Source organism: Bos taurus, chromosome 1, assembly GCF_002263795.3.
Source record: "Bos taurus isolate L1 Dominette 01449 registration number 42190680 breed Hereford chromosome 1, ARS-UCD2.0, whole genome shotgun sequence".
NCBI lineage: Eukaryota > Metazoa > Chordata > Mammalia > Artiodactyla > Bovidae > Bos > Bos taurus.
The window spans coordinates 96,616,496-96,688,584 of record NC_037328.1 but is presented as its reverse complement, the minus strand read 5'-3'; positions in this window follow the sequence as shown (position 1 = coordinate 96,688,584).

Here is a 72,089-nt window from a genome sequence, read left to right as displayed (position 1 = left end):
ACATCCCACTTTGGAACCTGCAAACTGCTTTTGAGTAACCAGAATCTGAGATTCTATGATCCTTGGCTGACAGAGTTGGGTCCTGTGGGTTCCTTCTGTTTATGGGAGTTGGGAGGCGGTGGGGGTGCTGATGACTTCACCACAGACCACGCAGCGAGTCAGGGACAGGGCCAACTTCCCAGCTCCCCAATCCCTGCTCTTTCTTTCTATTTCTGAGTCAGCTGAGCTAGTCAGCTTCCCACACTGTAAACACAACACAAAGCAGGGAAACAATGAGGCTGCCTATTTAGACAAGACCTGCTTCCCTGCTGAGTGTCACTATGTGCTCTTTTTATGCTCTTGAACAGTCTGTTCCAGCAGCTGGCTGCTAGGACAACAGGCAAGAGGTTTGACTGTGAACTAGTCTCTTAAAGGGGTTTGATCCATGTCTTCATGGACAAAAATAAGCCCGCTAGAGCCTCAGGAGAGCAGAGTTGAGCTGAAGTGGAGGCTATGGCAAGGGTCCCAGTCATTAGAAACATTTAGACAGATGCGTTTTCATTAGATCATGCCGCAAAAGTTAACACAATCAGGAAACAGATATTACCTGTGCCTTGGAAAGGAAACTGTCATCTTTTTAATCAGATCAAACCCTGAGCTTGCAAGGTAGCCATGAAGGAGAGAAAGCTCTAATTCTGCTTAACCCTTCCCTTTAGGCAGTGTTTCTCAAACTGTAGTGAGCTCTTCTTCAAAATGCATAGATTCAGGCCTCACTCCTCATTCCTCTGGGACTGATGGGGAGCCTGGGGAAGGGCAGGATGCCTGGGCATCTGCTTTTCTAACAAGTACATGCAGGACCACATTTCAGATGCCCTTCCTCATTGTTGCTGTTGCCACTGGGTAGCCCTTCCTCATTGTTGCTGTTGCTAATTCCCATTTATTGCTTTTACTCACATCTCCCCTTCCAAACAAGGCTGTAACATTTCAACAAGACTGTAACATTTCAACAAGGCTGTGCTAAAGGCTTTGGGAAGGAAAAAAGTAAATAAGCAGAGAGTAGCTTGCAATATTTAGTTGAATTTGCTGAAATTTAGTAAAGAATTTGCTAAAATGCAGGAGACCCGGCTTTGATCCTTGGGTCAGGAAGATCCCTTCGAGGAGGGCATGGCAACCCATTCCAGTATTCTTGCCTGGAGAATCCCATGGACAGAGGAGCCTGGCAGGCGGCAGTCCAAAGGGTCGCACAGAGTCGGACACGACTGAACTGACTAAGCAGCAGCAGCAGCATTTTGCAACTAAATAATCAGGTTTATAAAAGGTGGTTTTCTCATCTTCAGTGTGGAATCCCCTACAGGGCTATCTTCCAGCTAGACTCCAACCTGTCCATGTAAGAAGATTTTTTTTTTTTTTTACCACCCAAGTGGGCATGCCTTCATGAATATGGAGATGCCTTGACATGGAGACCCAGGAGAGGAAAGCTCGGGAGGAGCCAAGGGGTCCCTGTTCTGCCCACAGTTCATCTCCTGAACTTCAGTCTTCTATGAAATTATCCACCTCTTTCCTTGGCAAGTTGATTCTGGGAAAATCTTAATTGGTCAGAAGTGAAGACACAATTCCTTAAACCCTTACAATTGTACTTAAGTCAGTGCCATTCAGTGAGTCAGGGATAAATGTCACTTCCAGAAAATAAAAACAAGAGGGAATTTGGGAGGGAGTGGTGGTAGTAGAAGGGATCAATTTCTCTCAACTTCTTCCAGACAGATCCTTGGTGCTGGGATTGTGGTGACTGGAGAGGCTGCTGCTGCTGCTGCTAAGTCGCTTCAGTCGTGTCCGACTCTGTGCAACCCCATAGACGGCAGCCCACCAGGCTCCACCATCCCTGGGATTTTCCAAGCAAGAACACTGGAGTAGGTTGCCATTTCCTTCTCCAGACTGGAGAGGCAGCAGCTTGCAAAAGAGGGCAGATCTGACATTTCAGTTTAGCCATTTGTTCATTCAGCCAGCAGTTTTTGAGAACCTATTATATGCTAGATCCCAGGCTAGGCACTGTAAACACTGTAGAGCAATTAACAAGACAGACTCATTTGCAGCAAGATAGATGGACCTAGGGATTTTCATACAAAGTGAAGTCAGAAAGAGAAAGATAAATATGACATCACTTATATGTGGAACCTAAAATATGACACAGAGGAATTTATCTATGAAACAGAAACAAATTCACAGACATAGGGAACATACGTGCAGTTTCAAAGCAGGGGAAGAGATCAATTGAAAGTTTGGGATTAGCAGATGCAGACTATCATATGTAGAATGAATAAATAAGATCCTACTGCATAGCACAGGGAACTGTATCCAATATCCTGTGATAAACCATAATGGAATCACTTTGCTGAACAACAGAAATTAACACAACACTGTAAATCAATGATACTTCAATAAAATAAAATTTTAAAACCCAAGACAGGGTCTTGTCTGTGATAGCCCAGCAGAGAAGATGACTAAGATAACTAAACAGGGGCCTCATCTGATGATCCTCAGGCAACATTTTGACCCACACAGCATGTTAAATATCAGGGTATTTCCCATTAAAAACTTGGATTTCTAACTTCTCTTTAAAAATCAGAAAAGATGGCAAAAGTAGGCTTGTGTACCCCAATGGCAATACTTTCCAGAACTGAGAAGTGGCTATCCCATACATACATGTGCACTACATACACGGAGTTCGTGTGGAGAAGCATGCACTCCCATTTACCACACTCTCCACCACTCCTAATTGTCTCAGATGTGGCGAGTTTCACCCTGTCCTGTCCTGTACCCAGTGGCTCACCTGTCCTGTACCCAATCACATCTGAATTGAAGAGTCTTGAATGGAAGCCCAGGGCAGAGGACCTAACCTGGTCTGAAGAATGAAAAATGAAAGCGTTGCTGAGGTGATGAAGGGCAAGGAAAGGAGTAGGAGTGTGAGGCAAAGGAAACAATGTATGCAAAGGTCCAGAGATAAAGGTTGGAGAGTCTGAGAGTAAGGGGTCAAGAGTGTTTGAGAAAGGTGGACTGTCGCTTACAGATAGAGCTCCAAGAGAGAGGAGAGAGGTGGAGCTGGAGAGAAAGTCAGCGTGAGTCATATTAAAAATGCTAGACTGGGGACTTCCCTGGTGGTCCAGTGGCTAAGACTCTGTGCTCCCAATGCAGACAAGCCCAGGTTCAATCCCTGGTCAGGAAACTAGATCCCACATGCCACAACTAAAAAAGATCCTGCAGCTGCAAGAAGATCAAAAATCCTGCGTGCTGCCACTAACAGCCGGCACAGACAAACAAATAATTATTCTTTAAAAAATGTCTGACTGCATCCTATGTTATATGGTACAAAACACTGGAGGGTTTCAGGCAGGATGATGGCCCCTATCCAACTGTTTTTGGGTGGTTGTTTGTACTGCTGTGTGGGAAGCAGATCAGAGGAAGCAAGACTGAGCTGGACAGGTATTTTAGGGCATTCATAAGCAGTCCCCCTGTACTAAAGCCACTGGGAAAATGTCAAAAGATTGTGTCCTATCTTCTCTTCCTCTGAAATCTAGCCTCTATCGCACAACAGAGTCCTGGGCATGGAGCAGGGGCTCAGGGAAAAGTTCCAACTCAAACCTGGGGCAGAAACAGTGATGGAAATGTTTCAGTCCTGTGGTCCTTGGGCTTTGCACAAAGAGGATGCTCTGGATTTGCACATAAAGGTCAGCTTTTCTCCTTGACCTTGGCTTCCAGGTGGCACTAGTGGTAAAGAATCCTCCTGCCAAGGCAAGACACACAAGAGATGAGGATTCAATCCCTAGATTGGGAAGATCCCTTGAGTGGGAAATGGCACCCCTCTCCAGTGTTCTTGCTGGAAAATCCCATGGGCTACAGTCCATGGGCCTGCAAAGAGTCAGATGCAACTTAGTAATTTAGCACACACTTGACTCTACGCGAAGGGTAAATTTTTAAAAATAAAATCGGAAGCTATTCTAAAGTCACTGACTTTCTCTGCCAGCTATTGAGCTCATCTTTGATTTGGGTGACCCCTCTGGCTTAGACATGACTTTCTTGAGAGGGAGAGCATCAGAGTCACCCAATCTCCCTCAGGTGTCCATCAAGTTTAAGGAAAAAACATGAAAATCTTGCAGGTTATTGACAGGGGTAAGGTGCATATCCAATTGTGCAAATAGAGTAGAAAAAGGATACAACCAGCTAGAAAAAGGCCTCAATTCCTATATCAGGTGGTGGAGGGGGAGACTATTTGAAAAGAAAATTTTTATTTTTCAGCCTAACACAACTGGGTTGGAGGTGTAGATACATTAAAAATCAATTTAGAGAGACAGAATACTGCTTATTTCAAAAATACAGTTCCACCTTCTCAACTCTCCTCCTCCATCACAAAATGTCAGATCCCGGCATGGGAGAAACCCATTAGAACTCAGCTCTGTAGTGCTCATGTGGTCTTCTTGGATTTCATCTATTGGAATATTTACTTTGGATAAAATGCAAGTTCTCTGCAGCACTTGTGGGGGTGGGATGGAGAATTACAGCGAATGGAACAAGCAAGGTGTTTTGCAGTTGAAACCAAACCCCAAGTGGGATTTTCCACTTCAATTAATTGACTCTCCCACATCTGTATCCCCCTTTGTCTGATCTTGGTTATCTGTTCTCTATTTTGTCTGCTTTGGGGTCATCTGTTCTCTATTCTGGGATCTCAAAGCTCTTTTTGAGCAGATACTTTTCTGTTCATGTTACTGCAGAAACTTAAAAGTGCTTTGCTACCAGTCAAACTGAGACATTCACTTATCTGGAAATGAATATTAAGGGGTGGGGCCCAGAGAACAGGGCTCCCAGTTGCTTTGCCTTAAATGCATCTAACTAGTGTTTCCTAAGAACTCCTACCCATCCAAAGGCTCACAGCGTCTGAAAGAACAGCCTTTGGTCATTCACACTCCAAGCAATAGGTGTTCTCCATTGCTTATGATAATAGGAAGGAAATGGATCTGCCAGGAAGCATCTGGTGGTCTATAAATCATGAAGTGCCTGGCTTACTTAGCTCTGATGTTTTTTTATTTTAGCTGAAGACCACCCATCAGAGCCCTAATACCTCAGTCCCCAACTTAAGTGCTTTAACCAGTAGAGTGAATCCTAGAGGCATCAGTAAAGCTCCACAGATATCTACATCTCTAATTTTCATTCAACAAATATTTATGGAGCTTCTGTGACATTGCCAGGAACTGCTCTGGGGATACCTTTGAACAAAATGGGCAAGTCTGTGCTTATGCTGAGTTTGCATTTTAGTGTCAGCAGGTGCAGGGGTGGGGCGTGGAAATAAATAGACAATAAACAGATAACTACAGAATGTGGCAAGCAGTGATGAGTCTGTAGATGAAGAATAAAGCAGCCTAAGAGGGCCAAGGTCATCAGGAAATGTCTCTTTGAGAAAGGTGATCTTGTTTTTGTCTTTAAAATAGTAGACATTTCTTTCAGTGGTTTTGGAGTTATAGAAAAATGAGCAAGAAGTACTCAGGATTCCCAAATCTTATCCCAACCCAACTTAATATCCAATTTCCTCTATTAGCACCATCTTGCATTAGAGTGGTGCATCTGCTACAATGGATGAGTCAATGTTGATATCTTATTATTGGCTAAAGTGTATATTCTACATTAGGCTTACTCCTGGACTTGCATTCTATAAACAGAGGCTAAAGGGAGCAGGTCACATGAATCTGATGGAAGAGCTTTCCAAGATTAAGGAACAGCAATGACAAAAGTCCTGAGAGGCCTTTCTATAGCTCCTGCCCTGCTGTTTTACAGCCCGTGATGTAGAGTCATTCCACCAGCCCAGCAGAAACAAGTGCTGTCTGGCCCTCTCCTTTGTTTCCCTTGCTCCTTGTCTTTCCTTTTCTTCCTCCCTGCCCCAAACCTTTTTTTCCTGAATCAGTGCCTCCAACTCCTTTGCTCTGATGCACTAAGGAGTAAGTGCACTAAGCATGATAAAGCTCAAATGCCTTCATGGCAGGACATGTTTCCCTTTTCTGGAACCTGGTGGCTCCTGAGGCTGAGCGATAGAATGAAGGCTTTGGTATTGTATCTCAAGTCTGGGAGAGAAGCTCTCTGTTAGCAAGACAGGGTTACAGCTTATCCCAGAGGACGTCCTAGGAGGCATTGTATTTGTAGGGACATCTCAGGTCAGGATCTGAAGGTGCATGTCCCCACCACGCAGCCTCACATGGAGCAAAGGATGGCTGACTTATTATACTGGGGATCAGATAAAAGGCAGGACCTGGGGAATGAGGAACAGGTAATGAAAAGGCTTAAAAGGGGCAAGTGTATGTGTATGTGTGTATGGGTGGTGTGAGGGAGATGTTCGGGAGGGCTGGGCTCTGCTGATTTAGTGCTTAACCAGCAGGCAGCCCCCAAGAGTCCAGGGTGAAGTCCATATATCTGAGGATGAACCTAGGGACAGGTGGATGGCATGAAAATCTACTTTTGAACCTCCATCAAGTTCCCCTACTGCATACCAACCCTCACACCCACCCCTTGTTGAATCAATGTGTATGGGTAGGCTTATCCCTTGAGCCCAAAAACTAAACTCAGAAATTTATAATTCTGTGCATTTGCTTGACTCACTGATTATCACCTTTTTTTGGTACTCATAACACCATCTCTTCTTTCAGCAATAAGGGACATAGTACATGGATTGCACTCTTTAGACAACTGGAAAGCTGGCATCCTGTTTTACTGGAATAGAGTGTGCTAGGGAGTCTTTGTTATTTTCTTTCTCTCACAGCTTCTATCTACATTTTTCCACCTGAAAAAAAAACCCATATCTTCTTTTAAATGCTCTTATAATTCCTTCAGCATTTGTTAATTTAAATGCAACTTTTTAAATTTAATTTAATTTAAATGTTAATTTAAATGTCACTTTTTAGTACCAGTCAAAAAAATAATTTTATTCACTTGACTGAGTGGTATATTTAACTTCTATGCAGAGTACATCATGAGAAACGCTGGGCTGGAGGAAGCACAAGCTGGAATCAAGATTGCCGGGAGAAATATCAATAACCTCAGATATTCAGATGACACCACCCTTATGGCAGAAAGTGAAGAGGAACTAAAAAGCCTCTTGATGAAAGTGAAAGCGGAGAGTGAAAAAGTTGGCTTAAAGCTCAACATTCAGAAAACGAAGATCATGGCATCTGGTCCCATCACTTCATAGGAAGTAGATGGGGAAACAATGGAAACAGTGTCAGAGTTTTTTTTTTTTTTTTTGGCTCCAAAATCACTGCAGATGGTGATTGCAGCCATGAAATTAAAAGACGCTTACTCCTTGGAAGGAAAGTTATGACCAACCTAGATAGCATATTCAAAAGCAGAGACATTACTTTGCCAACAAAGGTTCGTCTAGTCAAGGCTATGGTTTTTCCAGTGGTCACGTATGGATGTGAGACTTGGACTGTGAGGAAGCCTGAGCACCAAAGAATTGATGCTTTTGAACTGTGGTGTTGGAGAAGACTCTTGAGAGTCCCTTGGACTGCAAGGAGATCCAACCAGTCCATTCTAAAGGAGATCAGTCCTGGGTGTTCTTTGGAAGGACTGATGCTGAAGCTGAAACTGCAATACTTTGGCCACCTCATGTGAAGAGTTGACTCATTGGAAAAGATCCTGATTCTGGGAAGGATTGGGGGCAGGAGGAGAAGGGGACGACAGAGGATGAGATGGCCGGATGGCATCACCAACTCGATGGACATGAGTATGAGTGGACTCCGGGAGTTGATGATGGACAGGGAGGCCTGGCGTGCTGCAATTCATGGGGTCACAGAGCTGGACACGACTGAGCAACTGAACTGAACTGAACTGAACTGAGTGGTATATTAATTGCTGTCAACTGAGCTTCCTTTCACATCTTTACAACTTAACTGTAGTTAGGTTGCTGCTAAATTTGCATCCTTATTTCATCTATCAACCTCATAGCTATCAGCACACACATATACACACATGTCACCATACAGCTTCCTTGTATTCATTCAAGGAGTGAGTGTGACCATGGATTATTAGTTTGAGGGACACATGTGTGGCACATTCATGAGGGTCTTCCATGTAGTGTATAAGCTGATAATGCAGAGAACTTGGGCCAACCTTGAGTAATCCTTCGTTAATCTTGGACAAGGTGCATCTCCATATTGCCAGATGACATGCAATAGCACCATTACATGTTGGATGTCAGGATATCTCACCTAATCTGGTGTATTTGGATTACACACAATTTCTCCTGTTTTCTTTCAGTGAAAGGGATGACCCTTACCTGAGAGAATCCTTATCTACATGAGCACTGATTATGACCCTTCAGTCTTGTTTTCACTAGGTTAGATTACCCCTGTTCTGGCTGTTTTATTTCTCTTCCATTTATTCATTGTGGATACCTCTTTCAAGGGCCTCCATGCAGCACTTAATCTGCAGCGATCCATAAGCAAATGGCTACCTCAAAGTCTGTGATTTAAACAATGGGACACAGGTCAGTTGGTCACATAGCCAACTAAACTATATACCAGGGCTTTCAGGAATAGGTAGATAAATGGTCAACTTACTGTGCATGTCATCAGAGGCCAAGGTGGTTTTGTAGAATTCTTCATATTTGTGTGAAAGAATGTAGCTGCCCCATAGAGGGAATAGTTGCCCTTCCCTGGGAACCATACAAGAACATCCCAGTGACTATCTTTTCCACATCACACACACTCTACTGTTGCCCCTCTTCATGCTGAACCCACACTACATCCATGCCACTTGGAATCACTTTGTATAATGGCAGGTTTCAAAGAGTTGGACATGACTGAGAGACTTTCACTTTCACTGATGGGAACCTGTTACGTATATAAACCATCTGGGGGTCTAAAAGAAGTTGAAATATTAGAATATGGGCCAATAAAATATTTAAAAAACTGAAATGGAGGAGAAACAGGTTACTCTCCCTTTACTGCCAAGGAATTTCAATGGATCCTACCAAACTCCCCTCTCTTGGGAGTCCACTAAGCTGATTAATGCCCCATCAAGTCCAAACTAGCCAGCTGCCCAGGGGAACACCCAGATATGAAGTTCATCTGTGCCCAGAAAACATCTTCCAAGACCATTCTAGCCCCAGTGTCCAGCCTAAATGTGATCCAACCATCTCTAGTAAAATAATAAAATCAGAGAAAGGCTGGCCAACCACCAGGGTGTGCCTAGGATTAAAGGAGTTCCTGGGATGTAAAACTTTCACTACCAAAATTGGAAAACTCTGGGCAAATCAGGATGAATTGGTCAGAGACCATGAAAGTGTTGTCATTCAGCTGTGTCTGACTTTTTGTCACTCCATGGACTGTAGCCTGCCAGGCTCCTCTGTCCATGGGATTCTCCAGGCAAGAATACTGGACTGGGTTGCCATTCCCTTCTCCAGGGCATCTTCCTGACTCAGGGACTAAATCTGGGTCTCCTGCATTACAGGCAGATTCTTTACAGTCTGAGCCATTATAGGGGTCAGAGACCATAATTATGTAAATAGTTAGCTTAGGTGCCATGCTTCCATTTCCAGTGTTATTCTAGCTCCAGAGAGATGCTTTATTTGGCGACAGATATGGAGAGCCATGGTATTCATGTGTATACTATGTACACTCTGAGGCTTATTTAAATTAAAGATATGTAAAGCATCTCCTTCAAATACTTGGAACTCAATCAGTGACACTCCAAAATTAGCTTTAAGTGATAAAATTTTATGTAATTATGACAATCATCTCTAAAATAAGTGATTAAGTGCTTCAATTATAAAAGGAATGGTCTGAAAACAAATCTCTCAGGAATTATAAATATTCTCTAAGATATTTGCCCAATTAGAGGTTCTCTGAGTCTTGTTTTTGTGTATCTTGCCAACAAAGGTTGCTTAGCAACAGTCAGCCATCTCCTTTCTCTCATTAGTTTCCTCTCCCACCTTTGCAGTTCAGACTAAAGGGAAGGAAAGCTGCTGCTCTGTGGTGATCTCCTCTTCTCTGTTCATAAACAGAAAAATGAGGGTTGTTGAAATGTGATGGTCTGCAATGCTTGCACCAAGGTTTGTACAGTCAGAAGGATTGTTACTAAAAGAAGTTAAGTTCTAACGATGTCTTAACTCATCAAAACCCATATAGCAGCAAAAGCGGTCCAGGGACCAGTAATTCCAGAAGGTCCATTGCTCAATTAGCCTGCTATCTTTGTGCCCCAGAATCTTGACCCAATTATTAGTTGATGGAGAAGAATGGAAACTGCATTGCTGAGGACGAGCTTTGTGCCATGCCTTAACTGGGGGCTAGTTTAATTGGGCTTTTAGAATTGGACATGGGCTGGCTCAGGTGATTTTTGTTTTTTAGCTTGAGGTTTTTGTGGGGTGGGGAGGAAGGCAGGTAGGAATTCAGATGGAGGCAGAGACCAAACAGGACCCAAGAGCCCCAGCAAGACCTGGTCTCATGAAGCCTGGACCCAAATCCTAGCTGTCCTTGTGGATCTCAGCAGAAAGGTCTCATTCATTTTTTCTCTAGTCCTCCACCTTCCCAGAGTTCCACTGCTCTCTCTTCCTGCTCTTCTCCTTGTCTGGCTTATTGAGACCCCGTGTACAGCATCTCTCTGCCCTATATTCTTATTCTAACCAGAGAACTCAGCTTATTCTAAAATCAGAGTGGTTGCCCTCATGTAACTGGCTTGCTCAGGGGGCCCCTGCTACCTCAGGGAATCTCTCTGTGTTTCTTTTATGTTCAGCTCTTCCTGAAAACTGCCTGATTATCTCTAGATAGATTATCTCTCAAGCCAAATACCTAAGAGTGAAATTTCCAGTATAAGCAACATTCTAGACCAATTTGGCCAACTGTAAATTGTAATCCTGGCCCAGTCAGCTGGTACCAGAATGAAATAGGGATTGTAGGTCAAATTGCACACCTTCATAATTCATATGTTGAAATCCTATGACCCTCAGAATGTGACCTTATTTGGAGGTAGGGTCATTGCAGTGATTTGTTAAGATAAGATGAGGTCATGCTGGAGTAGGGTGTGAACCTAATCCCGCAGGACTAGTGTCCTTATCAGAAGGGAAATCTAGACACAAACATGCAGACAAGGAGAGAGCTGCCTGAAGAGACACAGGACATAGACAGTCCTCTACAAGTGAAAGAACAAAACCTGGAATAGATCACTTTTTCATAGTCCCCAGGAGGAACCAACCCTACCAGCACCTTGATTTCAAACTTCTAGGGTCTAGAACTATGAAATAATAAACTTCTGTTGTTTAAGCCACCCAGTTTGTTGTGGCAGCTTTAAAAAACTAATATACATTTTATTACCTATAACTGAAGTGCCGCTGTAAAAACACCTGAAAATATGAAAGTAGCTTTGAAATTGGGTAATGGGTGGAGACTGGAAGAATCTTAGGGTACATGATAGAAAGAAACCTAGATTGGCCTGAAAAGACCACTGGTAGACATATGGGTATTAAAGGAGACTTATAAAGAAAAGAGGAGAGCTATAGAGAAACTCCACTCCAGTATTCTTGCCTGGAAAATCCCATGGACAGAGGAGCCTGGTAGGCTCCAGTCCATGGGGTCGCTTAGAGTCGGACATGACTGAGCGACTTCACTTTCATGCATTGGAGAAGGAAATGGCAACCCACTCCAGTGTTCTTGCCTGGAGAATCCCAGGGATGGGGGAGCCTGGTGGTCTGCCGTCTATGGGGTCACACAGAGTCAGACACGACTGAAGAGACTTAGCAGCATCAGCATAGAGAAACCACTAAGCGCGGGCGGCTGCGACTGGTGCACTAAGTGTAAGCGCGGCTGAGAGGAGCTACCCAACGTCCGAGGTCAAGGACAGAAGCTGGGAGGACCCCATACCCGAAGGGCGGCAGCCAAGAGGAGTTACCCCCACCTCCGAGGCCAGGGGCAGCGACCGACAGTGCCAGGCTGCAACTGAAGAGCTACTCAAGTCCGAGGTCAGGGGCGGAGGCCGGGAGGAGCTACCCCACGTCCTAGGTCAGGGGCGGCAGCCGGGAGGACCTACCTCACGACCAAGGAGCGGTGGCTGCGCAGGCGCAGGAGGGCCTAGAGGAGTTATCCCATGTTGAAGGACAGGAAGGGCGGTGGTGAGGAGATACCTCTCGTCTAAGGTAAGGAGCAACGGCTGCGCTTTGTAGATACCCCACGCCCAAGGTAAGAGAAACCCAAGTAAGACGGTAAGTGTTGCAAGAGGGCATCAGAGGGCAGACATACTGAAACCATACTCACAGAAAACTAGTCAATTTAATCACACTAGGACCACAGCCTTGTCTAACTCAATGAAACTAAGCCATGCCCGTGGGGCAACCCAAGACGGGCAGGGCATGGTGGAGAGATCTGACAGAATGTGGTCCACTGGAGAAGGGAATGGCAAACCACTTCAGTATTCTTGCCTTGAGAACCCCATGAATAGTATGAAAAGGCAAAATGATAGGATACTGAAAAAGGAACTCCCCAGGTCAGTAGGTGCCCAATATGCTACTGGAGATCAGTGGAGAAATAACTCCAGAAAGAATGAAGGGATGGAGCCAAAGCAAAAACAATACCCAGCTGTGGATGTGACTGATGATAGAAGCAAGGTCCGATGCTGTAAAGAGCAATATTGCATAGGAACCTGGAATGTCAGGTCCATGAATTAAGGCAAATTGGAAGTTGTCAAACAAGAGATAGCAAGAGTGAATGTCGACATTCTAGGAATCAGGAAATGAAATGGACTGGAATGGGTGAATTTAACTCAGATAACCATTATATCTACTACTGCGGGCAGGAATCCCTCAGAAGAAATGGAGTGGCCATCATGGTCAACAAGAGAGTCCAAAATGCAGTACTTGCATGCAATCTCAAAAACGACAGAATGATCTCTGTTCATTTCCAAGGCAAACCATTCAATATCACAGTAATCCAAGTCTATGCCCCAACCAGTAAAGCTGAAGAAGCTGAAGTTGAATGGTTCTATGAAGACCTACAAGATCTTTTAGAACTAACACCCAAAAAAGATGTCCTTTTCATTCTACGGGACTGGAATGCAAAAGTAGGAAGTCAAGAAACACCTGGTGTAACAGGCAAATTTGGCCTTCGAATACAGAATGAAGCAGGGCAAAGACTAATAGAGTTTTGCCAAGAAAATGCACTGGTCATAGCAAACACCCTCTTTCAACAACACAAGAGTGCCAGGGTCCAGCCCCGGCTGATCCAGGGTATTCGAAGGGGAGATGGCGTCGGCGACTTAATTTAAATATTCATCAAAGATATAAAGAGTAATAGAATGAAAATAGCTCAGTAAGAAAATTCAGTGGAGAAAAGAGGCTGAGTAGCTTGGTTTATGCGGGAGACCAATAAAACTTCAAGACAAGAAGCTTGCACCACTTACGTAGGCTGCAGGCGTCCTTCCGTTCTCCCGAAGGAGAGGAGACACTGAGGCCTCCCCGGTCGGATCTTAGAAGCCCAGGCATAATTAGTAAGCATGGCGGGTTCCGTGCTCCAGATGGAGACTCAGCCAGAGTGTAAGAGAGAGAGCGACATGGGGAGACCAGTCTTTCGAGGAACTGATCCCAATTCTTTATTTTCCAGGGTCTGTTTTTATACACTGAGGTGTTATACAAAAGTCACGCTGGGACAGCAGTCCTGACTTTTATTAAAGTCAGGTGCTTCATACAAATGTATACAGAGGTCTTAGGGGTGTTACATCATCTTCTGGCCAGGGGGCCTGCTGACAATTTATGACCCTCTCCTTGTGACAGCGGTCAGTCAACCAGAACACTTATTTCTCCAGGGGTGATTATTCTTGAAACAGATGCCACCCAAATAAAGTTACATTCCTATAGGGTGAGGGTGTAGTGGGTTTTAATTAAGGAAAGAATTTACTTAGCCTAAGGTCTAACGTGATTAATATCAAAGGTTAATACTTATTTCTTCTATATATTCATTAATGTGTGTAAGGGCAGGGGATGTGGAGATGTAGCAACAAACATTGGCTCAACAAATGAAAAACCCTTCACCAATACAATTTCTAATCAGCCCATTGTACTTATACTAATAGTTTTCTAACTTTTCTAAGGAACTTGTTTTTAGAAGGTTTAAAGCATCTCGTGCCTCTCATGGTTGGGAGGCTGTGAGCAATCACATGTGGCCGGACAAGCCTGTCAGGCAGGTTAGAGAACCTTCAGAGGAGTTTGTAGGTTGAAACACTCCTATCATGCCCAGGAATTATTATTAACTGGAGCTCTAAGTTAACTCCTTCTCCGAAAGACGTGGTGGGGGACAGCCCCCCGTAAAGTCAGAGGTGTAGGTGAGAGCACAAAGTAGTAAAGTAGGCAGGCTCTGGTTATGGGGGTAGATGCTCGAGGATTTCCAGGGGGACTCCTGAGGCTCGATCCCGCCTTTGCATATGTCGAGCTTCCTTCCTCATGACCTCTACCATGGGCGGAGTGCCTCACGCTGGCCCCCAACACAAGAGAAGACACTACACATGGACATCAACAGATGGTCAACACCGAAATCAGATTGATTATATTCTTTGCAGCCAAAGATGGAGAAGCTCTATACAGTCAACAAAAACAAGACCAGGAGCTGACTGTGGCTCAGACCACGAACTCCTTATTGCCAAATTCAGACTGAAATTGAAGAAAGTAGGGAAAACCACTAGACCATTCAGGTATGACCTAAATCAAATCCCTTATGATTATACAGTGGAAGTGAGAAATAGATTTAAGGAACTAGATCTGATAGATAGAGTGCCTGATGAACTATGGAATGAGGTTCGTGATATTGTACAGGAGACAGGGATCAAGACCATCCCCATGGAAAAGAAATGAAAAAAAGCAGAATGGCTGTCTGGGGAGGCCTTACAAATAGCTGTGAAAAGAAGAGAAGTGAAAAGCAATGGAGAAAAGGAAAGATATAAGCATCTGAATGCAGAGTTCCAAAGAATAGCAAGAAGAGATAAGAAAGCCTTCCTCAGTGATCAATGCAAAGAAATAGAGGAAAACAACAGAATGGGAAAGACTAGAGATCTCTTCAAGAAAATTAGAGATACGAAGGTGGTTTTAGAAAAGCCCAGAGGAACCAGAGATCAAATTGCCAACATCTGCTGGATCATGGAAAAAGCAAGAGAGTTCCAGAAAAACATCTATTTCTGCTTTATTGACTATGCCAAAGCCTTTGATTGTGTGGATCACAATAAACTGTGGAAAATTCTTCAAGAGATGGGAATACCAGACCACCTGATTTGCCTCTTGAAAAATTTGTATGCAGGTCAGGAAGCAACAGAACTGGACATGGAACAACAGACTGGTGCCAAATAGGAAAAGGGGTATGTCAAGGCTGTATATTGTCACACTGCTTATTTAACTTATATGCAGAGTACACCATGAGAAACGCTGGACTGGAAGAAACACAAGTTGGAATCAAGATTTCCGGGAGAAATATCAATAACCTCAGATATGCAGATGACACCACCCTTATGGCAGAAAATGAAAAGGAACTAAAAAACCTCTTGATGAAAGTGAAAGTGGAGAGTGAAAAAGTTGGCTTAAAGCTCAACATTCAGAAAATGAAGATCATGGCATCCGGTCCCATCACTTCATGGGAAATAGATGGGAAAACAGTGGAAACAGTGTCAGACTTTATTTTTGGGGGCTCCAAAATCACTGCAGATGGTGACTGCAGCCATGAAATTAAAAGACACTTACTCCTTGGAAGGAAAGTTATGACCAACCTAGATAACATATTCAAAAGCAGAGACATTACTTTGCCAACAAAGGTCCATCTAGTCAAGGCTATGGTTTTTCCAGTGGTCATGTATGGATGTGAGAGTTGGACTGTGAAGAAGGCTGAGCGCTGAAGAATTGATGCTTTTGAAGTGTGGTGTTGGAGAAGACTCTTGAGAGTCCCTTGGACTGCAAGGAGATCCAACCAGTCCATTCTGAAGGAGATCAGTCCTGGGATTTCTTTGGAAGGAATGATGCTAAAGCTGAAACTCCAGTACTTGGTCACCTCATGCAAAGAGTTGAGTCGTTGCAAAAGACTCTGATGCTGGAAGGGATTGGGGGCAGGAGGAGAAGGGGATGACAGAGGATGAGATGGCTGGATGGCATCACCGACTCAATGGACATGGGTTTAGGTGAACCTTGGGAGTTGGTGATGGACAGGGAGGCCTGGCGTGCTGCGATTCATGGGGTCGCAAAGAGTCGGACACGACTGAGCAACTGAACTGAACTGATGGAGAAACTTCCTATTGTCCCAGAGAATACATTATACCATCATGAACAGGATATTTTAAGAAATTTGAGTGTTCAAGGTGCTTTTTATGAAGTCTTAGCTTGGCCACTGATAACAAAATACTATGAACTAGGTGGCTTAAACAACAGACATTTATTTCTTATAGTTCTGGAGACTGGGAAGTTCAAGGCCAAGGTATGGACAGATTTGGTTCCTGGTGAGGGAGTCTCTGTATGACTTAAAGATGACTACTGCCTTCTCACTGTACTCTCACACAAGAACAGTCTCTTCTTATAAAGACTCTCCTCCCATCATGGAGGTCCCACCCTCCTGACCTCATCTAAACCTAGTTGATTCCCAAGGCCCCATCTCTAAGTACCATCACACTTGGGGGCAGAGCTTCAACATAATTTGGGAGAGGGAAGGGAACATGCACATTTAGTCCATAACAAGGTCACAGATGGAAATGTTCTTGGAAACTGGGGGAAAGGTGATCCTTGTTACAAAGTGGCACAGGACTTTGCTGAGTTATGTTCTATTGGATAGAAGGAGAACTTGTAAGCAATAATCTTGGATATTTAGCTGAGGAAATTTCCAAGCAAAGTGTTGAAGATGCAGCCTGCTTTCTCCTTGTTGCTTACAGTAAAACACAAGAGGAGAGAAATAAATAGAAGGAACTGCTAAGTAAAAAGAAACCAGTGTTTAGTGATCTAGAAAATTCTCAGTGTATCCAGATGGCCTGCTCTGGAAACAGAGCCAAGGGTGTGTCCAGACAGCCATTTTCTAAAGAACTTTGCCCGGATCCAACAACCATCTCAGCCATTTTCTAAAGCGGTGACTCATGGATCCAACCAACCATCTCAGAAAAGTTAGGAATAGAGAGGCAGTTATCCATGAAAGGCCTGTGCAGGTTCTTCTTGTCTGATGTCTTGGACCCCCAAGAATTGCATAAGAGGCCAAGATGTTTTCTGAGAATTCTTTATGAACAGAACACGGCCTACTTGGACTGAAGGGCACAGAGGTGAGATGAGATGAAGGAAGAATGGCTTCGGGGGCAGGGCCAAGGATACTGAGGCTGGCACCATTGCAACAGCCACCCTGGTCCCAGAGGGCACAGCCTAGGGCCAGGGCGACCCCCTCCTCAGCTCCTGAGTGCGGGCAAAACTAACACAAAAGATGGTAGATTAAACATGGCAGACAAATCCCTGTTGGGGGATATTTGAACAGGAAGTTTTGCTTTTTAATATAAGGCAAATACCTGGACACAGGTGCTTTATATATTTTATGTAATTTAGTCCTTATAGATGATGTGGGCATCAGTTTTATTCTCCTCATTTTACCAGCTGGAGGCCTAACCCATTTTCTTGTGATCTCATATCTGGGAAACTGAAGAATCAGGATTTAAACCCAGGTCTGATCTCGAAGTCTTCAGTTTACTAGAAGTTGACATCTGGGACTTTGCAATGACAGCGAAGAGGTTAAGTAAAATTAACTAAACTCACTCCATGGGATGAAAGCTAAATATACTTTACTATTCTGATTACTAAAGCATTAGTATGTATGTATGGGCACGTGTATGTGTGTAAAAATTAAGACAAAAATATAAGACCAAATATCTAATAGCCCTTCCAGAATGTGTATGTGTGCATGTGTGTATCTATATGATTTCTATATCTATATTCCTATCTGTATCCACACCCAAATTCGTATCCCTATCTATCTGTGTGTGTGTACATAAAACCAGTAACAAATAGCACTGACATAGTAACAATTTCCAACCCTTCAATCCTCTTGAACTAGGAATGTCTAAAACCTTCAGTCCAGGATGACCAAGGGAAATATCTTTTTCATTTACTGCCAATCTGTAGATTCTTTCTGAAAGCATTCACCACTCTCACCATCTGCATTTGAAATGGCTGCTTCCTTACAGCAGAGATGTTAATGCTGTTTTCGAGAATTCACAAATCTCTTGGCAGCAATGATTTTTAAAGTTCATTCTTCAAGTTTTCATGGGCTGCTGGAATTTAAGATTTTTCCTTCCTTCATTCACTTTGCAATATGCCAGTCGGAGTTGCTTATTATCTGAAAAGATGTTTTGTCTCTCTTTTAAACGGTGTGACATATGTCTGCCCCGTCTTTTTGAGCTTTTTTTACTCTGCTATGTTCTGTGTTGCTGTACATGAGTGTAGGGAACATTTTTTAAACTTGTGCCTTTTAATCTGAGAGGCAAATTCTAGGCTGATCTCCTTTTAAAATAATATCTTAATACTACCTGTTCACCCTATTGAATAGCCTCCTAAGTGCAGAAAAGTAGCATTTTGCAGTTTATGCATTTCCTGGCCATTATTATATAGATCCTATTAAGATATAAATAGACAAAATAAAATTCTAAGAATTCGATATAACATTCATTTCAAGATCCAAAATTCAAATAATCACAGAAAATTGGTCTCTGCTATTACTGTAATCTTGCTTTTGTTATTTTGTTTCATTCTGTTTTGTTAATAGAGATTAGTATAGCTCTCTTTTGTTTTTGTCTGTCTTCCAGGGTTCCTGGGCTACTTGAAGTGGTTTTGTTTTTTTTTTTTTTTAAATCTGTTCAAGTATATCATGAAGTGGCAGCTACAGTTTTTGCCCAAAGGTCCACAGAGACATCAGCTGGAGACCTTCTTATTTTCCTGGTGGAGATCTGACAATTAACTGTAGAAAGCTCCATGAGCTTTCTTCCATGTTTACTTGTATATCCCCCATGACCAGAGAAGCACTTGGCACATAGAAAGTGCTAAATAAAGAGAAGAGAAATTAAAAACAAATTACAAATTCTAAAAATACACAGGCATAGGCTACAAACTCAGGACTTCTAATGAATTCAATTTTATGTGATTTCTATCAAAAGAAGGAAAAAATGTATGATGCAATTATAAGTGTACATGCTGTTTTATCAAATATATTCTTGATAGGAGAGAACTTCTAATTTGACCAAGTGTTAATGTGAATGGATTCCTTCACTTATAACTTTACACATCTGATGTTTGGAAGAATTTCCACAAACTAGCTTCTGGCTCTGTGTATTTCAAACAATGTGTTTTCTCTGCTTCTCTGCTATCTATTTCAAGTACTGGGTAGCAGTTGGACATATATGATTTCTGACACTGTATCTTCACGTCAAGATGTCAGGTAAGCTGGGCCAAAGTCCTATAGGAGTATTTCTGGAGCTATTTCTATATCAGAAGAGCTAGAACTATCTAAACCATACATGGAAGTCATAGAAAAGCATGTTAATATATCCCACAGGAGCCAAACCAAGTGCATACTCAACTGTCCCAAGACAAATGCCTATGGCTACTTGACATTGCTGGGCACAAGGGAAGTTGATGAAGGGGGACTTGGAATGGAAAAAGAGATGATTAAAATATTTGCTTTGGCAAATTTTACAATTTAGCTGCATTGGCTTCATGGTAAATACACCTTTGGTTTATTCAGAGGTAAGCATGTCACCCACAACTTGGGGAGAAGTTAGTTTTAGTTGCTAGTGGGCATCCTGGTCTTCCCTTGAATAGAGTATGGAGGGTAAGAGAAGGCATCTCCCCTTCTGCTGAGGTTGCTAGGCTGAAACAATATGATGAGGCAGCAGTATGAAGGCAAACAGGACCACAAAGAGGGAAAAAGCTGAGAGGGAAGAGGGGCAGAGAGAATGACACTGTTTAAGCTCTTAAACTGGGCCATGTGTGAATTTAGCTACAACTCTGCACCCTCCTCATCTGCTGATCTCCTGATCTCCTGCACTCAACAGGCTTCCTTTCTAACTCAAGCCAGTTTGAATTTGGGTTTCTGTCAGTGAAGCCAGGAATCCTCACTAAAATACAAAATGATCGGTTGCCAGCATTATTTTGCTAGTAGAAATCTGAGATAATCTCATATTGCAGAGGGGAAAAACTAATTTCAGGACATATGGGTAGTTTCTTCAATGAAGGTCTGGAATATTATTTTAGGCAGAGTTCAAGTACCCTCCAGTAATCGTGACAGTGATACTTTACATGTACACAGCATTCTGAAGGCTCAAAGTGATTTTATACACATTATCTTCTTTCATCTTCACAGAAGATATGCATTTTTCATCAGTCTTTCAAATGAAGAAACCAAAGGTTCAGAGGGGTTAAATCACTTGCCTAAACCACTTGTTCAGCTGGAACAGTCGTCCTGCAGGCTCCTTGAGCACACCAGAAGACCCAGAGCCTCCCAAGCCCACCAGAAATTATACTTCTGGTCAGAAGATAAACCATCCAACACCTCTGGGCCAGATCCACTCCTGGTCCATGACTGCTAGATCCTTTGTCTTTATCACCTAACCTTCCAGATTACTGATCCCAGCAACTTTAACTTATCTGACTACTTTCTCTTAATACTTTGCCTAAACTCCAAACTTTTAAACTCCTTCCCATATCCTAACTGCCGAGAGCCACAAAGTTTCTGGTCTTTGTCTTACTAACTTGATATCAAGTCTTTATTAAAATTTTTGCCACCAAGATCTTTAAACATGATTTCTACCTTTACCTTTAGACACTTTTCTGGCTACTTTATAACATGGGTTCTTGATTCTTTGACTTACCTAACTTCAATCCTAATCCTTGTCCAGTGGCTCAGCGGTAAAAAATCTGCCTGCATTGCAGGAGCCACGGGAAATGTGAGTTCGATTCCTGGGTAGGGAAGATCCTCTGGAGAAGGAAATGGCAACCTGCTCCAGTATTCTTGCCTGGAGAAAAGAGGAGCCTGGCGGGCCACAGTATATAGGGTCACAAAGAGTCAGACAGGACTGAAACGACTGAGCATGCAATACTAATTATGATTGCTCTCATCTTCCTGAAGTATTCGACTCCCTATTGTTCATTTGCAGAGGAGGAGGTGGAAAGTGGGGCAAGGGAACAGGGAGAGAGAGAATGAGACACACAGTCATCTGGCCTGTGTTCCATCTTATGAGTATGGTTGGAAAACTAGAGACTATCAAGAGCTTACAGGTTCTATTTCAAGGGCTTTGAGGTGATACTTTTCCTTAGGAATGGAATGCCAAGAAATAGCACAAAATTTCAGAGATGTCATCTTACTGGCAGAAAGAGCGTTGATTCTAGGGAACAATTCATTTCTGATCATTTCCCTAAATGATGGTTCAAATAGAGTAGTCTTCCTCTTTGCAGTTAGAAAGAACCAGGAGAAGCCCAGTATGAACTGGCAGGAGGTGCCCAAAGAGGCTGTTCTGCAGAGCATGTCACTGCTACCTGGTCAAGGGGTCCTGCTCAAATTAGTTCCCACCTGAGAGAAGGGTGTGGCCTCTGCAAGCACTGGCCAGGAAAGGTCTTCATGAATAAAGGATTCAGCATTGCCATGTGTCTAAAAGGCAAGATATTGTGGATTCAGTCAGGGTATCTTCAGGAATGGAAGAAAAGCTGAGACCAATAATCCAACAGGCATTTTAAATATCATTTCAGAAGGGACTTGGGAACTATAGTTCAAGGACCGTGAGAGTAAACACTGTGAAAGTTTTTCACAGTTTTGTAACTTGTGCATGTTTAATTTTTAATATTGTATGTTTCCTACAATCTCCTATATAAAGACAAGGGTTGTATAATGAAAAGAGCTACACATTTGCATGAGGGATAAAAGAAACTGGGAACCCCAAAGCCACGAATCTCAGGGGATAGAGCGGGAGGTGGTAACTTCCTCCTTGGACGAAAGAAAGAGTAAGTAGAAGGTCTTCTCTTGAGACTTGGCGCTAAGACTTAGAAATACCTAAGAGGTTCTCTGGTGGAAGTGGCAATGTTTGTTGTCTCCCCCAAACCAATACCTATACTCCCTTCTCCATACTAAGAGAGCTAGATTTTGTTTCACATCCTCCAGATGATAGATCCTGATTGGACTAAGCTAATTATGGTGGTGACATTTCCCTTGTCACTGATCAACTGGTGGTAGGCGTGTCCTGGCTAATGAAATGTGTGTAGAATTCCCTTGGAGAGCATGCACCTGGCAAAGTTTTTCCTGTTTGGGGATTTTTTTTAAGCTCTTAAAAAGATACACACAAAAGAAAAACAGATCTTATTTTATGGGATGTTGCATCTTCACATACTGGGTTTTAAGAGAAGTGTTGATAAATTTTAAATAATTTAAATCATATATAGTATGTTCTCTGATGAAAATGTAATTAAATTAGAAATCAACAATTGTAAGATATCTGGAAAACTCACAAGTATTGAGAAGTTTAATAATATACTTCAAAATAACCTATGAGTAATAAATAAATTGGTGGTTCAGATGGTAAAAGAATCTGCCTGCAATGCCGGAGACACAGGTTCCATCCCTGGGTTGGGAAGATCTCCTGGAGAAGGAAATGGCAATGCGCTCCAGTTTTCTTGCCTGGAAAATCCCATGGACAGAGGAGGCTGGCAGTCTATAGTCCATGTCATTGCAAAGAGTTGGACAGGACTGAGCAACTAACACTAAAACACACTAACTAATAAACAAATTATAAGGGAAAGTTGGAAATATTTCAAACTAAAAAATAATAAAAGTACAACATATCAAAATTTTGGATTCAGCTAAAATTATTCTAATAATTTTTAAATCCACAGTTTTAAATGCCTATATTAGGAAAAAAAAAAAAAAAAAGATATAGCATGAAATAAATGCCCTAAGCTTCCACTTTAAGAAGCTAGGAAACAAAGTGTTAAGTAAGCCTGAAATAAACCTAACAGAGTCAAAAAGGAGATCATTAAAACCAGAAGTCCATGAATAAAAACAGAGAAAATTAACAAATCCAAAGGTAGCACTCTGAAAAAAAAAATTTTTTTAAAGACAGAGAGCAAAGACTTATTATGAGTTTAGGAAATGAAAAGAAGATATATCACTAAAAAGTACACAGTCATTAAATGGATAATAATAGAATACTGTAAAATTTTATGCCAATAAATTTAACAGATTACATGAAATTAACAAATTCTTTGAAAAATAAAACATACCAAAAATGACAGAAAATCTAAATAGCCCTACAGTCGTTAAAGAGCTTGAATTTGTTACCAAAAACCCTCCCCCAAGGAAAAGTCCAGGCCAAGATTTTTTCACTGCTAAATTCTATTAAAAATTTAAAGATGAACTAATGTCACTCTGTCACAAATTCTTTCAGAAAATAGGGTTGGTAAAAATACTTCTGAACTCATTCTATGAGGGCATTCATGCTGATGTTACAAACTGGAAAATACATCAAAGAGAAGAAAGGAAGGGAGAGAGAGAGGAAAAGGAAGGAGGAGGAGGGGGAAAAGAGAAAAGAAAATTACAGCTTCATAAATATAGGTACAAAAAATGGCATATAAAATATTAGCAAATAGAATATCTCTCCATATGATAAAAAAGAAATCTCTTAAGAAAAACCAATAGCTAGTACTTAACGGTGAAATAGTGTACCTCTCCCTCTTAAGATTGGGAATAAGGCAAGCGAGTAGGTTCATACCCCTGCTGTTTCATACTGTACTGGCCACCTAGTCAGTACAATAAGATAACAAAAAAAAAGATAAAAACCATAAAGATTGGGATAGAAAGAATGAAACTGTATCTATTCACAGACAACATGAATGCTTATATAGAAAATCCAGAGTGTCTATAAAACCACAATAGAAATAATGTTAGTTTATTCATATCAAGGATACAAAGTCAGTATACAAAGGATTCAATTGTATTTTTAATAAATAGCAGCAAACAATTTTTAAATTAAAAACAATTCCATTTGCAATAGTACTTTAAAACACATAAGATATTTGAGAATAAATTTAAGAAAACGTGGGTAAGACCTATATGTAAAAACTTAATGTGAGAAAATAAAGACCCAAATAAATGGAGAAATGCCATTTTACATGAATTAGAAGGCTCAATATTTTCAAGATGTCATTAACCCCCCAAACTGCTTTATGGGTTCAATAAATCCTGAGTCATTGCTCCATCAGGAGTTTTGATAGAAATTAATAAACCGATCCTAAAATTTATATGGAAATACAAAAAACTTAGACAACCCAAAGCAAATTGGAATAAAGAGAATAAAGTTGGAAGACTTGTATTGCTTGACTTTGAAACACTATAAAGCTACAATAGTCAAAACAACTTAGTACTTGTATGAGGAAAGAGAGAACAGTGCAACAGAAATGGAACAGAAAGTCTAGAAATAGGTCCATATATACACAGTCATCTAATTTTGAACAAAGCCATCAAAACAATTCAATGGGGAAAGGAAATCTTTTCAACAAATGATTCTTGAATAACTGGCTATACATACATACAGAAAGAAACCTCAACCCCTCTCTCACAACTCCCGTATACCATTCACAAAAGTTAATTCAAATGGGTCATACATCTAAACATCAGAGTTAAAACTATGAAGCTTTTAGAAGGATGCAGAAAGCAAAATCATTAAAAAATTTTTTAGTTTCTGTTTATCAAAAGATACTATTCATAAAATAGACAAACCATATACTGAGAAAAAAAATGTTAGCAGAACATATACATGAAAGAAGATTGGTATCCATTATGTGAAAATAACCCATACAACTCAGTAAGAAACTGACAAATCCAATAAAAGATTTGAAAAAACACTTCACAGAAGAAAGAGATAAAAGCGACATATAAGCAAATGAAATGAAAAGTGTTGTGTTATGGAAATGCAGATTAAAACCACAGTGGGACACAACATCCACAGCTAAAATAAGAAAGACAGCAACAAACATTGGCAAAGATGTGATGCAATCCTAACACATATATTGTTTGTGTAAGTGACTCTCATACATTGTTAATAGAAATGAAAAAATTTTACAACCACTTTGGGAGATGTTCTGGCAGTTTCTTAAAAAGTTAAACATAATTTTTAAAAAATAATCATGAAATTCCCTGGTGGTCCAGTGGTTAGGACTCTGTGCTCTCACAGCTGAGGGCCTGGGTTCAATCCCTGGTCAGGGAACGAAGATCCCACAAGCCATCAGGTGCAGCTCCTCCCTGTGCTTGCCCCAAAAGAGTAAATTTAGTAAAGTAATACACACTAATTTTTTTTATAATCAGCAATTCTGTTCCTGACTATGTACCTGTGGTCAGTAGTACAATGCTCCCCAAAAGGTCAAGGTCCTAATCCCCAGAACCTGTGTTACATACAAAAGAGAATTAAGGCTGCAGATGAAATTAAGGTTGCTAAACACATTGTCCCACTGCCGCAGCAGCAATGTAATTACAGGATCCTTTAAAGTGGATTGTTGTTCAATTGCAAAGTTGTGCCAACTCTTTGTGACCCCATGAACTGCAGGACGCCATGCTTCCCCATCCTTCATTAATTCCCAGAGTTTGCTCAAACTCATGTGCATTAAGTTGGTGATGCCATCCAACCATCTCATCCTCTGTCACCCACTTCTCCTCTTGCCCTCAATCTTTGCCAGCATCAGAGTCTTTCCCAATGAGTCGGCTCTTTAGGGAGGCAAATGACTAGAGTCAGATGTAAGGGTGATTGCAGAAGAATGGTCACAGAATTGCAACACTGCTGGCTTTCAAGATGGGAAAAGGGGCTGTGAACAAAGGTGCATGGCCTCTAGAAGTTGGAAAATGTAAGGAAACATTTTTCGTTAGACTCTAAAAGGGAACACAGCTCTGCCAGCACCTTCCTTTCAGCCCAGGGAGACCTGTGTTAGATTTCTGACCCGCAGGACTGTAAGATGATACACTGTATTGTAACTTTTGCAGTTTGAGGTGCAACAGCAAAAACCTCTAAGTTTGTGGTTATTTGTTATAGCAGCAATAGAAAGCTAATACGGTACCCAAGGGAAATGAAAGCATATGTCTCAAGAATGTTCTTAACAGTTTTATTCATAATAGCCAGAGATTGGAAATAGCCTGGATCTCTACCAACAGGATAATGGATAAACAAACTGTGGTGTATTCACATAGTAAAATATTACTCAACAATAAGAAGGAACAAATTACTCATACACACAACGTGGATGAATTTCAAAACCCTGCTGGGTGAAAGAAGCTGGGCAAATCGATGTGATTTCTTTTATATAAAGTTCTAGAACAGGCAAAACTAATCTATGGTTTTAAAGAAAAAGACCTCTGATTTGCCTTTGGGATAGAGTGACTGTGAGGATTAATCAGGAGGGGACGTAGGGATCTTTTGAGCATTGAGGCAATGTTGTACAGTAGTTGTATAGTTGTATATAGTTGTATAGTAGTCCCCTCTTAGTGTATTCTAAGCCCAAGAATGCCAGGGGATACCTGAAACCATGGACAGTACCAAATCCTATATGTACTATGTTTTTTCCTGAAACATACATACCTTTGATAAAGTTTAGCTTATAAATTATACATAATAAGAGACTAACAGTGGGCGCGGCGTTGACCCCGCCACCCGGTGACTGAGGAATGGCCCCAAGAGCCTTGGGGCAGGCCTGGAAGAAAAAAAAAAAAGAGAGCGACTAACAAGATAATAATAAAATAGAAAAATTATAACAATATACTGAAATAAAAGTTATGTGAATGTGGTCTTTCTCTCTCTCTCTCAAACTATCTTATTGTACAAATTTAATGCTTTTTCCATCCTAAGGATTCATCACACACCGTGGCTGTACCTTTTGCAGTTTGAGGTGCAACAGCAAAACTAGCATGAATTTCTTGTTCCTTCTCTATAATTTCACAGACAGAAGATTCATTCTTATCATAGATCTTAGCAACCTCAGCATGTCACTTTTTTTCTTACCTTATTAAATCAAGAACTTCCACTTTTTCATTTATAGTAAGCATGGTTCAACTTCTCTTTGGCAGATCCAAACTGCCAGCATCACTACTCTTGCACTTGCTTCACTAAGTAAAGGAAGGGTTGCTTGAACAGAAGCACTGCATTACCTGACATCTGACCGCTGAGCCGGCTACTAAGTGACTAATGGGTGAGATATGCTGGACAAAGGGATGATTCATGTCCCAGGAAAGGTGAGAGGGACAGCACAAAAACCTCATCACACTCTTCAAAACAGACACACTCTAAACATTTATGAATTGTTTGTTTCTGGCATTTTCCATTCAATATGTTTAGATCATAGCTGATCTAGATTACAGAAAAGGAAACTGCAGAAAAGGAAGGACAACTATCTGTACTTCTGAAATCTCATGGAATAAGCTATGTGGGGAAAAGTTACCATGAGTTGAATTGTATCCCCCAGAAGATATGCTGAAGTCCTGATTCACATTACATGTGAACATGACTTTATTTGGGGAAAAAAGGTTTGTGCAGATGTATTCAAGTTAAGATGAGGTCATACTGATCTCAGGTGCCTGCAGTGGCTTGAAGCAGGATTTCAGTTCCCAGCCAGAGACTGAAGTCAGGCAGCAGTGAGAGCACTGAATACTAGCCACTAGGCCACCAGGGTCACAAGAGCAGTTGCCAGTGACAAGACCCTGGCTCATTGGTTCTGTAGAAATGAATTCCCATAAAGTGATGGAAAGTAGTAAAACTAGTGAAGTGTTTATTAGGAGGAAAAACAGTACATGTGAACAGACACATGGGTGGGTTCAGAGAGAGTCATGCCCTCATGATTGTTTGAATCACTTGGATGGAGCATTTCTTCCAGGTCTGCTTTGGCCAATCATCTTGCCTTGCCTGGTTCTGAGTCAGTATTTGGTTTTTCTCAGGATCCTCCCATGTGTGCATGCACATCTGTTATCCAGGATGGATTCTAGCAAAGAGGCCTATGCGTAGGTTGGCATCACTTACTGTGGGGTAATGTCCCATCCCTTTTGACCTCTGAGGAGCCTTTCTGCTCATGTGTAGTCAATAACGTCTCCTTGACCTTGGGCATGAAAAATATGTGGTCTCTTGTCTGGGCAGGGTTCAGCTCCTCTCATGCTCCTACTACTATCTTCATCTTAGACTATCTGTCCACAGGAGACAAACTCCGCCTGCTCAGCCCATCTATCCCCCTGCCTCAACACCGGATTACAGTAGCCTTACATCCAGTGATTGGTGTTTTTACAAGGAGACCATGTGTAGACACGGGTGCAGAAAAAAGACAGGGAGAACACCACGTGATCACAGAGGCAGAGATTGGGGTAATGTAGCTATAAGCCAAGGAACGCTACAAGAAGCTAGGAGAGAGGCTTGAAAGAGATTCTCTCTCAGAGCCTCTGAAAGAAACCAATCTTGCCAATGCCTTGATGTCAGATTAGTAGCTTTCAAAACTAAGAGAGAATACATTTCTGGAGTCTAAATTATAATATATATGTGAAGCATTTAAGCGTCTAAAACTAAATTTGAATTGTTGAAACTAAATAGTGGCTATATGAGTACAACATTATACAATATATAGTTCTTTAAACTTTTCTATATATTTGAAAAGTTTTGTAAAATGTTCGAGAAATAATTGTGAAACTTGACTCGTCACTGAGGGGTAAAATCAATTTAGTGAGTTAGATTAGCATTTTTCTAAAGCAAAATAGATTAGAAGGGAAGAGAATGCATATAATAAGGACATGTATTTCATTTCAATTATACATAATACATATGCTTATATATAAATGCAAAGGACCATGATATAAAACTATTTTCTTACCGGAAGCCAAGCCAAAACTATTTGAGAAATACTACCTTAGTCTCATAAGCTTCCCAACATCCCATACTGTGTGCACCGATGTTTTTACACTCACATCTAATCCATGCACCGTTTACACAGATTCAGAGTTCTTGTTATGAAAATGCTTGTAGATCATCTCTCTTTGATCCATTATCGCAGTTAATGAGCCACACTCTCCCAGAGTTTCTTCCAAGGGAATTCACAGGGCTCATTGTGAGCCATATTTATACCTTCAAAATCCCAGGGTAGCTTTTAGTAATTTTCTGCATCATGACACTAAATGAAGCTTAAAAGAATTAGTAAAACTCTTACCAGATGCTCTTCATCATTTTTTGGAAGGCAAAGTGATCTAGCCCCTCATTGAAGAGTTTTGCCATAAACCCTGCCACTAGAGCTTAGCTCAGTCTAGAAATCATGTGAATTCACAGAATTACACCCATCATTTGTATTTAAAGATAACATGAGTCATGCTAGAGAGAATATTTTTTAAAAGATCATTAAGTTGGAAATAGCTATTTTAATCCACTATTGTGCTATATTTAAGTGTTCAATAATGTAATGAGTGTTCAGTTGAGTTCAACCAATATTTATTAACATTCACTATGTGTTAGGCAAATGCTCTCTCTAGCTTAGAGGATATGGTGATGACTAACACTGATCTCAGCCCTCGAGGAACTCACAGTATGGGAGAACAGGCACATAAATAGCTCATTTCAAGAGGCAGGTGAGTGCCATCCACAGGGCTCTGGAGGTGGACAAGTGTTTGGCTAAGCTGGAGTATTCAAGACTTCGGTTGAGCCTTGAATGATGTGAAAAAGTTATCTAAAGAGGAAAGGCTCTGGGCAGAGGTAGGATCTCTTCCTGACTGTTATAAAGAGTGACTCTGGCTGACTATGGACATTGTATTTTCCTGAATGGGGTGCATACTATCAACACCACTTTCACTATTGTTCACACGATCACCTGGCTTGAAGTAGTGTGAGCTCGCCACCATAACATTTCTCTTCCCCACCCATCCCCTTCATCTGCACTCTGTGGAAGGTAGTCTTTATGTACAATCTGCACTTAAGGGTTGACTATCTACATAAATTATTTGGGATTCTCCTGCAAAAGGATCTACTTATTCTTCACCATTTATTTATTCAATCATTTATGTGTATCAGTATGGACTCCTAGACCGTCTATGTTTCAGGTTATAATTCAATACTACTTTGTTGATTTTGTTGCTCAGATTTTTCCAACTTTGGCCACTGAGAACTTTTTCAGTGGACTCTCAGGTCTCTTTGACATACCCCCATCATTGTGAGCTTTAATTTTTAGCATTTTCTAACATTTTGGCTCCTGGCATACCGTGTCTACTTTCTGCTCCAGTCTTATAAGCAGCCTTTTCTCCAAGGAGACCTGGTTCCTTTTATGGGAGAATGGTATTGGAAACCAAGATCTGGGTGCAAGATGTGTTCAGTACTATTGGGGTGTAATTGCTTCTAGTCTCTCCTAGCCGATAAACCAAGGAGATATATGTGTGAATATATTTTCTTGTGATATATACATAATTATATGTACTGGATTGGCCAAAAAATTCATTGGGGATGTTGATAGTGGGGAAGGCTATGCATGTAACAGGGACAAGGCGTATATGAGAACTCTCTGTATTTTTGCTCAATTTTGCTGTGAATTTAAAATTGCTCTAAAAATAGTATTTTTGGGGTCAACACATAGAAAATATTTGAAAATTATGTATCTGATAAAGATTTGTTCCCAGAGTATTTAAAGAACTCTTACAGCTCAATAATAAAGACAAATCAATTGCAAATGCACCAAAGATTTTAATAGACCCTTTTTCCAAAGAAGAGCTACAAGTAGTCAGTAAGTATTTGAAATTATGCTCATCATGATTAGTCATTAGGTAAATGCAAATCAACACTGCACCAAGATACCACTTCACATCACACTAGGATGGCTATACTGAACCAAAGACAGCATTTGTGAGCTGTGGAGAAATTGGAACCCTCATACGTTGCTCTGGGAATGGTAAAATGGTACAGCTGTTTTGGAAAATAGTTTAGCAGCTCTTCAAACGTCAAACAGAGAATTAGCATATGACCTAGAAATTCCACACCTGGGTATATACCCAATATAATTTAAAACAGGTGTTTGAACAAAAACTTGTCCACTAAAATTCAGAAACACTATTCACAATAGCAAAAGGTGGAAACAACCCAAATGTCCGTCAACAGATGAATAGAAAAACAAAATGTTGTATATCAATACAATGGAAAATTATCTGGGAATAAAGAGAGATGAAATATTAATACATGCTAGTGTTTTCAATGGATGAACATGGAAAACACTACACTAAGTGAAAGAAGCCAGACACAAAGGCCACACATTGTATGAGTCCTTTCATATGAAATGTCCAGAATGTGCAAGTCCTTAGAAATGAAAGATTGGGGTGTAAGGAGCTGGCTAGAGGGAGCAATAGGGAATGATTGCTAAAAACTATGGAGTTTCTTGGTATGGAGATGAAAATGTTCTGAAATTAGTGTTGAAGGTTGCACAACTCTGTGAATGTACTAAATATTACTGACTTGTATACTTTAAAAGGATGACTCATGATATATGAACTATATCTCAATAAAGCTGTTGTCATTGCTTCTAGTCTCTGGAAAATAACTGACTGGGTTGACAAAATAATTCAATAGCTGGACTGTGGTGATAGTTTATTAAATTATCCCAGAGATTCCAGAGGTTTATAAGATACTTACCTTTCTTAATAGGTATAGTCAAGTTAAAATAAATGAAGCAAATGCTTGATCTGTATTTTTAAACAAATTGGAAGTCTACACCCCAGTTCTCTTAACTACACCACAAAAATTATTGTTTGATTTGCTATTTTGGCAAAGCTCACTACATTTTCCTTAATGAAGTTGTCCTTCAGACAGATCCTATCAAGCTAAAAATTGCAGAATTAAATTCTGGTTTATCCTCTAAAATCCTATGGAAAATTTAAATGGCCAAATTTCAGAATAGCTCATTCAAAAGCTGTCTAAAAGGTATAAAGCTATAAGACATAGCCAAATTAAGTGAAAAATTTCTCCCCACTGGATATTTTATTCAAGAACATAATTTAATGACCGGCCGTATCCATGAGCTGGTCACTTTATCAATTGCCTCTGAAAAACCCCAGTTGGAGTATCGATCCCCAGTCTGCATCTACTCATCCCAGAGTCTCACTTCTTGTTGCTAGGATACCACTTCTTCGTGATGTCAACCTATTAGAATATTACAAATCTATTTCTAATCAACTTTTTGCTCTGCGTGGCTTTAGGAAAAGAAGAAAGCAAGGTCCATGCACACATAAAAGAGCTTCCAAAATGAATTTAAATCTTTGGTAATAATTCTAAACTAATTTTTAATTTAAAAATAGAAAAACCTGACTTTATCATTAAAATGGCAAATTTTAGCCTTGTGTATTAGTTTGTCTGTAAGTGGGAGGGGATGTCATATCACAGAATCCTTTTCTTCCTTCTAAAATGGCTGACTTTTTTCTCTCTCCCTCAAAGATGAGACTTCCAGGGTACAAACAAAGTCCTCCTTTAGAGGAGATTCATTTTCTTCTTATGTCTTAGGACTTCCTGATTCAAAACTAAAAACTGAAACAATCTGTTTTCCTGGTTTCTAAGACTGACAGATGAGAAGGTTTAAAACATTGATATTATTCAACTTATTTTTATTCCAGTTAATTAAATTCAGTGATGTGTATTGAACAGCCTCTATGCACAACTGTTACTAACCAATGTGGAGAGTGTAGAGATGAATTGGCAACAGTCACTATCTTCAAGACAGTCATAGATTAATCAAGAAATGGACATGTGCTCAATATCCAGGGTCAGTCTCTGAGGAGCAGGGACTGAGTCACTCCAGGCCCAGTGGGTGGAGTCCCAACACCTGCTCTGGGGTCTGTGGAAACAGAACCTGCATTGGTTAGATATTGATCTAAAGAAGCAAGTAGGTAGGCAGCATCGTCAGGTATTAGAGAAGCACCAGAGTAACAGCTGGTCACCAGACAAGAGAGAAGCCAATGTGTGAAAATAGATTCACAGGACAGGGCACAGCTGGGCACTCCTAGGTGCTGCCTGTGGCCTCTGCCCTGGACACTGACTGAGGAGGCGGTAGAGGAGACTATGAGCCAACCCTGACTCACTGATACTGTGGGGCGGGGCAACTCTATGCGATGGGAGACTAGCTGGGGTTCAAGAAAGCTTTGCCAGCAGCATGAGAGCTAAACTGCCCCACAACCTGACTTTCACCGTGGCTCATTTTAGAATCTCTGGCCCTGCCACTCTTGACCTGTCACTGCCTAAATGGATCTTGAGTTTTCGAAGCCCCAGTAGGTACATGATTAATTGAAATTTTAGCCCTTTTGATGCCCCACCCCCTTAGTCGTGATACCCATCCCACAACTGGTATAGTCCCCTTACAACTCATCCAGTAGTCTCTGGCTTCTTTTTACACCCTTCCCTCAGGTCCAAGCCCACCCAGCTTCCTTTCCTGGTTGTGAATATTTTGTCTATCTATTGCTACATTTAAACTTAACCTTAAATTTATTTTTTAAAGATTGTTTTTTTAATGTAGACTAAAGTCTTTATTGAATTTGTTAAAGTATTGCTTCTGTTTTACTTTTTGTTTTTTTGGCCACAAGGTATGTGGGATCTTAGCTCCCAGATCAGGGATCAAACCGGCACCCTCTGTATTGGAAAGCGAAATCTTAACCACTAAACAGCCAAGAAAATCCCTCAAATATGCCTTAAATTTAGTGACTTAAATCATCAACCATTTTAGATACCTCGTTCTTTTGAGCAGCATTTGGCTGGGCAAGTCTTCTGCTCCACTGGGATTACTTGATGGTATTCAACTAGCAGCTGGACTAGCTTAGAGAGACCAAGACAACTGGAAGGCTGGCTCAGGGGGTCTTCTTTTCATTGCACATAGTCTCAGGGCCTCTCCATATGATTCCCCAGCAAATCAGTCATATTTGCTACATGAGATCCAAGGACTGCAAGAAAGCACGATAGAAGCTGCTAGTCCTTTTAAAGGTTAAGCCTGGCACTGGCACAGCATCACTCCTGCCATATTCTATTGCTCAAAGCAATTACAGGGCAGGCTGGATTCAAAGATAAAGGGAACAGACTCTAACTCTCACTGGGAGAAGTGTCAGGGAATGTCCATCAAATTTGTGAAGGTTCCCATATGTCTCACTGCCAACTGTATTCAGATTATGACCACAGACATCTTAAATAAAGCACTTTAAACTGCATCTTGTTATTCCTGATTTGAGAATCATCAGTTAGAAATGGAATGCTGGGGGACTTCCCTGGTGGCCTAATGGATAAGACTCTGCACTTCTACTGCAGGGGGCACAGGTTCAGTCCTTAGTTGGGGAACTAAGATTTTGCATGCCACACAGTGTAGCCAAAAATTAAAACCAACAAACAGAAGAAAAAAAAACCAGAAATGGAATGCTGAGAATCCTAGCAGGAAGACCAACACGGGCACACAGCTGGGGTGTCCACAAGCTTTGCTCTTTAGCTGACCCACTTGTCCCTGGACTGCTGTGCACAGTGAGGTCTCAGGCTAAAGCATCATTCTCCCTTCCAGGCATTAAAGTCTGAGTCCCTCACACCAGGAGGCTTATAAATCACAAACATGAGATTGGATTTTGCAACAGAACTGGTGTTGAAAATCCTTTGGCAGTGAGTCCTTCTCGCCTTGTCTATTTTTTTTTTTTTCCAGAGGAGCATCTGTCAGGGGGTTGGGGTGTCCTTCTGTGCTTATGTTTGTTTCCCTCCTGGTTAAGGCCACGCCACTGCACCCCAGGCTGGCTGTGATCCTCCTGGAGCTATTCCAGGAGTCCGTGTCCAGGCCTTGTGCCCAGGGTTGTAAGAGGGTAAAACCACCATATAGAAATTCCCCTGGAAAAGTCCCATGGACTGTGTCCAGGAGACCCTCCTACTGAATTTCACTTTCTAGAGATGATTCTGTTGGTGAGGTTCCAGCTCCCACGTGATTTGTCACTCCAGAAGGCACTCATGCCATCTGTGTAAAATTGCCCAACTGAAGCACAGAGGGATAGAGTACATTGTGGGGAGAGGATTTTAAAGGACTCTGGACATATTACTGAATAATGTATGTTACTTTTATGCACATCTTTCAAGTAGAAAAATAGTAAGCTTCATTTGCAGCGCTCACACACACAAAGCACTTCTGCAGTTTAATCTCATGGGAACCTCACTTGGTACTTTGTGAAGTGAGGCCTATTGTGCAGTTGATGAAGTTCAGACCACACATCAACTGCTTAAGGTCACCCAGGTCTTTTGTAATCAAAGTATACATCATGGGGACTTCCCTGGTAATCCAGTAGTTAAGACTCTGTGTTTCGAGCAGAGGACACAGGTTTGAGTCCCTGGCAGGGGAACTAAGATTCTACATACTGCATGATGCAGCCAAAAAAAAAATTATACATAATGACTTTTAAGTGGAAAAAAGATAATGATCTCTTTTTACTGTTTCATAGAAGCCTGAGCATCATAATGAAGAGCAGCTCCGGCTCATTGCAACTAGAGAAAGCTGGGGCACAGCAACGAAGACCCAGTGCAGCCAAAAAAAACCCAAAAGGTGCCCTTAGGAAACAGAAGCTAAAGGACATTTACATTCAAGAGGAAAGTGATTGATTGAAGGATAAATAACAGATTCAAAGAGCTGAGGCCCTCCAACTGCAGAACACCTCAGCTGGGACTGACAACTCACAAACCCTTATCCCTCCTCTCCCTTTGAGGCCTGATTGAGCAACTATTCCTGGGGTCCCACAGGGCTTGGCCATAGGGCTGATGGTCCAATCCACCTATGCCCACAAAGTACCCTCACAATAAACCTATTATTTAAAATGGATTTAGGGTCGATTTTTTGCTTCCCAAGAGACTCACTCAACAATTGTAGCAAAAACTCACAAGCATATTTCTTACAAATCAAACATAAGATGAGAAAAACATCAATGCTCTTAAAAGCCTGGTTTATTATTATAAGGCTCCATGCCATTGTGACAAGAGAGACTTAAGACAACACACATTAAAGAAGTGATCATTTTTACACCTTTTACTTAGCTACTCTAGTGATGCCACTAACAAGACCACGTCACCAGAATCAAGCCTCTATTTTCAACCCAGAGCCCAAGGGAGTGTTCTATATATAGGACACATTGGATTAATGCTAACCACTGCAGGTGACAGAAAATATTGACTATATAATCTATCAGAAATTATAAGTCAAGGGTGGTACCACCCTCTCAAAGGGCAACTGAAACCTAGTTGGGACACTTTTACTTGTCATTAGCTTCTTCTGTTGGCACTAAATGGGAGAGACTCAAGAATGCTAAAATTCCTGCTCACTACAATCCCACACAATGAAGAATTAATCTGATAGAAATGTATATCCTACTACCTTTAAGAAACACTTAGACCATCACACATATGCACATGGTAATCAACCTAAAAACTACAATCTGTGGCCTGATCCATGGTCAGACAACAGAACAGCACTTTTTTTAAACCATGATTATTCCAGAAAATTCATTTACTTGCTAATTTGGCTCTAGACCAGTCCCAGTACTTTTATTTGGCCTCTGTCATGAAAGATAGCACACTCCTTTCCAGGACTAGAGACAAGAAGACAAGTTTGTCAAGATAAGAAAAGAAAACATATTTCATTTAGCAGTTTGTTAGCTCCGTTTATTACTTGTGAATGCTGAGTCTCCTGGTATGCAGGCCTCCTGCATACCACATATTTAAAGTCTAATCCATTTGCCCTGTGACCCGGGTCCTACGTAAGTTAGGGGTAGGCCCGCTCACACCCTGACCTGCTAGTTTGGGTGTAACTAAAAATAAATAAACAAATAGAGCCTGTCATATGACTCAGAAAAATATTACCTTCCTTTACTTTGCATAATTTGTCTACTATTTATATTGTGTTCTCCTAAGGGAAACTGTGGAAAGGATCTCTTTTCCAGATCACACAGGCAGATGCCCTCACATCAGACTGGGGGAACTGTAGTTTTTTTTTTTTTTAAGGTTTATACATTTTTCAGAGGTTCCTTGGAAATCTGTGCCTCTGCTTTTTAAATGTCTGCCTCCAATCCTGACTTGAGAAAACTAGTGTCTTTGTTCACAAGTGAACAACATGTTCCCTTATGTTTGATGAAATAGCTGCTTGACAAACATGGTTCCTTTTATCCCTCATACATTAAAGTACACAGATTGAAAGTCTAATCATTGCCTTGTTTTTTAGTGGCATTAAGAAAAGTTTCTCAAGTAAATTAAAGCTTGCTAACATTTCTATCACTTCATGGGAAATAGATGGGGAAACAGTGGAAATAGTGTCAGACTTTATTTTTTGGGCTCCAAAATCACTGCAGATGGTGACTGCAGCCATGAAATTAAAAGACGCTTACTCCTTGGAAGGAAAATTATGATCAACCTAGATAGCATATTGAAAAGCAGAGACATTACTTTGCCAACAAATGTCCATCTAGTCAAGGCTATGGTTTTTCCAGTGGTCATGTATGGATATGAGAGTTGGACTGTGAAGAAAGCTGAGTGCCAAAGAATTGATGCTTTTGAACTGTGGTGTTGAAGAAGACTCTTGAGAGTCCCTTGGACTGCAAGGAGATCCAACCAGTCCATTCTGAAGGAGATCAACCCTGAGATATCCTTGGAAGGAATGATGCTAAAGCTGAAACTCCAGTACTTTGGCCACCTCATGCCAAGAGTTGACTCATTGGAAAAGAATCTGATGCTGGGAGGGATTGGGGGCAGGAGGAGAAGGGGACGACAGAGGATGAGATGGCTGGATGGCATCACTGACTCGATGGACGTGAGTCTGAGTGAACTCCGGGAGTTGGTGATGGACAGGGAGGCCTGGTGTGCTGCGATTTACGGGGTCGCAAAGAGTCGGACACGACTGAGCGACTGAAATGAACTGAACTGAAAATTTCTATCAGATGATAGGAGGGGAAACATTTTTTTCCCTTCCTTTAAGATCTTGTCTGGTGACCAGAAATGTCAATTTCAATTCTGTTTCAAACTCAGAGCAAATTTTTCTTTATGTCAGGTTAAAGCTTCCATTTCTATTTTCTTCCTCTGATCACCTTGAAGGTAAATAAATAAAACAATGTGATTAAATTTTCTTTTTTGGCTTTGAGCCTTAATTCATAGAATACTTTTCCTACTTCTTTAAAAAGCACCTAAAATAACTTTTTCTTTTTCTCAAAAATCTTAACTGTAGCTTCTACTCAGTAATTGTCTTAAAAAAAAAAAAAGTCATGTGTTGTTATGGCAATTGCCCACTTGATTTCAAACTGGAATGTGACTATTTCCTATTGTTTTCAAGCTGGAAAAAGGTGTCATGTCTCTGGTCTATAGCTCAAAGTCAGAGCACTAGATTAGAATTTAGGAAACAGCTCAGACATCAGCTTGATGTGGGATCCCCTGGATTCTAGCCTCTTCCTCAGAGCAAGAGACTTACTTGTGTGGGGTCACTTCCAGCTCAGAAGGTCCAAAATTCCACAGGTTAGCCTCTCCAGCCTAGAGGAAATCTACAGAAAGTTTCAGAGGCTCAGTCCAGTGTATATATCAGGGAAATAGCTGTTTTTCTCCTGTATTACTCTCCAAGAGAGAGGTAAAGTCAGAATGAGATAAATACAGAACAAGATGATTTACCACAAAATCTCTTGGAAGTAGAGATTTCCTAATAATATGAACTACTTACGTATGCCCTATATGCCAGAAACTGTTCTAAGAGTTTTACCGAGTTGGCCAAAAAGTTCTTTTGAATTTTTCCACAAAATCTTCTGACCTTACAGAAAACTACGAATGAACTTTTGGGCCAGTCCTATATATGGATTAACTCATTTAGTCCTCACCACAACCCTATTAGGTGGACAATAGTATTGCATTACCAGCTCACAAAAACAGAAATTGATATAACTGATGCTAAGTGACTTATCTAAAAACATTCAATTGTCAGTGGTGACATTGGGAGTTGAACCCAACTTGACATGTGGTTCCAGAGCCCAGGTGCCACAGTAATCACTTTCCACCTATAAACAAGTAGACTGGAGTAGGAGGAAATGTATATTTGGAGTCTGAAAGTGAAAGTGAAGTTGCTCAGTCGTGTCCGCTTCTTTGCAACCCCACAGATAGTAGCCTACCAGGTTCCGTGGTCCACGGGATTTTCCAGGCAAGAATACTGGAGTGGGCTACCATTTCCTTCTTCAGGGGATCTTCCCAAAATTGTGTTGAAATCCTGAGTCCACCATGTCCTAGTTCTATTATCTCGGGGACTGATAGCCTCCCACAACTTCAGCTATCTATCAGCAAGATCTACCTTCAAAGGCTAGTGGTAAGGTTTTAACTAGATAATGCATGAAAAAAATATTTTGTAAACCTTAGAGCCTTAAGCAAACAGTAACAACGAGTCTATCTTTGGTAGATAATACCTAAAAGTAGCAGTTTCATTAACCAAGCTTAAAGTCATAAGCTAAAAAGATAGGCTGTAAAAATATAGACTTCAATTTCTTTTTTGAAGGAGAAGAGATGACAGCCAAGGATAGAGAAAAATCATGCATTTTATGGACAGTGAATCTTCCCAAGAGCCTAAAATAACACTACTTTGCCTGAACCAAAATAAGAGATAAAATGGCTTCCAAGTCACTTCTTTCAAATCATCTCAGTGCCATTAAATGAATTTGGACAGGACCCATGGATCAGTGCAATGGGAGGAGACTCAATCAAAAGCCTGAATCAAGAGTTATGAGACTCTAAGTGACAAAACACAGAAATATCCAACACTTGGCTTGGCCTGGCTTTCTGGTGGTCAGCTCCTCTCTTGACCTTCAAACTCACCCTAGAAATATCCTGTTAGTTGGCTTGTTAGAGTCAGGAAACCTTCAGCAGGCATTCTTCCATCTTCCCTTCTTTCTTTGTTTTTCTTTCCCAGGAGTCCCAATGATTCAATCTGTTTTTCTTTCCACTTCAAGACTGTCCATTTTGTCTCCGACTCTGTCTTTGAGCTTCTTCTTCTCTTCAGAGAAGAGAAATGCTGTGAGGACTTCCCTGGGGGTCCAGTAGCTAAGAATTCACTTCACTTGTCAATGTAGGGGACATGGGTTCAATCCCTGGTCTGGGAAGATGCCACATGCTGTGGGGCAACTAAGCCTGTGCCACAACTACTGTAGCCTGTGTGCCCTAGAGCCTGTGCTGCATAACAAGAGCAGCCACTGCAGTGAAAAGCCCATGTGCTGCAACTAGAGAGTGGCCCTCACTTGCTATAACTAGAGAAAGCCCATGAACAGCAGTGAAGACCCAATGCAGCCAAAAAAAAAAAAAAAGAAACGCTGTGACAGAGGACATAGTCTCCCAAGCCTTCCTTTCCTTTCTCATCCTCAAAGTAAACATTTAGGCCTCTTTCATCTTGAGAATTTTAACACTAACCAGTTAGGAGAAACAGTCATGGGTAACAAACAGATCTTAAAATTAGCTCATGTTACGTTGTCACTGATTCTTCCTGCTTCCCAAATGTGTGGGAACCTGCCCAGAGAGCTCACTTCTCAAAGACAGCACATGCTAAACTGGACCATGCACCCCAGGCCAGTTCTGCAAAGATTCTGGGCCCTGCAAGCCACTTCCAAGATTTGGTTTCCAATGCCAACCCCTTATCTACTTTCCAGGTAGATGGCTCTAATTTTTTCTACATAAGAAAAGTTCCTTCTCCCTTGGCTGCCCAGCAAGTATTCCCCTAGTATCAAGTAGGTCTGCCCCACCCTACAGAGTCCTCTTCCTCCTTCCCTGAGCTCCCTTTGTCTCAGGCTCCCACCTTCTCCCTAGTTGAATCCTTTTCTATGAGTTTCAGCTGCAACAGTCACTCACAGAGGACAGTTACATCTTATTTCGTTTAGAGTGGCCCTTCTTGGTTTCACCTGGAGACTTTTCTTTTTTTTACTTTTCTAAATTATAAAAGACATACATGCTCATTTTGATAAGTTAAACAATACAGAGAAGAGGTTCTTTAAAAACCTGTATTCTTCTCACCTTCTAGCTAATCCCATTCTAATGACCTAACCAATGATATCAGTTTGCTATGGAATTATCCCTCCCACCTTTCAAAACTGGATATTTTTCACATTTATAAATATTCTTAATTGTTTTGGAATCACAGATCTCTCTGAGGGTCTGATAAAAGCTATGGACACTCTTCCCAATGCCTGCATGAATGCACACACACAGGCAATTTTGCATTTAATTTCAAGGGGTTTGTGGTAATAATTCCAATGTTTCCAATTTCTGAGCTTTCTTGCATACACATACTCTCAAGCTCTAGTCCTGGGATCCTTGAAGCTTATGCTTATTCCCCCAAGAGTTGTAAAACAAATGAAACTTTTTGATTTGTCCCTTCTACAAGGAGATCTTCTCATTCTGGAACCTCTCCCTGGAGTCCCAACTTCTGTCTGAGGAAGACCTGTAATCTACAGCTGATTTTGAGGACCAGAAAAGGAGGAGAACTAAACTGAATACTAAACTAGTCCTAAAGGCCTTGGGAAGATTGGAAACAGGTACTGATGGGGTCCAATGAGAAAACAGTCGGGAACTTGAGGTGATAGTTCCCTGAGGGGAAGACGGTACTAGAAAGAAATCTGTGTGTTTAATCTAGGTTGGTGACTAGCAGCACTATACATAGTAGAGTGTTTAGGACTTGGAGTCAGATAAGCAACACCAGTTGCTTATCTCCTATGTGACTTTAGGTAGGCTGTTTAACTTCCCCAACCTTTATTTCCCAGATAACAAATTAGACATTTTAATAACCTACCTAGACTTTCCTGGTGTCTCAGTGGTAAAGAATCCATCTGCCAATGCAGGAGACTCGGGTTTGATCCCTGGGTCAGGGAGATCCCCTGGAGGAAGAAATGGCAACCCACTCTAGTATTCTTGTCTGGAGAATTCCATGGGCAGAGAAGCCTGGTGGGCTACAATCCGTGGGGTCACAAAGAGTCAGATAAAGAGTCAGAGCAACAAAACAACAATCATCAGTCAGTTCAGTTCAGTCACTCAGTTGTGTCCGACTCTTTGTGACCTCATGGACTGCAGCAGGCCAGGCTTCTCTGTTCCTCACCAACTCCTGGAGCTTGCTCAAACTCATGTCCATCGAGCCGGTGATGCCATCCAACCATCTCATCCTGTGTCATCCCCTTCTCCTCCTGCCTTCAATCTTTCCCAGCATCAGGGTCTTTTCAAATGAGTCAGTTCTTCGCATCAGGTGGCCAAAGTATTGGAGTTTCAGCTTCAGCATCTTTCCTTCCAATGAGCACGCAGGACTGATCTCCTTTAGGATGGACTGGTTGGATCTCCTTGCAGTCCAAGGGACTCTCAAGAGTCTTCTCCAACACCACACTTCAAAAGCATCAATTCTTTGTCACTCAGCTTTCTTTATAGTCCAATTTTCACATCCATATATGACTACTGGAAAAACCATAGTTTTGACTAGACAGAACTTTGTTGGCAAAGTAATGTCTCTGCTTTTGAATATGCTATCTAGGTTGGTCATAGCTTTTCTTCCAAAGAGCAAGCATCTTTTAATTTCATGGCTGCAGTCACCATCTGCAGTGATTTTGGAGCCCCCCAAAATAAAGTCTGTAACTGTTTCCACTGTTTCCCCATCTATTTGCCATGAATTGATGGGACTGGATGCCATGATCTTAGTTTTCTGAATGTTGAGTTTGAAGCCAACCTTTTCACTCTCCTCTTTCACTTTCATCAAGATGCTCTTTAGTTCTTCTTCACTTTCTACCATGAGGGTAGTGTCATCTGAGTATCTGAGTTTATTGATATTTCTCCTGCAAACTTGATTCCAGCTTGTGCTTCATCCGCCCAGCATTTCACATGATGTACTCTATAAGCAACATGACAATATACAGCCTTGACATACTCCTTTCCCGATTTAGAACCAGTCTGTTGTTCCATGTCCAGTTCTGTTACTTCTTGACCTGACTACAGATTTCTCAGGAGGCAGGTAAGGTGGTCTGGTATTCATATCTCTTGAAAAATTTTCCACAGTTTGTTGTGATCCACACAGTCAAAGGCTTTGGCATAGTCAATAAAGCAGAAGTAGATGTTTTTCTGGGAAACAACAATAATAACCTACCTCAGTAGAAGTGTTGTGAAACTCATAGAAACAATGTGTTCAGAGGAGCCCTGTAGTACTAGGAAATACTGAGGAAGCATCAACAGTGTTTCTTATTAAAATAATGCCAGAGAAATGTGCATTTCTGAATGGGAATAGCCCAAAAAGTTCAGAATAACAAGTTATAAAATAATCAGGTCTCTCTGTCAAGTTGGGTGATCTCTCTTAGAGGAAAGAAGGGTGCTCGGTTTTCCCCAGAGCTCCAGAGGTTCCCCTCAGGAAGGAGAAAAGAAATAGACAGAAACCTTTCAATATCTCCTTCCCAAGCAAAAGGTTCAGAGTAATGACAAGACATGGGGGAGTCCAGGAAGGATCATAAATGGTGACTTCTATTCAACTCTTTTCCTTTCAGGCAGTACTGGTGTTCCTGTGATTAATATGCCTTTGTATTGTCATCCTCCAAGAAACAGCTCTGGGAGAGGCTCTGTTTAGGAAGCACATACATGAGCTTTCAGTCTTAATACAGTTGAAACCCAAATGCTAGAATGCTAGAGAAAAACTTTGAGACTTGCCAAGAATCACTGGACACAGTGCTCCAAACAGTACCATGTAAGTAGCAGACTCTCACAGTCGTGAGATTGGCCTATGCTTGTTTCTTTCCTGAGGAAGAGATCGATTGGGATTTCAATTCCAAGACTGAAAGCCTGTGGCTGCTCAGCCAGTCCTCCCTTTGGGGAGATCGAAGTCAGTGGCCAATTTGACTCTAAGACTGGATTTAGGACACCTCAGAGATGCATAAATACTGGACAAAATATATTTGAATACATATTCTATGGTCACGTTGGCTCCAGACTGACACCACAGAAACACTTGTGTCTACTCATAGGTAAAGGAGACAGGACAGAGAGGAGAGGCAACTCAACTGGCTGCTGAGCTAGTTGCCTGGTCCTATGGGGCTGGGGTGAGCTGCACACCAACAACCTGACCACTCCAAAACCCATGTCTCCATTTCAAAAATGGAATCCCTCCAAAGGATAGTAAATCAGAGACATCTACAAAATGGACCAATGCTTCTCAGGTGGCTCAATGGTAAAGAATCTGCCTGCCAAGCAGGAGATGCAGGTTGAATCCCTGGGTCAGGAAGATCCCCTGGAGAAGGAAATGGCAACCCCCTCAAGTATTCTTGCCTGGGAAACCCCATCAACAGAGGAGCCTGGTGGGCTACAGTCCACGGAGTTGCAAAGAGTTACAGCTTAATGACTAAACAGCAGCAGCAGCATCAAGTGGACTAATCATCCTGCAGTCAGGATTAAAAGGACTAACAGCCTTAGACGTGTAGTGTGCTCAGCCCCCTAGACATGGAACAATCATGGGGCTCTTCCAGTGTGACCCTGGATTCCAGCTACAGTCCTTCAATAGCAACTGGGCTTACCCTTGACCCCACAGTTGGCATGCCTGTCACTTCAGACACAGTGTCTTCACCATCTCTGCTCCCTGCTGTAAAGGACTCATGCAAGCCCTGGATGTCTTTTCATGAACCCTTATAGCTCCCTCCTTCAGACACTTGTGCAGCCAAAAAGCATCTGCCTCTTTTCTCCAAATGTCATTTCTCCATCTTCTAACAACTACATCCTTTCCAGTCTCACATAGACACAGACACAGACACAGACACACACACACACACACACACACACACACACACACGGAGGGGGAGAGAAAGACAAATAAATTCCAGGGAAGTGTTACATATTTCAGGGTGGTGGTAGGATTTGTTATTGTGACTACATTCCCAAATTATAAATCCTAGGAAGAGAACAAAATTAAATCAGAATGTCTCTGTAATAAGTCATCAAGTTGGAAAAACACTCTACTGTTAATCTAGTGGAAGAAAAATGGAAGCAATCCACACCACCTCCCTAGCCTTGTTTTAGGTATGGTGTCTCGGGGAAACCTAGAGCCAGGCCGCCTGGGTTCTGCTATGGATTAGTTGTATCACACTAGGCAAGTTGTTAAACCTCTCTGTACCCCAGGTTTCATTTACAAATAATACTAAGTACTAGTACTAATCCACAGAGTTATCCTGAGGGCTGAATCAAATAACATCTCTAAACCACCTAGCATAGTGCCTGAGACACAATAAGCTCTGTGCGTAACAGCTCTTATTAAGGTGAACTTGGCTTCAGAGGTTGATTTGTTTCAACAAAGATAATTAAAATCCACTTGAGAGGGAGGGAGAACAAGATGGCAGAGGAGTAGGTGGACATGGAGTTCATCTCTCTCCAAGGATACATCAGGAATACACCTTCAGACACAGACGTGCATCCAGAACACCAGCTGAGAGTGGACAGGAGCACCTGACCAGTGGCAAAGAATATATAGAACCACGCAAAACTCGGTAGGATGAAGGAACTAGGGGGGGAAATGGGAGTGTTAGTAGGACTGGACCTGCCCTCAGCGGGTGGAGGAACTGAAGCAGGGGTCTGGTCCCCACAGTGGGGCAATTGTCTGAGTCAGAGGAGAAACATTCAAGGCAGAGACTGAAACAGCTGATCTGTGACAGCCTAAATGGAATAAGAATCAAACAGTCCTTGCCACAGCCATACATACCCTGGACAGCAACGCTGGTCTCCTGGAAGGGGCAGCGGTTGGGAGCTGGCAGCTTAGGGATTGTGAAGCAATCCCAGGGTGAGGGTTGCTGTTGACTGCGGAGAGACAGATTGAAGGGATGTGAGGGAGGAGATCATGGTGGGAAATGCTGGTGGAGGAAAGCCAGGCAGCCATGGAAGCAAGGCAATACTGCTGAGTCATGCATAGAGGGTGGAGCCATCACCATAGCCTCTCTCTGCCCACATGCCAGCATGAGCAGCTGAACAATAGAGAGGCTGACCCATCAAACGCCTGACGCACTGAACTACAGAGTAGGAGCCCACCCGGGGTGCCCCTTTAAGTGCCTGACATGCTGAACAACAGAGAAGGACCCCAGGCAAGGAGCCCTCTAAGTGCCTGAACAGGCAGAGCTACAGAGAAGGACTGGCCAAAGAGGCCTTCTGATCACCAGTTATAAGAGGCTCGAAAAAAGACTCTGATAGGGCCATAACTCCTGTGGTGGAGGCAGTCCATGTCCCTGCACACTTGGCACTGGCAGGGTCCCTACAAGCCAACCAGCTGCACCACCTTCACACTCAACTCTCACTGGGCCAGAGCTTCCACAGACAAGAAGTCTTGCATCTATGCCTGCAGGGTCACTTCAGTCGTGTCCAACTCTTTGTGACCCTGTAGACTGTGGCCTGCCAGGCTTCTCTGTCAGAGAGGGGGTTCTCTAGGCAAGAATACTGGAGCGTATTGGCCAATACTGGTGGCCATACCCTTCTGTGCGGTGCTTAGTCAGTCAGTTGGTCCAACTCTTTGTGACCCCACGGACTGCAGCCCTCCAGCCTCCTCTGTCCATGGGATTCTCCAGGCAAGAATACTGGAGTAGGTTGCCATGCCCTTCTCCAGAGGATCTTCCCAACCCAGGAATCGAACCCAGGTCTCCTGCATTGCAGGCAGATTCTTTACCATCTGAGCCACTACGGATACCCTTCTAGGGCACTATATTACCTGCTGCCCTAGCCACAAACCCCCCTGAGTACCTGATGCTGCCAGAACCCCTGTGACCCAAGCAGCTGCACCACCTTCACACCTGGCCCTCTCAGGGGCAAACCCAAGCCCTCCAGGGCAGCCTCAGGAGGTAAACCCCAGTGGATAACCCACATGTAGAGGTGAAAATAAAACCACAATTTAAACCCAGGGGCAGTGTAGCTAAGGAAGAAGACCCAAAACCTTCCCACCAGCTGGACAAGCTGCAGATTAAATCCACACCATCAACTAAGCAGACTCTGTATCTATGGAATATATAAAAGGCCATCGAGAGCTCCCACAAAAGAAAAGACACTAGCTCTGATAGCTGTGGACGTTGGAGGCAAGAACACACAGGAGTAGAATCAGATTCGAATCTGAGCTGCCCCCACAGCAGGTCCAGAGTTCAGCAGAGTGTTGGAGGGCATCCTAGGGAGTTAAGGTGGACTGTGACTACCAGTGAAGGAAAGGACTCTGACAGCAGTGACTCAAGAAAAACATTTATTATTCTTATGTTTTGACTTGTTCTCTAGATTCTTTTGGAATTTTTTCTGTTTTCCTTCCCGCGCCCCCCGCCCCCCGCCCCCCACCCCCCCGTTGTAGTTGTTGGTTTTATTGGCACTTAAAAAATGCAATGAAGTTTTTAAGCTTTTTTTTTTTTCCTCAGTCACATTTTTTATTGTTGTCACAAACCTCTGCCTCTACATTGGGTTTTTGCAGTTCTATAGAGTTTTTCTCTCTTTTTCTTCTTTTCTCTTTTTTTAATTTAAATTTTTAAACCTATTATTATTTTTTTACACTTATTCCTTTGTTTGCTTTTCCTACTGTTCTTTTCCCCTTGTAGTTAATCTTTAATGTATATTAAAAAAACTTCTTTATCTACCTCTGTTTAACTTTGCATATCTATTCTTTCTTTCTTTTCCTTCTCTCCTTTCCTCTCAATATATTTGTTAGCTTTATCTTCATTGCCTTATTCCCCATTTGGCACCTTACTTTAGTTTTATTTTCTAGTTTATGCTTTAATTAGTTTTGTTCTGGTAGGCATAAGTTTTGGTTTCCTTTGTTCACAGGGTCAATCTATTGCACTTTATTTTTGTTGGACTGTTTTGATTTTGCTTATGGATTTATATGTATATGTGTATAGTCAGTCACACTTTTTATTGTTGTTATAAACCTCTGCTTCTACATTGGGCTTTTGCAGTTCTGTGGAGTTTTCCTTTTTTTCCCCCTTTTTTCTTTCTTCTTCCATTTTTTAATCTATTTTTTATAATTTTAATTTTTAAAAACCTATTATATTTTTCTACATTTATCCCTTTGTTTGCCTTTCTTACTGTTCTTTTCCCCTTGCAGTTAATCTTTAATGTATATTAATCTTCATCTAACTCTATTTAACTTTACATATCTATTCTTTGTTTCTTTTCTTTCTTTCCCTTCCTCTCAACGTATTTGTTCATTTTGTTTTCATTCCTTTATTCCTCACTTGACACTTTAGTTTTGTTTTCCAGTTTGTTCTTAACTGGTAAATATAATTTTTTATTTCCTTTGTTTGCCAGGTCAATCTACTGTATTTTATTTTTGCTGGACTTTTTCACTTTGCTCATGGGTTTATATGTATATGTGTATATTCCATTATTTTAATTATTATTTGCCTGATTTTGTAACTGCCATTTGTCTGGGATTCATCTTTGGTTTCTTGTTTTTGGATATTTGTTTTAATCTCGCTTAATGCCATAACAAACCACTTGTGGAATCTTCGTTCCTGACCAGAGATCAAGCCCTGAGCCTTTGGAGTGGGAGCACTGATTCCAAGAACTAACCCTACAAGAGAACTAACCCTAGTTAGTTAGCTCTACCAGAGAACTAACCGTAGGGAGTATCAACTAGTGAGAACTCTCACCAAGGAAACCACTTGAATACAAGACCCAGTAGCAACCTGTGCAGGATGCCTCATTTAATCAACAAACAAAACAAAAATACAAACCCAATCCTCAGCAGACAGGATTACCACCTCACTCAGCCTTGCTCATTGGAGGAAAAACAAACAAACAAAAACTCAGCACAAATCTCACCCTATACAAAGCTCACACAAACCACTGGGCCAACCTTAGGAGGGCAGAAACCAAAAGGGAGAAAGAATTCAACATTCTTCAAGGAAATAATTCAACTTTTCTTGAAGCCTAGGAAAAGGAGACCTCGAACATGATAACTTAAAAAAAAAAAAATAGTGTAAAGGCAGAGAAATACTGCACAAATGAAGGAACAAACCAGAAACACAGAAGTCCAAATAAGTGAAGAGGAAATAGGCAAACTACCTGAAAAAGAATTCAGAATAATAATAGTAACGATGATCAAAAATCTTGAAAACAAAATGGAGAAAATGCAAAAATCAATTAACAAAGACCTGGGACAATTAAAGAATAAACATACAGAGACAAACAACACAATTACTGAAATTAAAAATACTCTATAAGGAATCAATAGCAGAATATCTGAAGCAGAAGAATCAATCAGTGAGCTAGAAGATAAAATGGTGGAAATAACTTCTGAAGAGCAGAATAATAAAAAAAAGAAGAATGAAAACAACTGAGGATCATCTCAGAGACCTCTGACAATATCAAACACACCAACATTCAAATTATAGGGGTCTCAGAAGAAGAAGAGAAAAAGAAAGGGTATGAGAAAATATTTGAAGAGATTATAGTTGAAAATTTCCCTAACATGGAAAAGGAAATAGTCAATCAAGTCCAAGAGGCACAAAGAGTCCCATATAGGATAAATCTAAGGAGAAACACACCAAGACACATACTAATCAAACTAAAAAAGACTAAACACAAAGAAAGAATATTAAAAGCAGCAAGGCAGAAGCAACAAGTAACACACAAGGGAAACTCCATACACTTAACAGCTGATCTTTCAGCAGAAACTCTGCAGGCCAGAAGGGAATGGCAGGATATATTTAAAGTACTAAATGGAAAAAAACTACAACCAAGATTACTGCACCCAGCAAGGATCTCATTCAAAATTTATGGAGAAATAAAAAGCTTTTCAGACAAGCAAAAGTTAAGAGAATTTAGTACCAGCAAACCAGCTTTACAACAAATGTTAAATGGACTTATATAGTCAAGAAACACAAGAGAAGAAAAAAGATCTACAAAATCAACTCCAAACAATTAGAAAATGGCAATAGGAACATATATATATCAATAATTACTTTAAATGTAAATGGATTAAATGTTCCAACCAAAAGACACAGACTGGCTGAATGGATACAAAAACAAGACCCATATATATGCTGTCTACAAGAAACCCACTTCAGACCTCAAGACACATATAGACTGAAAATGAGAGGACGGAAAAATATATTCCACGCAAATGGGAAGCAAACTAAAGCTGGAGAAGTAATCCTCATATCAGACAAAATAAACCTTAAAATAAAGAATATTACAAGAGATAAGGGAGGATACTACATAATGATCAAGGGATCAATCCAAGAGGAAGATATAACAACTGTAAATATCTATGCACCCAACATAGGAATACCTCAATACATAAGACAAACACTAACAGATGTAAAAGGAGAAATTGAAAGTAACACAATAATAGTAGGAGATTTTAACACCCCCCTCACACCAATAGACAGGTCATCAAAACAGAAAATTAATAAGGAAACACAAGTCTTAAATGATACATTAGATGAGATAGATCTCATTGATACTTCAGGACAGTCCATCAAAATGCAGAAGCATACACCTTCTCACGTGCCCATGGAACATTCTCCAGGATAGACCACATCTTGGGTCACAAATCAAACCTCAGTAAATTTAAGAAAACTGAAATCATATCAAGCATCTTTTCCAACCACAATGCTATGAAACTAGATATCAATTACAAGGAAAAAAAAGTGTAAGAAACTCAAACACATGGAGACTAAACAACATGTTTCTAAATAACCAACAGGTGAAGAACTCAAAAGGGAACTAAAAAAATTTCTAGAAACAAATGACAATGAAAACATGACCTATGGGATGCAGCAAAAGTAGTTCTAAGAGGGAAGTTTATAGCAATACAATCCTACCTCAAGAAATAAGAAAAATAGAGCAGACAACCTAACTTTACACCTAAAACAACTGGGAAAAGAAGAAAAACAAACAAAAAAAAAATTAGTAGAAGGAAAGAAATCATAAAGACCTGAGCAGAAATAAATGAAAAAGAAATGAAAGAAACAATAGTAAAGATTAAAAAAACTAAAAGCTGGTTCTTTGAGAAAATAAACAAAATTGACAAACCTTTAACTAGACTCCTCAAGAAAAAAAGAGAGAAGAATCAAATCAACAAAATTAGAAATGAAAAAGTAGAGGTTACAACAGACAATGCAGAAATACAAAGGATTATAAGAGACTATTATGAACAATGATATGGCAATAAAATAGATAACCTGGAAGAAATGGACAGATTCTTAGAAAAGTTCAATCTTCCAAGACTGAACCAGGAAGAAATAGAAATCATGAACAACCCAACTACAAGCATTGAAATTGAAGCCGTGATCAAAAATCTCCCCCAAAACAAAAGCCCAGGACCAGATGGCTTCACAGGAGAATTCTATCAAACATTTAGAGAAGAGCTAATGCCTATCTGTCTAACTGTTTCAAAAAATTGCAGAGGAAGGAACACTTCCAAACTCATTCTACAAGGCCACCATTACCGTGATACCAAAACCAGACAAAGACAACACACAAAAAAGAAAACTACAGGCCAATATCACTGATGAACATAGATGCAAAAATCCTCAACAAAATTTTAGCAAACAGAATTCAGCAACACATCAAAAAGCTCATACACTATGATCAAGTTGGGTTTATTCCAGGAATGCAAGGATTCTTCAATATATGCAAATCAATCAATGTGATAGACCATATTAACAAATTGAAAGGTAAAAACCATATGACAACTCAATAGATGCAGAAAAAGCCTTTGACAAAATTCAGCACCCATTTATGATTCAGATCAGGTCAGATCAGATCAGTCACTCAGTCGTGTCCGACTCTTTGCGACCCCATGAATCGCAGCACGCCAGGCCTCCCTGTCCATCGCCAACTCCCGGAGTTCACTCAGACTCACATCCATCGAGTCAGTGATGCCACCCAGCCATCTCATCCTCTGTCGTCCCCTTCTCCTCTTGCCCCCAATCCCTTCCAGCATCAGAGTCTTTTCCAATGAGTCAACTCTCCGCATGAGGTGGCCAAAGTACTGGAGTTTCAGCTTTAGCATCATTCCTTCCAAAGAAATCCCAGGGCTGATCTCCTTCAGAATGAACTGGTTGGATCTCCTTGCAGTCCAAGGGACTCTCAAGAGTCTTCTCCAACACCACAGTTCAAAAGCATCAATTCTTCGGCGCTCAGCCTTCTTCACAGTCCAACTCTCACATCCATACATGACCACTGGAAAAACCATAGCCTAGAGTAATGGAAATAAAAACAAAAGTAAACAAGTGGGACTTGATTAAATTTAAAAGCTTTTTCACAGCAAAGAAAACTATAAGCAAGGTGAACAGACAACCCTCAGAATGGGAGAAAATAATAGCAAATGAAACAACTGGCAAAGGATTAATTTCCAAAATATACAAGCCACTCATACAACTCAATACCAGAAAAACAAACAGCCCAATCAAAAAGTGGGAAAAGACATTTCTCCAAAGAAGACATACAGATGGCTAACAAACACATGAAAAGATGCTCAACATTGTTCATTATTAGAGAAATGCAAATCAAAACCCCAATGAGATATCACCTCACACCAGTCAGAATGGCCATCATCAAAAAGTCTACAAACAATAAATGCTGGAGAGGGTGTGTGGAGAAAAGGGAATGCTCTTTCACTGTTGGTTGGAATGTAAATTGATACAGCCACTATTGAAGATGGTATGGAGATTCTTTAAAAAACTAGGAATAAAACCACCATATGACCCAGAAATCCCACTGCTAGGCATATACCCTGAGGAAACCAAAATTGAAAAAGACACATGTATCCCATTGTTCATTGCAGCACTATTTACAATAGCTAGAACATGGAAGCAACCTAGTGCCCTTCAACAGATGAATGGATAAAGAAGTTGTGGTGCATATACACAGTGGAATATTACTCAACCATAAAAAGGAATGCATTTGAGTCAGTTCTAATGAGGTGGATGAACCTAGAAACTATTACACAGAGTGAAGTGAATCAGAAAGAGAAAGATAAATATTGTATTCTAACACATATACACGGAATCTAGAAAAATGGTACTAAATCATTTATTTACAGGGCAGCAATGGAGAAACAGACATAGAAAATAGATTTATGGACATGGAGAGAGAGGAGGAGAGGGTGAGATGTATGGAAAGAGTAACATGGAGACTTACATTACCATAAGTAAAATAGATAGCCAATGGGAATTTGCTGTATGGTTCAGGAAACTCAAACAGGGGCTCTGTATCAACCTAGAAGGGTGGGATGGGGAGGGAGATGGGAGGGAGTTTCAAAAGGGAGGGGATATATGTATACCTATGGCTGATTCATGTTGAGGTTTGACAGAAAACAGCAAAATTCTGTAAAGCCATTATCCTTCAATAAAAAATAAATAATTTTTTTAAAAAAACTACTTGAATGTAGAATAAAAGAGATACAGGTATGTGAAATATATGCAGGGCTTAGCACAATGCCTGGCACAAAGAAAAAATAACAAAGAAATTAAAACAATCATGGCACAGTTCAGTCAGCTGGAAGGCAGTACTATTGTAAAAAGCTTCATCCATTTGGGCACAGCTTCTGGAAAACTGCAAAAAGTTTCAGTTGAGAGGGAGCAATAGGTGGATCACATTATGTCACCCGACCACACCACCACCCCCCCACACACACAAAACAATTTCACCAGTGGACACCAGTGTCCTGGTTTGTGAAGGTCAGCATGTGCTCTGGACATAGAACACTATTAAAATGACAATGGCATAATGCATCTCTCTAGAACATACACATTCCCTCCACAACTCCCTCCAATGTAATCAAGTTCTTTTATCATAAAGAATTCAATAAAAAATGCCAGGGCCATCATCAAATTGTGAGTCATATAATATCAAAAGGTACTTAGAGATGACCTCATCCAGCCCTACTTATTGGATGGAGGTGAAGATGAGAAAGATGATTGGCTGCGGGAGGATGGCTGACAAAGGAGTTGCCCCAGGTCCCATGACCAGCCAGGGACAGAGCTGAACTTAGAGGCAGGCTTCCTGCTTCCAGCTCCACACTGTGCTACACTGCCTCCCATTCCCACATCCTTCACCACCCTCCTCAGAATCCTGAACCTATTATGAAATCCAGCCTCTCTTCACATTGCTTTCTTTCCCTGAGATGCCCCACCCTCGGAGACTTCTAAATCCTTGTTGGCTGCTGCCACCTAGGGAACTAAAGTGAGTCCTCCTCCTTGGGCTATTGCCTCGGGGCAGAGGCCATGCACCTCCATCCTGTTCAATGCCTATCTCCTTATCAAATCATCCTCAGTGTTCACTCACCAAATAGTAGAACTACTGGTATCCCAGATATTCAGGTAATACCCATCTGACCCTCATTGATGAACTCATCCTTTTATTTGCTCTTTGAAATATTGTTAGGGAAATTCTCACACCCTGAGTTAAAAAAATACTGCCCCAGGGAGTATTGACAAGTTCTGAGATCCAGTTTGATATCTGACCCTTTACAAGGTGTAGATAAGAAGGGACTACTCTACTTCGTCCCCAATATTGCAGGTAGAATAGCAGACCAATGGACTCAGGTTCAGTGTGTCAAGACTATTAACTCAAGTTCATTGTTAACCATACTTCCACTTTCCTTGGGTCACTCCCTATTATTCATTGTTTTATAGACAGATGCTAGTAGCTGACAACATAATAGCCATTCATTCCTTTGTCCTTGATTACCTAAGGCCTTCACTGATCCAGAAACACCAATGATCCCCTAGATCCTAGTGAGCCCATCAACTGGTGCTAGAAATGATGAAAGAGGCTCCTGACAAACAATAACAGCCCAGGCTGACTTTCTATGCAATTAAAGCCAGACTCCAGAAATTTCCAATTCAAGAACAGAATAAATGAAAATAATTATAGTTGATTATTTTTCTAAGCAGAGAAAGTTAGAAAGTATCCTATTTTAGCATGTAAGCATTTTTTTCCAGCTGCATCATTATAACATGCCACATAAAGACGTGAAAGTTCCCCTTTTCGCTAAGTACTATTTTAGATTTTTAAAAGATCTTCTGAAGAGTTGTGCAGCCTGAGTGTGTCTGCATTCGCTTAGTATTTTCAAGATGCACAGGAAAGCACAGTGGTTTAAATATTTGAGCTTAGAGGCAGACTTGGGTTCAAATCCAGGCTCTCTCTTTCACCTACAGGTAGTGTGACCTTGTGCAAGTTTCTTAAAATTCCTAAGCTTCAGGTACCTCATCTCTGAAACAGTGATAATAATACTAATTTCAGTGTAAAGTCATCGTGAGAATTGAAGATTTGATGCTTAGCACATTGCGATGGTTTAGTGGCTAAGTCATATCTGACTCTTGAGACGAGACCCCAAGGACTGTAGCCCATCAGGCTCCTCTGTCCACGGGATTTTTTAGGCAAGAATACTGGAGTGGGTTGCCATTTCCTTCTCCAGGGGATCCTCTGGACCCAGGAATCAAACCTAGGTCTCCTGCATTGCAGGCAGATTTTATGATCTGAGCTATGAGAAAATCTTAGCACATTGCTTGGTCGATAAAAGTTAGCTAATATCATCATTATCATCATCACTCACATTGCCATTGCCAATACAGGATCTTCAGTTACGTGGAGAACCAGGAAAATAGAGAAGTCGTCAGGGGATTCTGGTAAAGTAAACAGTGACACTGAAGCCAGGACTGAAATATATATGCTAGTTCAGAGCCCAGATCCGTATGAACATTAGAAAATACTTAGCTTCTCTGATCCTCAGTTTTCTTATCTGTAAAATGGAGATAATAACAGAAAAGTCAGAGTGGTATGAAGATTAAATGAGATAGTGGCACTGAAAGGATCAAACCCAGTAACCTGGCCCCCCGGGAGCAAACTTTCCTTCCCTTCTCTACTAGGGCCTCTCGCCCTTGGTCCTACCTCCTGCTGATGAGGCGAGGGTGGCAATCCCCAGTGAGGATGCTGGCTTCATGACTCAGATCTTTTTGTCCCATAACCCCTAATATAAAGAAGGCTTTTGTTGGTTCTCTATTTAGTATATGAGAAAATATATGAGAAGTGAGCAGGTTACAGCAGCTGGGAGACCTGGAGAAGGCAGGCCCTAGGAGATTGAGGAATACCAGCAACTTCTGGCTAGGAGCCACAGATCTGTGCAGGGGGCCAGGATAGGACAAGTGATGATGGGGGACTGGGATCTAGTGTTCCTTGTGGTCAGCATCCCCAATTTGGTGACTCATATCCTTCTAGGCAGGCTAGGGTAAAAATCTACTATTCAGTGAAAATAAAAAGCTCTCTGAAATATGGGCAGCATTTTCTCTCCAGGTGTATTTTGAAAGATGACATGATTTGGACACAAAAAATTTTCTAACCTGAAGCAATATTTACACACTGTGTTAATGTATTGAAGTCGGTCAGCATGTCTAGTTAGTGCGTGTGCATACAGTACTCTCCTGTATGGTGCACAGCACACTCACACGGGTCAGTTACCTTGAAACGAACTGTTATTTGTTTGGGGTATCACACCCTAGAACTTTCCACCAGCTAGACTATCATATAAGGTCAATAGATGTTCAGGGCTTCCCTGATGGCTCAGTGGTAAAGAATCCACATGCCAAACAGGAGACATGGGTTCTATCCCTGAGTTGAGACGGTCCCCTGGAGAAAGGAATGGCAACCCACTCCAGTATTCTTGCCTGGAGAATCCCATGGACAGAGGAGCCTGGAAGGCTACAGTCTATGGGGTCAAAAAGAGTCAGACACTACTTAACAACTAAACAACAACAACAATACACATTGTCAGATCAGATCAGATCAGATCAGTCGCTCAGTCGTGTCCAACTCTTTGCGACCCCATGAATCGCAGCACACCAGGCCTCCCTGTCCATCACCAACTCCCGGAGTTCACTCAGACTCACATCCATCGAGTCAATGATGCCATCCAGCCATCTCATCCTCTGTCGTCCCCTTCTCCTCCTGCCCCCAATCCCTCCCAGCATCAGTCTTTTCCAATGAGTCAACTCTTCGCATGAGGTGGCCAAAGGACTGGAGTTTCAGCTTCAGCATCATTCCTTCCAAAGAAATCCCAGGGCTGATCTCCTTCAGAATGGACTGGTTGGATCTCCTTGCAGTCCAAGGGACCCTCAAGAGTCTTCTCCAACACCACACTTCAAAAGCATCAATTCTTCGGCACTCAGCCTTCTTCACAGTCCAACTCTCACATCCATACATGACCACTAGAAAAACCATAGCTTTGACTAGACGGACCTTTGTTGGCAAAGTAATGTCTCTGCTTTTGAATATGCTATGTAGGTTGGTCATAACTTTCCTTCCAAGGAGTAAGCGTCTTTTAATTTCATGGCTGCAGTCACCATCTGCAGTGATTTTGGAGCCCAGAAAAATAAAGTCTGACACTGTTTCCACTGTTTTCCCATCTATTTTCCATGAAGTGATGGAACCGGATGCCATGATCTTCGTTTTCTGAATGTTGAGCTTTAAGCCAACTCTTTGACTCTCCTCTTTCACTTTCATCAAGAGGCTTTTTAGTTCCTCTTCCCTTTTCTGCCAGAAGGGTGGTGTCATCTGCATATCTGAGGTTATTGATATTTCTCCTGGCAATCTTGATTCCAGCTTGTGTTTCTTCCAGCCCAGCGTTTCTCATGATGTACTCTGCATATAAGTTAAATAAGCAGGGTGACAATATACAGCCTTGACGTACTTCTTTTCCTATTTGGAACCAGTCTGTTGTTCCATGTCCAGTTCTAACTGTTGCTTCCTGACCTGCATACAAATTTCTCAAGAGGCAGATCAGGTGGTCTGGTATTCCCATCTCTTGAAGAATTTTCCACGGTTTATTGTGATCCACACAGTCAAAGGCTTTGGCATAGTCAATAAAGCAGAAATAGATGCTTTTCTGGAACTCTCCTGCTTTTTCCATGATCCAGTGGATGTTGGCAATTTGATCTCTGGTTCCTCTGCCTTTTTTAAAACCAGCTTGAACATCAGGAAGTTCATAGTTCACATATTGCTGAAGCCTGGCTTGGAGAATTTTGAGCATTACTTTACTAGCATGTGAGATGAGTGCAAGTGTGCGGTAGTTTGAGCATTCTTTGGCATTGCCTTTCTTTGGGACTGGAATGAAAACTGACCTTTTCCAGTCCTATGGCCACTGCTGAGTTTTCCAAATGTGCTGGCATATTGAGTGCAGCACTTTCACAGCATCATCTTTCAGGATTTGGAATAGTTCAACTGGAATTCTATCACCTCCACTAGCTTTGTTCGTAGTGATGCTTTCTAAGGCCCACTTGACTTCACATTCCAGGATGTCTGGCTCTAGGTGAGTGATCACACCATCATGATTATCTGGGTCGTGAAGATCTTTTTTGTACAGTTCTTCTGTGTATTCTTGCCACCTCTTCTTAATATCTTCTGCTTCTGTTAGGTCCATACCATTTCTGTCCTTTATTGTGCCCATCTTTGCATGAAATGTTCCTTTGGTATCTCTGATTTTCTTGAAGAGATCCCTAGTCTTTCCCATTCTGTTGTTTTTCTCTATTTCTTTACATTGATCGCTGAAGAAGGCTTTCTTATCTCTTCTTGCTAGTCTTTGGAACTCTGCATTCAGATGTTTATATCTTTCCTTTTCTCCTTTGCTTTTCGCTTCTCTTCTTTTCACAGCTATTTGTAAGGCCTCCCCAGACAGCCATTCTGCTTTTTTGCATTTCTTTTCCATGGGGATGGTCTTGATCCCTGTCTCCTGTACAATATCACGAACCTCATTCCATAGTTCATCAGGCACTCTATCTATCAGATCTAGGTCCTTAAATCTACTTCTCACTTCCACTGTATAATCATAAGGGATTTGATTTAGGTCATACCTGAATAGTCTAGTGGTTTTCCCTACTTTCTTCAATTTAAGTTACTATGTAAATAACTAAGTCTTTGACAGGTCACCTACCCTTCTCTCCTCCCCCGCAAAGCAAGACCAAGAGAGCTTCTAACCACGCTGATACCACACGGAATGCCCACCCCGACCACATCACAATTACGCAGATCCTTCCCTTCCTCCTCTGTTGATGAGAGGGAAGCCATGTGTGCCCCCTAGTGGCTCAAGGGCAAAACTGTACTCCCAGGCCTTTTCTCCCCGTTAAGAACAATTTTACCTGTCAGGCTGGGGCCAATCTCAAGTGTCAAATTCAAGGACATTTTTCATGGACGGAGGAGCTTGGTAGGCTGTGGTCCATGGGGTCGCTGAGGGTCGGACATGACTGGGCCACTTCACTTTCACTTTTCACTTTCATACATTGGAGAAGGAAATGGCAACCCACTCTAGTGTTCTTGCCTGAAGAATCCCAGGGACAGAGGAGCCTGGTGGGCTGCCATCTATGGGATCACACAGAGTCGAACACGACTGAAGCGACTTAGCAGCAGCAGCAGTGGAAGCTTAATTGCAGCTAGTGAAGAGCTTAAAAGTCTTTGGGTCTGTGGAACATACAGGTTCCTGTGTTTGTGTATTTCTCCGTTAGTTTCCTTTTCCTCACATAGCTAGTAATGTGAGAGGGACTTGTGGCCTCCTCTTGCAACAACCCCATCCCAAAGGCTTTGCTCCATCCTCTCTGCCAAGTTTCCTGTCCTCTGTAACCTGTAACTATACACATTGTGTAGTGTGTGTGAGTGGTTGTCCCAGATGGTCAAAACTGGAACCCCAGGAACCCCGTGTTTAATTTGGTCTAATTGCCCAAGTTCACTCCCAGATCTTGCTTTGGAGTTCCCAGAACTTCATCTCATCGATACTTTTAAGGGCTTCAATGTACAATTCTGCCACACCAAGAAAATAGCCCTATCCAGAATATTTGTGGAACTCGCTTGCTCAAGAAACCATCATAGAAAAGTTCACATAGGAATTACCACTTAAAGCAGAGGTCTGATAGAAAACAAACTTATGGCTATCAAAGAGGAAAGGGTGGTGGAGGGATGAATTAGGAGTTTGGAATTATCAGATACAAACTATTATACGTAAAATAGATTTATGAGTTACTACTGTATAGCACAGGAAACTATATATTCACTTTCTTATAATAAACTATAATGGAAAAGAATCCGAAAAATATACATAAAACTGAATCATTTTGCTGTACCCTAAAAAACTAACCCAGCATTGTAAATCAACTATATATCAATAAAAATAAATAAAGTAGAGGCCTGTTTTCAGTGGGGGCCACAGCTCACTGTACATCCCACTACCCTAATGGCCACAGAGTCAGTCCTTAATCTTTGTTACTGTATCAGTCGCTCAGTCGTGTCCAACTCTTTGCGACCCCATGAACTGCAGCATGCCAGGCTTCCCTGTCCTTCACTATCTCCCGGAGCTTGTTCAAACTCATGTCCACTGAGACGGTGATGCCATCCAACCATCTCATTCTCTGTCACCCCTGTCTCCTCCTGCCTTCAATTTTTCCCAGAATTAGGGTCTTTTCTAATGAGTCAGCTCTTCGCATCAGGTGGACAAGTCACTGGAGCTTCACCATCAGCTTTGACTACGTGGACCTCTGTCAACAAAGAGATGTCTTTGCTTTTTAATATGCTGTCTAAACAAGAAGCTTTTTAAGGCACAGACTGAAGCTTCTTCAGAAAGTATCCTTCACAGCACCCAAAACAGGGCCCAGTACATGTTATGGACTGAATTGTGTTCATCTCAAACCCTAACCTCCAATGAGACTGTATTTGGAGATAGGCTTTTAAGGAGATAATTAAGGTTCAATGAGGTCATAAGGGACCCTAACCCAGTAGCACTGGGGTCCTTATAAGATGAGGAAGAGACACCAGAGAACTCTCTCTCTCTCTCTCCTTATGGGCACATAGGAGAGGCCACCAGAGGACACAGAGTCAGGTGGCCTCTGCAAGTCAGGAAAAGAGGCCTCACTAGAATCCAGTCTTGCCAGCACCTTGATCTTTGACTTCCAGCCTCCATCCAGAATGGTGAGAAAATTAGTTTCTGTTGTTTAAGCTGCCCAGTGTGCGGAATTTTGTTACAGCAGCCTGAGGAGACTAATACAGAAAGAAAAACTTTTTAACAAAATTTCCACAACCAGACCGTAACACGATTCTAAATTCCAAGGAAAGAGGGATGACAGAATTCATTAATAATATACACTGAGAGCCATCGTATGTGGCAGCTTTGTGCCAGCTGCTTCTCAAAGAAATTCACCAGCTGTCTTCTTATCCTGGGGAAACTTGTGTGCATCCATCCAAGCACCCGGGAGGGAAGACTTGCCCCCGGCGTTTCTTCCCCCAGAACTATTTCCCAGCTGCTGGCTGTGATTTCATGGGTGTGTGAGCTTGGGATCAACTGTTCACTAGGTGAGACAAGATTAGGCAGCCTGAAGCTCTCCTGTCCCCTAGTTGTTGCTCCTAATTGTCCCACGGCCATCTGCAAGCTCCCAGGAGTAAATGCTGTGCTTCTAACACTGCTTTGAATTTTATGGCCTTCATTCCATTTTGATCAAAAAAACTTAGTGAGAAACTATGCTTCCTCTGAGAAATGAACCAAAACCAGTGTCAGGTTTTCATCACGAACCTTGACTTTCTCTTGAATAACAGACATCAGACCACCTGCAAAAACACAGCCACAATTACCAATGACTTTTCAAAAGATAAATATCCACTACAGATTTGTGAGGGAGGAAAGGCTATTGCCTCTAAACTTCAAGTAGACCATTAGAACCTTCTGATCTTGATCCTGGAAGTGAGGCATGTGGGTCAGAGCAGAGTACAGTTTGGCTTCTCATCCTATGATGTTGGGCTTTTTAGAAGCTGCTGAACTTGAATCCTGAAGGTCCTTCACCAGTCAGTAGATGCAAGGCCTTGACCCAAGTACCTTAACTTCTGCATGTCTCATCTGCATTTTCTCATCTCAAAGTTGGTGGTGCTCATATCACAGCACGGATGAAATCAGGTAATACATACAAAGAGCCCTCAATCATGCAGAACAAAGAATAAGCCTTCTAGAAGCATTAGCCAGCAGCTGTCTTCTCATCAGGCAGCAAAGTTGGTAAAGAAGCCGCCTTCCAATGCAGGAGATGCAAGAGATGTGGGTTGGATACTTGGGTCAGGAAGATCCCCTGGAGGAGGGCATGGCAACCCACTTCAGTATTATTGCCTGGAAAACTCCACGGACAGAGGAGCCTGGCGGGGGCTACAGTCCACAGGGTCACAGAGAGTAAGACGTGACTGAGCATTCACTGGCTGTCTTTCTATCAGGAAGAGAAAGGAAAGAGATTGTAAAAAAATAAGTATAACCTTCTCTATAAAAAAAAATTGGTGCAAAATTTTTTCCTGCAGCTCCATTTGTTGTAAAAAACATGGAAAGAACACCCGGCAGGATAGTACTTTGAGATGTTAATTAACAGTTTTTCCCTCGTTTCCTTAAAAGTACCCCTCTCTCCTTCCATTCAGTGGAAGGCTCTCACTGAGCCAGGGAGGGGTGAAATTGAAGAAAAGGAGAAGAAAGGCCTAGGATTTTGGTTTGTAAATCCTAGACTAGGACAAGGAGTACGTGAATAAACAATCGATGTGGAAGACTGCAAGGTGATCCAAGAAGAAATTTGCCTGTCCCAAAGGAGCAAGATTCTCTGGATGGAAATTCAAAGAACAATCCTGAGAAGGGCTTCTGTGTTCTGCCCATCCCGGCCCCGGCCCCTAGCCAGTCCCAGGGAGGGGTAAATGGCAAAACCCCACGGGAGGGTCTGGGGCATGTGGGCGGAACTTAAGAGGGTCGCAGGTGTTACTCGGCATCACCAGACGCAAGGTAGGGCCTGGTGGCAGGCATATCCAGGCCCCTGGGGCTGTGATGGCCTCAGAAGTTTCCTATTTCTTGTGAGGATTGTGGTGTGTTTAGTCACTCAGATGTGTCCAACTCTTTGTGACCCTTTGGACTGTAGCCCGCCAGGCTCCTCTGTCCATGGGATTTTTCAGTCAAGAATACTGGAGTGGGTTGCCATTTCCTCCTCCAGTGGATCTTCCCAACCCAGGGATCAAACCTGAGTCTTCTGTGTCTCCTGCATTGCAGGCAGATTCTTTACCTGCTGAGCCATCAGGCAAGTCATCAGGGAAGAGATTCATGGAGCAGCTGAATATTTCCCAGGAGGGCTTGGAAGCCCTCAGAGAGAATCCAACTGGGAGAAGTTTTGGACCAGCAAGGACACTCTCGCATCAGTCTGGTCAACCAACTCCATTGGAGGTCAGACGGGAATCAGGGCAGCTTAGCAAGGATGATGTCACTGATGAAGACTATGGGGACTCCATGCCTTCTTTGACCTGCTCCTAATCCAATGCCACCATGAGAGCTTCCTGGAATTTACCTAAAATGTTAAAGAAGTGGGGTCCTAAATTAGCAGAGCCTGGGACCACCACACACAGGGGCACATCTTGTTTATTGCAGAGAGACATCCCAGGGAGCAGGTGGAGATCAAAACTGGTCTGTGCTTTGCCATCACACCACATGTGCTGGTGTGGCATTGCACCAGCCTGGAGGGGTGCAGGCCCTCCAAAAAATAAAAACAACAACAAAAAATACTATTTTGTCTTCACACAATGATATCAAGGGACACTGGCAGCTTGACTGAGCCAATCTGATTTGCAGAGATCTCCTTGAATTGACTGAAAAGTTTTCACCGCAAGCAGATGGAGGCTCCAAGTAAGAATTAATTTGTAGTACATAAAAATAAAGGTATCTCTCTTGCACATCTGAATCTGTGGTCTGATGTTAGTGATCATTATACAGAGAATTATGTAAGAAACTCGTGGCCCCCAAAATCACTTCTATTTGCATCATGGTTAATATTTTGGTGTATTTTCTTTCCACTTTTTTTCTCTATGTAGTTTTTACATCATTAATAAGCAAGATATATGCTCTTTGGTGTCATGCATTTTCTACTTGTATCACATGGGAAATCATAGATAACAGATCTCAATGTTGTTGGGATTTTTGAATGCCTGAGGTGAATACACAAATGTCAGTCCCTGAGGCCATTTTCACAGACAAAGGGAATCAGAAATTTAATATGCCACCAGGTGCTAGAATCTCTAACTCCAGGTACAATGGAGTAAAGTTGTCTAAGGACTGAGTCTTGGAGAACTCCTTACTTAGATCAGTGCTTCTCAAATGTGAATGTGGGGAATCACCAGGAGATGTTATCAAAATGCAGATTCTGATTCAGCAGAGCTTGAGTAGGGCCTGAGAGTCTGCATTTCTCACAAACTCACATGTGGTTCATACACACCAGTGTTCTTTCCTGGAGAATCTCATGGACACATAGGCAGAGGAGTTTGGTGGGCTACAATCCATGGGGTCACAATGAGTCAGAAATGACTGGAGCAATTTAGCACACACATGTGGTTCAGGCTTAGAGGTGAGGAAAATGAAGAGGGAAAATCATTTATATCAATAGCTTAAGCATTTTTGCAAGCTATTAAAAACTATTTTTAACTATTATGTTCAATATTTACATTATTTCATGGGATGAATAGGCCAGCCATATTTTTCCCTTAACCATTTCCTTAATGTTTGTCAATTTAATTGTTTTAAATTTTATTATAATCAATTCAGTTGATTGCATATGTCTTTATCCCCAACTTTTAAATGTGCAACTCAGGAATTCCTCGGCAGTCCAGTGGTTAAGACTTCACCTTGCTTACAATGCAGGGGATGTGGGTTTGATCCCTGGTTGGGGAGCTAAGATCCCACAGTCCTCACAGCCAAAAAAAACAAGACATAAAACGGAAGTAATATTGTAACAAATTCAATAAAGACTTTAAAAAATGATCCTCATTTAAAAAAAAATCTTTAACAAAAATAAATGAGCAACTAATAGAGGAAAAAATGAAGGTAAAAGTGGGCCCATCCAAGGCACACATTTCCCTTCTGGCACGGCCAGTGTGACCGTGTGTCCTCAGGCAAGTGGAGCTATGGATTTTTGCCTCCCTATACTCTTGCTATAAAATGGGCTTTTTCTTCTCACACTCTTAGAATAAAAGGAGTTGATAAAGTGATCTGCAACTCAGTACTTCCTTCTTTGGAGCCACTGTGTCATGAAAGATTCATCACAGCTCAGAGACAATGACCCTGTGTGCCAACTGCAGCCACCGGAATCACCCTACCCTGAATCCTACCAGGTACAGGATCACTGGTGCCATACTAATGAGCAAACACTGGGATTTGGCCCAACCTTGGCTGTTTGGATTTCAGTGCCAGGGTAGGAGGTCTGAAAAACATGAAAAGAAACAGCTGAATTCCAAGACACTCCTTCAGATAAAGTTTCCTTTAAAACATTTGTACCATTCTTCATCAATATTTATAAAGTGATGACTAGATACAGCTACATTCCTCTTGGGCCATGTCTAGAACACACCCATAATACCTGATCAAAATACAATTGTTTGTTGGGAGCAAGCGGACATTTTTAGAGGCAAGCTTCTTTGAAAATGAGGAACCAAGTCAGCCCCACATAGCAAAAAATAAAATCAATATCAGTTACATGAACACAAAAAGATGAATGCAATTTTTGTAATGGCAACATGGTGTTGTAGAGATACCATACAATTTAGGGTCTGGGTTTGAGTTCCAGGTTGGCCTCTTGCTAGCCATATTGGGATCAAGTTAATTAACCGTGTGGAGCTCCAGTTCCTCCCTCAGGGGGCACTACACAAGTGATTATAAACACAGAGAAAAATACTTCTCTAGAAGGAGTTGATCTCTCTGGCCTTTCAGGCAGGCAGGACCTTAGTAAGTACGTGCCAATATGTTGAAGATTGAGGCCCCTAAGCGTTTCATCCCATAGTCTTAGGCTAATCTTTGAGAGACACCAGAAAGCTTTTAAGTAAGTCCCTCAGTCGATGCCACGTGGTGCCTGGAATTTCTAAACGATTCATCTTTTGGGTTAGGATTCTCATCCTTTGCTTATACTAGAATTACCTGGGAAGAATTTTTTAAATGCCAACGTCCAGGCCCCGCCCTCAGCCAACTAAGGCCACGCTCTGGTATTGTTTACAGAGCTTCCAGATGATTCTATTGTATAGCCTGAGCTCAGAACCGCTGAGCGACAGTCTTAGACATCTATTGAAAATCCAGGGCAGGTAAAACTAGGCCATTTTCCTTCCAATGACAGTTTCAAGAAGTTTGTCACATTAGCTCATCAGTTCCTCTACTGTGCACACACACACATAGCTAGTCAGTCCCTCCACAGCGCAGTGGGAAGGGACATAAATAGGTGATTCAGGATGTCCAGATGATGTACAACCCAGAAGAGCTTAGAAACCCTGCACCTCTGCAAAGAGACAATGTGAGAATAAACTTGTTCAACCTCAACATCATCAGTTACCTTTTACTGAGTCACTACTAGGTGCCAAGTGCCATATGCTAAGCATTTCACATTTTATTTTTATAGTGCTTGTGTGGAGGCTGCAGACAGGGGTAGGAGTAGTGGATATAGAGTTGTAAGACAGTGCAACTTTTCTGGAAAACAACTCAGCAATAAGTGCCAACAGCCCTCAAAATGTTCACGTTCTTTGGCCAAAGAATTCCACTTCAAGGTGACTATCCCACGGAAAGGGTTACAAATGCGGGTGGTGCTTTTGTTCACAAAGATGTTCATTGCAGCAGAGTTTATGTTAGTAAGAAATGGAATAACTTGCTGCTGCTGTCCTAACAAATGGATAGTGATGGCATACATGTTGCTACATTATACAGTGGAGTATAATGCAACCATCAAAGATGGATAATTTTATGACAAGGAAAATTTTATATTACAAAATATTCCTTATACCAAAGTAAGATTTCAAATAGTATCTATGGGGTGATTCAAAGTTCCAAGAAGGGCAAATAGTTGTACAATTTGTTATACTACAAAGTTGGTTGCAATTGGCAACCAATTCTTTCAGAGAGCAAGCATCAAATGGTTAAAAACTCTGTTACCAAAGTTAGACTCTTTTAACAGCAAACACTCTGGTTGAGCACATCATATTGCTGGGGAGTCATCCCTGTTTTGTTTCACATGCTAAGGCTTGAGTGTGCGACCCCCTCTCCTGACAAAGCCCAGCTAATGTAACAGAGGAAACGGAAAACAAATGACAACTGATTTAGAATACAACCCAAATATTTGTTTCCCAAGTTTTCCTCACTACTAGAATCGAGTCCTCTGCAGTGTGAAAAGAAGAGGAACTGAGAAAGAAGGAAACATTTGCAGAGGAGAAAACAAAGGGAATGGAGAATGTGGGGGAAAGCAAATAATTGCATCTAGGTTTGCCTATGGAATTTCAGATCTCCCAATCCCCACGCAAAATCTGTTTATTCCTCACACAGCCAGGTGTGCTTTGAGGACATGGCCACTTTCTGACATTTTGCATTTCTTCCTGGGATGGCCTGAGCAAAACTGATCCCTCTACATTTTTCAGGGCCATGTTTTCCTGTTGCAACTTCTTTGTCCACCTGAGTCCCAAAACCTAGGTGTCCTCAGCCTTCCTGCCTGCCCAGTTTAGGACAAGACTCCAGTCCCAGGTGTGACAGTGCCAGGCTTTTCCAGTTGGAGAATGTTTTATTTTTTAAAGAAAAAAAAGGAGGGGGAGTGGTGAGGAAGTTCCTGAGTAGTTGTGCTCTCTAGTTGAGAACACTTGGCATGACCAAGGCTACTACAAATTCAAAACTGACTTTTAATGAAGTTGATTTTTTTTTTCAGATTTTTATCTATTTGTTTGTGTTGTGCACAGGCTTCTCTTGTTGCAGAGCGTGGGCTCTAGGCTCTTGGGCTTTAGTAAATGTGGTGCACAGGCTCAGTAGTTGGGGCACACAGGCTTAGCTGCTCTGCAACACTGGAATCCTCCCAGACCAGGGATTGAACCCATGTTGCCTGCATTGGCAGGCTGATTCTTATCCACTGCACCACCCGGGAAATACTGAAGTTGCATTTTGAAGAGCATAACAGCGTCCATATACTTCTGAGAAATGAAATGTGTGAGGCATTTTGTGTGTCACCTGCAGACCATGCTTGACACTTAAGAGATTTCAAAGACAGGCCTAGACTCAGGAATCTCTGCCTGCCTACCACCTTGGCCTCTATCTGTCCTGTCTCTCAAGGCCTGTAGATGAGATTAATCCTTATGTTCCTATCCTGCTCCTCTTAGCAAGCTCCCAGGTAACAACCCGCGTCACCAAACGGAGCAGGATATTAACATCTATTGAATCTGTGCTAAGTTCCAGGCACTGTGCTGTGAAATAGTCACCCTTCCTACCTCCATTTCTGAGAGCTTCCTTGGTGGCTTAGTGGCAATCCACCTGCCAATGCAGGAGACACAGATTCAGTCCCAATGGCAAATCACTCCAGTATTCTTGCCTGGAAAATTCTGTGGACAGAGCAGCCTGTCGGGTTGCAGACCACGGGGTCAAGAAGAGTCAGACAGAGCTAAGCACGCACTCCTGTAGCACCTGCATTTTACAGATGGGAAAACTAAGGGTGGAGAGATGGAACTAGTCAACGCTGAAACTGGGGTTGTGTGATTCCAGAGTCCTTTCACCTGCAATCTACATGGATTGTCTAACGTTTCACCCTCCTGGGTAAAATGACCTTTCTATTAAAGGGGCATTTAGGCACCTAGCAGAACTATTTTGCATATAATAGCCCAGATGGGGACACCTGTCTTCTGGGCTGGGTCACTTTCAGCATATCCTGGGCTGTTGATTTGGGCAATTGTGTGATATTATGATACATCATATAATAATGATGTATATGATAATTGTATAATAAAGAATATAATGATGACATATCATAAAAATAGGCTACTTCTCTCCGTTCTAAAGATAAACTTTAATGAGAGCAGCAAAACTGAAGCCTCAAAAATATAGAAATTTTATCTTGTGTCAGGTTGTACTGGAATGTAAAATTACTCTCCGAGTATTGCAGAGCCAGGCAGATGATATTTTTAGTCTAAAAGCTAACCAGTTAAATTAAATCAGGCTTTGAAGTTCTTTCTGAATACCACCATTCTTTAAAATTTTCTTGTAATCCAGATGCTTAACTCTTTGTCCAAGACGCTTTGATTGGGGTGAATCCACCGGGGAACATATCAAAATGGAGCTTCCTATGAGATTTTCCTCTTTCTTCATCGCATTCTGGTTCCCATTAAGTCTAAGCCATCCTAGTGACTTGTCTCTTAGCACAGTGGCCCTCCTGTTTCAAAGCAGATCATATGAACATTTAAATTAGTTATAACAGTTTGTAAAAATTGCATTAAGGATCCAACTCTCTTCTCCAATATAAAAAGGCACCACCATTCCCCAGTGTTTGGAATCATCTTTGCTTTTAATAGCCAAACAAATTATCACTTTAAGAAATCCATGCGCTCCACACATATTCTGGGAGAACACATTATCCTGGTGCTTGCCTGTCACCTCTCACTCCAAACCTCTACTCCTGGTCTCGTTTCCATGTCCTCTGCCTGCCTCATCACTAGTCTTCTCAGCTTCTTTTTTTTAAAAAAATTTTTTTAATCATAGAACTTTGTCTTTATTGAATTTGTTATAATATTGTTTCTGTTTTATGTTTTGTTTTGTTTGGTTGGTTGGTTGGTTTTTGCTGTGAAGCATATAGGATTTTAGCTCTCCAACCAGAGAGCAAACCCATACCCCTTGCATTGGAAGGCGAAGTCTTAACCATTGGCCCACTTGGGAAGTCCCTCAGCTGCTGTCCTTTTCATGATCACTTAGACCCCAGTGTAGACACACTTCCTCATTCTCCAAGGCAATGCTGTCTTATGTAATAGATTTCTCTGAGTGTTTGCAGGTAACAAAGAAGAATCACAGTGAAAGTTAAGAAACAATTCAGAATTAGATATGTAACATGAGTGTTTTTTAATTTCCTTGGAATTCTGATATGCTTTCCCAGCTTGCTGTCTTGCCACCAGTTCTAACAAGAATTGGATGATGAGGTGTGTCAGAATAAAGCCACCATTACTACTGCAAGACCAATTCTGTGTCCCCAGTCAATCCCAGGAGAGTGAAAAAGCTGACTTAAAACTCAACATGCAAAAAACTAAGATCATGGAATCTGGTCCAATCAGTTCATCACAAATAGATGGGGAAAAAGTGGAAACAGTGACAGGTTTTGTTTTCTTGGGCTCCAAAATCACTGCAGACAGTGATTACAGCCAAGAAATCAAAAGATGCTTGCTTCTTGAAAGAAAAGCTCAGACAAACCTAGAGAGCATATTAAAAAACAGAGACATCACTTTGCTAGAACAGGTCCTTATTGTGAAAGCTATTGTTTTTCCAGTAGTCATGTATGGATATGAGAATTGGGTCTTAAAGAAGGCTGAGCACTGAAGAATTGATGCTTTTGAATTGTGGTTCTAGAGAAGACATTTGAAAGTCCCTTGGACAGCAAGGAATTCAAATCAGTCTGTCCTAAAGGAAATCAACTCTGAATTTTCATTCGAAGGACCAATGCTGAAGTTGAAGTTCCAATACTTTGGCCACCTGATGCAAAGAGCCTACTCATTGGAAAAGACCCTGATGCTGGGAAAGATTGAAAGCAAAAGGAGAAGAGGGCAGCAGAGGATGAGATGTTTAGATAGCATCACCAACTCAATGGACATGAGTCTGAGCAAACTCCGGGAGATAGTGAAGGACAAGAAAGCCTGGCATGCTGCAGTTCATGCAGTCACAAAAAGTCAGACACAAATTAGTAACTGAACAACAATCCCAGAACTCATGGGGCCGAGACACACATGGTATTACACTCAAAGAAACAGTTCAGGAGCAAAAAGACACTTCAATCTCTAATTGCATCTGTTTACGGATATGAAAGGCATTTCGTTTATAACCCATTGCACTTTTCTCCTCTCTTTCTTCTTTCACTCTTGTGGTTATTCCAGAGCCTCTCAGACCCCAAAATTCCTTACTCTCAATTCTCCTCTATGATTCTTCCCAATGGCTAAAATGGACTTTTATTTTTAAAATTAATTTATTTATTTTAATTGGAGGCTAATTATTTTACAACACTGTAGTGGTTTTTGCCATACATTGATATGAATCAGCCATGGGTGTACATGTGTTCCCCAACCTGAACACCCCTCCCACCTCCCTCTTTATCCTATCCCTCAGGGTCATCCCAGTGCACCAGCCCTGAGCACCCTGTCTCATGCATTGAACCTGGACTAGCGATCTATTTCACATATGGTAACACACATGCTTCAATGCCATTCTCTCAAATCATCCCACCCTCGCCTTCTCCCACAGAGTCCAAAAGTCTGTTCTTCACATCTGTGTCTCTTTTGCTGTCTCATACATAGGGTCATCATTACCATATTTCTAAATTCTTTATATATGTGTTAATATACTGTATTGGTGTTTTTCTTTCTGACTTACTTCACTTTGTATAATAGGCTCCAGTTTCATCCACCTCATTAGAACTGATTCAAATGCATTCTTTTTAATATCTGAGTAATATTCCATTGTGTATATGTACCACAGCTTTCTTATCCATTCGTGTGCCAATGGACATCTAGGTTGCTTCCATGTCCTGGCTATTATAAACAGTGCTGCAATGAACATTGGGGTATATGTGTCTCTTTCAATTCTGGTTTCCTTGGTGTGTATGCCCACCAGTGGGATTGCTGGGTCGTATGGCAGTGCTATTTCCAGTTTTTTAAGCAATCCCCACAGTGTTTTCCATAGTGGCTGTACTAGTTTGCATTCCTACCAACAGTGTAAGAGGGTTCCCTTTACTCCACACCCTCTCCAGCATAAAATGGACTTTTAATATATCTCCCTTTCTCTTAACATTTTATTGAATGTGTCAGTTTAGCGTCTCAGGCTTCCTTTGGTGCATGTGTCTGTAGGCTCTAGTATTCAGTTCAGTTCAGTTCAGTTCAGTCACTCAGTCATGTCTGACTCTTTGCGATCCCATGAATTGCAGCACACCAGGCCTCCCTGTCCATCACCAACTCCCGGAGTTCACCCAGACTCGCGTCCATCGAGTCAGTGATGCCATCCTGCCATCTCATCCTCTGTCGGCCCCTTTTCCTCCTGCCCCCAATCCCTCCCAGCATCAGAGTCTTTTCCAATGAGTTAACTCTTCACATGA